Source organism: Lactuca serriola, chromosome 5 (assembly GCF_051521515.1).
Source record: "Lactuca serriola cultivar US96UC23 chromosome 5, Lser_US96UC23_V15, whole genome shotgun sequence".
Taxonomy (NCBI): Eukaryota; Viridiplantae; Streptophyta; class Magnoliopsida; order Asterales; family Asteraceae; genus Lactuca; species Lactuca serriola.
In genome coordinates this window covers 276,656,528-276,728,616 of record NC_136412.1, presented here as the reverse complement: position 1 = coordinate 276,728,616, position 72,089 = coordinate 276,656,528, and the positions used below count along the sequence as shown (strand labels likewise).

General features: G+C 37.1%; 1 protein-coding gene, 1 long non-coding RNA gene and 1 pseudogene across 5 annotated transcripts; 1 reads left to right on the top strand and 2 right to left on the bottom strand.

The window, feature by feature from the left end:
- Window positions 1–30,782: 30,782 nt before the first annotated feature.
- On the bottom strand, window positions 30,783–32,511 carry LOC145054384 (uncharacterized). The gene is made up of 2 exons (XR_013684788.1): window positions 31,865–32,511; window positions 30,783–31,016 (listed from the first exon to the last, which is right to left on the bottom strand). It is a non-coding gene; the product is annotated as an uncharacterized LOC145054384 (long non-coding RNA).
- Window positions 32,512–34,525: 2,014 nt separating this feature from the next.
- LOC145050524 (uncharacterized) lies at window positions 34,526–37,053 on the top strand (annotated as a pseudogene).
- A 6,662-nt stretch (window positions 37,054–43,715) lies between these two features.
- Window positions 43,716–47,352, bottom strand: LOC145051643 (calcium-transporting ATPase 9, plasma membrane-type-like). 4 transcript variants are annotated; one of them, XR_013683750.1, is made up of 7 exons: window positions 47,286–47,352; window positions 45,452–45,541; window positions 45,013–45,121; window positions 44,553–44,633; window positions 44,209–44,348; window positions 44,011–44,076; window positions 43,716–43,912 (listed from the first exon to the last, which is right to left on the bottom strand). XR_013683750.1 is itself a non-coding variant. In XM_078999512.1 (6 exons), the coding sequence occupies exons 2-4, from the start codon at window positions 45,172–45,174 to the stop codon at window positions 44,316–44,318; spliced, it is 276 nt and encodes a 91-aa protein (XP_078855638.1). In that variant the 5' UTR covers window positions 45,175–45,541; window positions 47,286–47,352; the 3' UTR covers window positions 43,716–43,912; window positions 44,011–44,076; window positions 44,209–44,315. The 4 variants fall into 4 exon arrangements, 2 of the variants coding, with proteins under 2 accessions (XP_078855638.1, XP_078855637.1); XR_013683749.1 differs by lacking the exon at window positions 47,286–47,352 and having other exon boundaries at window positions 45,452–46,569; XM_078999512.1 differs by having other exon boundaries at window positions 45,013–45,541.
- Between the last annotated feature and the right edge of the window lie 24,737 nt (window positions 47,353–72,089).

Sequence of the window (72,089 nt, the reverse complement as noted above, 5' to 3'; positions counted from 1 at the left end):
ATCTCAACCACCGAAGCCTCAACAACCGGAACCACAACAACTGAAGGTGGTTATTGAACTGAAGGGGAAAGAAGCTTCGGGTTCTGGTATACAAGATAAAGGAAAAGGCATTGTTGATGTTGATGATGAGGACGATGTTGCTGTTATAGAAGAAACGGCTCCTAAATCAAGTTCTCACAAAGTCAAGCCCACCATTTAAGAGATTAAAGAAAGAGTTAACGAAGCGATTAATCAGGAGAATGAAAAGAGAGAAGTGAATCTGCTTAAACAAAGGAAATTGAAGTTTCCTCGGTGGCCGTTGGAAAGGCTTCGGAAGGAGGTTATTAAAGCTCCAAGCTCACATTGGCTAGAGCATGTTCTTTCATTTGATGTTGAGAATTCTAAAGATTCTCAGTTCAATATGCCAATCACTCGTAAGGCTTTCATATTTCATTACTTTGAGTCTACAGTGGCGATTCCTTCTCTTGACCCGAAGGTTGATCAAGACTTGTTCGAGTACTATCATGAGTTCTCTCAACCACAGTACCTGACTTGGAGTAGCAGTTAAAGTACTAAAACCTACTCCAGCAGGGAAGTTCATTAATATCAAGCTTAAAGTGACCCGAGGATCAGACAGTTCGGTTCATACAATCTCTCTTACTGATTTACCGAATCTGAATCCACATGATTGAATTCTCCTGAACAACATCTTACTTTCCAAACCAAATGAGTATGAGCCAATTATAGATCACATCAAGCATATGTTGGTGTGTTACATTCATGAATTAACAAAGATGGATCAGGAGATTGCCACTGCAAGAAGCCCTCAATCAACCCAATCGGGAAGGCATGTGACATTAAGCTGATTCTGATGGGTAAAATAGACCCACAGTTTCAGACTGTTATGTTTCTTAGACGCGAAGGTCAAAGGTGTCTATTTGCTCTTGCTGATAAACACCTATTCTCAAATTCCTGCTTGGAGCACATTCTTGAGATTATCCATGGGTGTGATCAAAACAGTGAGACAGACAAGAAGTTGTTTTCAGATATGCTTCGGTGGTATATTGCCTTCATACAGACTCTACTTTCCACCATACCAAGGTTGTTCAAGGTTGTGAAGCGAACTCCTCAACCTCCACCGAAGTGAAGTCTAGCCACAATTGACGCAAAGGGGGAAATTGTTGAGTCTATTGTGTTGCGTCTTGGGCTCGGTTATTAGTCTAGTTTTGTCACCGATTTGGGCCTGTCCAACCATGTGTTTTATTTTAGGGTTTTTAATATAAGTTGCATGCATGCAATCTTATCATTAACGCTTTCATTATTATTCTATTGATTGTATTGTAAAACCCTAACTCACCTCTACAGTGGAAGTTCTTAATCGACCTCTGCTGAGGTGTGACTGCATTGGAATCATTCAGCTCTATTTTCATTCAACTCGTGTTTACATTGTTTGATTAGTTGCTTCCTATTAACCTGTTAAAGATCTAAAACGATCTAAAGAGTTTTTCAACTCATCAATGTGCATGTGCATAAGGACATGTTTTTTAAAAATATGCATATACAAAAAGAAATATGAATATGCATTAAAATATATTTTTTTTTGAAAAAATCTTTTTTTAAATATAAGGTTCGAAATGTCAAAAATGTTTTTGATTTTATTCTGAAAGTACATTGATGTTTTTGGTTCTATTTTGAAAGTCCATTGTTGTTTTGGTTCTATTTTCAAAGTGCATTGCTATTTTTTGTTATATTTTGAAAGTGCATTGTTGTTTTTGGTTCTATTTTAAAAGTGTGTTGTTGTTTTTGGTTCTATTTTCAAAGTGCATTGCTGTTTTTCGTTATATTTTGAAAGTGCATTGCTGTTTTTTGTTCTATTTTAAAAGTTCATTGCTATTTTTGGTTCTATTTTCAAAGAGCATTGCTGTTTTTTGTTATATTTTTAAAGTGCATTGTTGTTTTTAGTTCTATTTTGAAAGTTCATCATTGTTTTTGGTTATATTTTCAAAGTGCATTGTTGTTTTTGGTTATATTTTGAAAGTGCATTGTTGTTTTTGATTCTATTTTAAAAGTTCATTGTTAGTCTTGGTTCTATTTTCAAAGTGTATTGTTGTTTTTTGTTATATTTTTAAAGTTCATTGTTGTTTTTGGTTCTATTTTAAAAGTTCGTTGATGTTTTTGAAAATGCATTTTTTTAATGCATATATACAAAAAAAATATGAATATACATTGAAAATGCAATTTTGTGAAAAATGACAAAAGTGTTGAAATTTAAAGCGATCAATGACAAAAGGAAGTGTTGTAGACTTTTAAAATGGACGCACATGCACCAGATTATAAGACCATCTCCAACTCATCCTCATTTTTTCTCCCATAAATAGAGTAAAAATGGGATAAATAGTGTTTCATCTCAAACCATACTCCATTTTCTCCTCCAATTTTACCCTAAACAGTATATTTGTAGAATATTCTACTTTTCTAACTTGTATATATTGTAATATACACGCTTCTACTAATTAGATTTTAACAAATATATGTGATATTTTTTCATTACAAAAATATTAAAAATTATATTATCATAAATAAAATGTTTATATATAATAAATTTAAATTAATTATAACTTTATTATAAATAATTATTAAATAAATAAGATTATATTTATAATAAATATATCATGATCACGATCATAATTACTATATTTTATAAATTATGTTATCGTATTTCAAATTTTTAGTGTATATTTAATTGATCACGATCATAATTACTATATTTTATAATTCCTATATGAATTTGATAAATAAATATTAAACTTTATATTTACGATTAATTAATATAAATTAGTATATAACATGATATTACAAATATTATATATTTTATTTAAATTATCATTAGTATACAAAAACAAACTAAAAATGTATAAAATAAAAATGAGAGGGACTAAAATTGACAACCGAAACTTCAACTCCATTTTTGGAGATATGAATAGTATAACCCTCAATATGGGGGAATATTATTCATATCTCCAAAAATGCAGATTGAAATGGGGTAGGGTTGGAGAAGAATGAGGGAATAAATGAGAGAAAATATGGAGTTTGTGGGTGGGTTGGAGATAGGGCTGTAAACGAACCAAACGAACACGAACGAGGCTTGTTCATATTCGTTCGTTTAAATTAGTCGAACAAATGAACGAACACGAACGGATAAACAAACGAGTTTTCTTGTTCATGTTCGTTCGTTTAACAAATTGCATTGTTCATGTTCGTTCGTTTATGTTCGTGAACATGCTAAACGAACATAAACGAATGAACATAAATGAACAAAGATAAACAAACATAATTCGAGCATATATAAACATTAATGAACATATAATATAGTAATATAATCGGATACAATAAACATATATGAACATAAAAGGAACTTATATGAACAAACAAAAACAAACGTAAACGAACAACATAAACGAACGTTCACGAACATAATTGAACAAACGAGACCATTGTTCATGTTCGTTCGTTTAACTAAACGAACGAGAATTTGTGTTCATGTTCGTTCATTAAATAAATAAACGAACTTCCCGCCGAACGGTTCACGAATAGTTCGTTTAACGTTCGGTTCATTTACAGCCCTAGTTGGAGATGTCCTAACAAAACTTACTTTCGTTTTTTTTTCGTTTAATTTTAAGTTATGTTTTTTTATCGAAAAAAAAAAGCGAATATACAATTGTTCTTGATTTTTCATCATCTTTAAATAGAGATCTATACTGATATACAAAAAATGATTTTTTTTTTCAAAAAAACCCACTTCATTTCTTTGTTTTTGAAAAGTTAAGACCTATTTTTAATCGAAGAAAATATAATAAATATATCAAAATTCATATTTTTTGGTAGTCTTTAAACATAGATTCATATTGATGTAAAAAACAAAATTTCAATATAGATTCACATTGTGAATCTGAATCTTAGCAGATTCACATTGTGAATAATTGTAAGTCAGATTCACATTGTGAATATTAAATGGAATATTGACAGTTTAGATTCACACTGTGAATCTAGATTGATCGAGATTTTTTTTAATCGATGTTGATGTTAATTAATAGAGGGCAAAAAATTGAAAATTTTCATATAATTAGTTTTATTTGGATAAAAATACACTTAAATATTGAAAAAAAACACAACAAAACGAAGCATGTTTTTCCGAAAAAATAAGTTTGTTTTTTATAAATCATCATCAATCTCTATGGAAAGATGACGAAAATTCGTGAACGATATATTCAGTTTTTTTTGTCTAATAAAAGACAGCTTAAAAATATTACACGAAAAACAGAGGTGATTTGGTAAAGATGTGAGTTTTATGGTATAATCTGGTGTATGTGCGTCCAATGGACAAGTATACATTCATTTCCTTGGCCGTTGATCATTTTAAATTTCGACGCTCACGATTGGTTTATTGGTTCCTTGTTTATAATGGTTTTTTTATTGAACTCACTATATATATATATATATATATATATATATATATATATATATATATATATATATATATATATATATATATATATATATATATCAGGGTTACAAGGACAAGTTTATTCTGTTAATTATAAACGGCCTTCAATTTTAAAGTTTACTCAGTTAATTATATATGTATATATACGTATTTCTTGGGTTACAAAGACAAGTTGGAGTTTGGCGTGGTGGTAAAAGGGATGGTTTATAAAACTAAATGTCTCAAGTTCGAAACTATTTGCTAACTTGAAGGGCCACAACTTTTTTGTTTGCTTAGAGCCCCAAAATTGGTTAAGTCGCAGCGAACGTCCATGTAATGTCATTTAAGTGAGTTTTATTATTTATTTTCATTTATTTTTTATTTTTTTACTTTTGCTAAAAAATTAAAAAAATAATAAATATATATATGCTTCGTTTTGACGTTTTTAATTCTATTTGTTTTTTTTTTAATATTTTTTGTTTTTTGTTAATTTTTTATTTTTTTTAAAACGTCTTTTTCTTTTTTAATTTTGATTTGTTTTTTAAATATTTTTACTACATGCTTCAAGGCACTAGTATTTTATTTATTTATTTTATATTTTTTTGCTAATTTTTTGATTTTTTTAACTAAATATCGGTTTTTGTTTTTAATAATGAACAAATATAGAATTTTAATTAAGAAAAATATTAAGGATTGTAATATTTTTCCGTTCATACTTTTTTTGAATCGTAATTTTTCTTTCATAAAATTTTGAATCATATTATTTTGAATCGTAATATTTTGAATTAAAACATTTTTGAATCATATGATATTAGATCAATATAATTTGAATCATTTAATTTTAACTCATAAAATATATATTTAAGGATTATAAAATATTTGAGTCTAAATATTTTTTGTAACGCCCGATTCGCCAGGTATAAATTTAACCAATATTTTAATTAATCAAGGACTAGACCAGAGTACGTTGGGCATACACAAGGTACGTACGACGTACTCCTTTGCATGCGCGCATCGTGGATGACCCCTACAAACGTTAGACGTATTCATGTAGGGTTTGCAGGCACATAGGACATACTCAAGCCAGAGGCAAACCCTAATTTTAGGGTTTGCATCCTATTTAAGCTCATTAAATCCTTCAAGTTCATCACCTTATCAACCTCCTTTGCTCTTAAGTCATATCTCGAAACCCTAATACAATTTCCCTAAAGTTTGAGCTTGTGTATGTGTTTTGGGTGTGTGTAGTGCTTAGAGAAGAAGGAGAAGAAGATGAAGAAGAAGAAGAAGAAGAAGAAGAGTTGTGAGGAATCATTGGATCAGAAAGAGCTTGTATCCAAAGGTTTCTTATAATTTCTAGATTATTGAAGGTAAAAAGCTTCTATATTGATGACTCTATGTGTTAATGGTTAGTTTAGGGCTTATTTCATCATAGAATGGTCCTTAAGGTATTTCTTGAGAGTATGAGCTACTCCAAAAGGTTATAATGCTAGATCCTGGTGTTTCTAACGTCCCTTGCGAATAAAAATGGAATCTTGATGGATGAAATTCAATCATGCAAGGATTGAAGGTGGTTTCATGAAGATAATGTGGTTAAATCAAAGATTTGCCTCATTAGGACATGCAAAAGCATAAACTTGGCAACTTTATGGCTTAATGCACTTTAATAAGCCTAGATCTAAAGTTGGACGTTGGGTCTTAACTAATTAAGACCGTAGAATGAGGTTTTGGCCAGCTGCAACATATGTCGGGCATACCTTGGGGCATGTTGCGCGTACGTGTCTAAAGTCCCGGTGATGTGAGGATTGTGAGTATGATGGTCGTACTAGTTGGTATGCCGAGTGTACTCATTAGAGTGGGCTTTAGGCTTATTTCGGGCCATGTGTAGGACTTAGGGATTTGGGCCCTTGTTGGGTCATAAGCTTTTCTGTGATGGGACTTTGGGGCTTGGGCCTATTTTAGACATAGAATATCTTTTGGGCTTGGTGGCTAGTAGCATTTGGGCCTTGATGGGTTACGCCCAATAAGGTAAGGAATAAGTAAATTTTTCCTTAAGGCCATAATTTAGGGTTTGAACTCATGGGTTAGATTATTGACCTAATTTCTAATTAGGGTCCTTATACTTGTGATTTAATGGGGATTTTCCAGTTCAACAGCTGGATCACTTTTTGACTATTAGCAGACTGAGGTGAGTTTTCTCACTATACTGTAGGACACTAGAATATGTTTTATGCTTGTAGTCTTTGTGACTCCTGGTGTATGTGTTATATGCATGTGTTCATGTTTGCTATATGTATGTGGGGTGAAATAGACCCAGTATGGCCTTGTGCTGAAACATGAGTTGAAATAGACTTAAGGGTGAAAAAGACCTGGTATGGCTTCGGCCAACGCATGAGTTGAAATCGACTCGGGGGTGAAATATGACTGGGAGTGGAATAGAGCCGACACAGCCTTGAGCTGGAAGATATGTATGGTATGTAGTATTTTGGGGAACTCACTAAGTTTTGTGCTTACGGTTTTTAGTTTATGTTTCAGGTACTTTGTAACATCCGTAAATTTCATAAAAATTTAAAACTTTTCAAACATTCCAAAAACCATTCATTGTTTACAAATTGTTTTCAAAATAGTTTATCATTAGAGAAATCCCAGAAATCATAACATAAAAATGTGAGGAGGTGCACGATCAAGCAGTTGCCTTCTCGCGATCATCTGAAGTACCTGAAACAAAATCCAAAACTGTAAGCCCGAAGCTTAGTGAGTTCCCCCAAAATGCCAACACCACATAACAGAACAATATCATAAACAAACAATATGAATATAGAGTCTTTAGTATGACTGGACCGCCCCATCGAGCCTTCAGTCTATCTGGCCCACTCTCAGAACCTTCAGCATGTCTGGACCACCTCACCGGGCCTTCAGCCTGCCTGGACCATTCTCCAGGTCTTCGGCCTGACTGGTACGTCCTGATGTGCCTTCAGTCTATTCGGGCCACTCTAGTTTTGTTGGCCTAGAGCACAAAGCAGGACCGCCTCAACCCACCCGCAAACAGACAATTAACATATAAATATCAAACACTATCTAGCATGTACAGACAATCATACAGATCTAACACTAATAATAGCATCATCCTATATACCAGGATACAGATCTAACAGATCACTAAGCATAGCACCATCCTATATAACAGGATACATTTCTAACAGATTAATAAGCATATAATCATGCGATAACTAGGATAACAATCCAAAAGGGCCAACATTGGTGTCTTCGACCCTGTTAGTACAATGAAGAAAACTCACCTCACAAGTAGCACTGACTTTCAAGATCCAACTCTCGAGTCACAGCTCCAAACTCAACTGCCTACAACCACCATGAGACCAATTTTATTAAAATCCCGAAATTTACAAAAAACCCTTAAATTCAAACATGGCTAACCATGGTCAAAGTTAAAGTCAATAGTCCATGTTGACCTAACTCGTCGAGTGCATCTTCTTAACTCGACCAGTTCCTTCATGTCATAGAAAATTGTGAAAAGCTCAAGTCAACTCGCCGAGTTACCGGAGCAACTCATCTAGTTTTTCAGCATCCAGAAATCGGGAACACGCTCACCAACTCATCGAGTTGATAGAGCAACTTTTCGAGTTCTTCAACATCCAGAAAGTGGGAAAACCCTGACCAACTCGTCGAGTTGACAGAGAAACTCTTCGAGTTCTTCAGCATCCAGAAAGCGGGAAAACCCTCACCAACTTGTCGAGTTGACAAAGCAACTCATCGAATTTTCCTAGCCTTAATGCATTCAGACGCTTCTAAGCAAGTTTAATGCTCCAAACTATAGATCTCGTCCCCTAGGACTGAGATACCGCGTAAAGTGGCTAACTTTACGCCCATGCATGGCATCAAAGGGGCTAAAACACTCAAATAAGGCGTATCAAGGGACCTAGGTCATGAAGGGTGGCAAATGCTTGATAAATATGACAACTTTATGTCAAATGGGTTCATGAAACTTTCAGATCTGAAACCATGGCTTCATAACATTCTCAAATCCAAGAATGGTCCCAAAATAAGCTAATAATGTCTATAACTTCTAAAAGAAGACATCTAGAAGAAGGGATGATCAAGATAACGACTTTATACCTCCAAGTGGCTGCAACAACACTGAAAAACCAGGTTCTAAAGCTTCTCCTTTCCACCTTGAACCACCAACTTCAAGCTCCTTCAAGAAAAGCACCAAAGAACACTCTTTAAGCTCACAAACACTCAAAATGGGGAAAGAGGCGTGATTAGGGTTTTCTCTAGACTGAAGGGACAATTAGGGAGGCCACAAATGAGCCATAAGTTATTTAAATAGGGTGCGAAACCTTAAAAATTAGGGTTTAATAAACAGCCGTCAACTCGTTGAGTTGGGGCCTTCCAACTGGTCGATTAGACCTTGAAAGATATGCAACTTAATATACTTCTACACGACGAGTTGGAGCCTTCCAACTCATCGAGTTGCCCTGAAAATATAACTAATAACCTTTTAAATTCATACTTGAAGATTAGGATGTTATAACTCTCCCCCACTCGAACTAGGATTCGTCCTCAAAGCCTGCTGCGACTAACAATTTCGGGTAATACTCCCGCATCTCGGCCTTCGGCTCCCAAGTCCACTCGGATCCCCTCTGATGTTGCCACTGTACCTTTACTAATGGTATTTCCTTGTTTCGCAATAATATTATCTTACTCTTTAAGACATCCATCGGCTTCTCGGCGTAATTCAGTCGTTCGTCAATTTGAATGTCATCCAATGAATCTACCGCATCCTCGTCTAATATGCATTTCCGCAATTGTGAAACGTGGAAAGTGATATGAATCTGACGGACCTCCTCTGGAAGATCTAGTCTATATGCTACCTTGCCAAACCTGGTAATAATTTGAAATGGTCCAATATATCAGGGGCCTTTTACTGAAGCGAATCACACCCTTTTACTGAAATTTGAAATGGTCCAATATATCAGGGCCGACATGAAATTCCAACTCGGATCGGCATTGATCGAAATAAATCTTCTGCCGACCCATGACTCGCTGACCAACCTCGCCCAAACAAAATGGGGTACGACATCTCCGCCCATACAACAGCTCGAAAGGTGGAGCACCAATGTTGGAATGAAAGTTGTTGTTGTAGGAGAACTCTATAAGGGGTAGGTAGGAGCCCCAACTCCCATCAAAATCAATGATGCAGACCCTCAACATATCCTCGAGGGTCTGAACAGTCCGCTCGCTCTGACCGTCTGTCTGCGGATGGAAAGCGGTGCTAAAATGCAGTCTCGTGCCCAATTCCTCTTGGAACTTTTGCCAGAAATGGGAGGTGAATTGAACATCACGGTCTGAGACAATAGCGACCGGTACCCTGTGGTGAGCAACGATCTCGCGGATATACATATCGGTCAACTTCTCGAGGAGAGTTTCAGAGAATCCAGGAAGCCTGTGGGATGAGGATTCTTGGGAATGTTCTGATCATTTGCATGTTGTTTTTCAGTATGGTGATGAGCACTCATGAAGGAGGTTCGTGTTTGGGTTCAAGATCAGGTGTAGGTACTAAGCCAATTGATGAGCAGATGCGGTAGTTCATCTCGTCGGAGATTACCCGTGGTATTTTGGAGTAGACTCTTGTGATCTTTGGTACGGTCAAGGAGGGGATTTTGGAGATTTTGGATGAGCGTCTGGGCGCATTCCGTACTGAGGTTATGACTATTGTTGGATCTCGCACTCTTTATTTCCATGAGTTTCGTGCTTCTGGAGCTCCAGAGTTCTTTGGGGAGAAGGACCCCATTTCCAGTAAGAGATGGTTAGCGGATATGGATAAAGCTTTCTGGACGAGTTTCTTTCCCAAGGGGTCGAATGTCAGATTTTCCTCCTGTCTTCTGAAGGATAAAGCCCGAGATTAGTGGGAGGAGGTAGACTTTTCTTTGGAAGGCGAAGACCTAGAGACGATGACTTGGGATGAGTTTGTGAACTAGTGTAGGGATGAGTTTGCACCAACAATTGAGGTGCAACATTGTCGAGGGAGTTTCAGGACCTTCGCCATACGACTGAGATTGTGGCAGAGATCACTACCAAGTTCTGGGAGAGAGCTTTGTTGGTTTCACTCTATGCTTCAGACGAGGAGATGAAGACAATTAGATATCATGACATGTTAAGAGATGACATCATAAAGTTTTTGAGTTTATCAAGGTGTGAGACCCTGAATGATATGAGTGCTAGATCCCGAGAGCGTGAGATTGATTTCGAGCATCTCAGGAAGAGGAAGCCAGAGCAGACGCAAATTTTAGTGGTCCAGGTGAAGAGACTCAGGACTGAGGATTCACATTTGGGAGGCCATCAGGGTCGGGGTCGTTGTGCCAAATGTGGGAGGACCCATGAGGGAGGATGTCGTGAGATAAGTCGAGGATGTTTCAGTTTTGGTCAGATGGGTGATTTTAGTAGGGATTGCCCCCGTGGGCCATCTCTGATGTGTTTTCTGTGCAACCAGGAGGGCTACAAGAAGCCCGATTGTTCGATGTTGAGGGTGGAGCAGTGAGTGCACCTGCTCTGGTTACTTTGATGATCACCGACGGTCGTGAGGGTAGGGCAGGAGCCTCAACAACGAGGAGTCGAGCATTGCAGTGCCAATCACGGGAGGTCAGGGTTTCATCAGATGCTATTGTGGGTATGTTATCTTTTTCTTTCTTTTTGTTTACTATCGGTATTTTTTTAGCCTTGGAATCTTTTATTGGTTTGGATAGGCATTATCTTTATTTTAGTTCTCTGTTATTGCCTGGGTCATATCATCAAGAATTGTTATATGCCATTTTGCTTGCCAAGGGTCATTAGTGGGACGTATCTTGCTGAGTGGAATTCAGTTTGTTCGATTGTTGTTCTAGTTCTTTGATGGGGTCAATTCAGGGGTATCATTGCAAGGTCTATGGTCGGATCAACTGGTTAGTTCTTCAACGAAGTTGAAGTTTGGATGTGATAGCATTTGTTCAGGTAGGATCATCAATTGTCTATGGAAGGATCTTTGGGTCCAATCTTTACCATTGCTAGGGAAGAATAGGTAGCAAGTAGATGAAGGTGGCAACCGCATGGGTTTTTTTGGTCATTAGAAGTGCTAGGGGAATTTTATTATCGCAAGGGTTGAGGATGGTTAGAATTCAGAGATCCTTCTGAGGATGGGAAGTTGGAGTGAAGATTCGCCAGTTCAAAGCAAGGGTTATGGTCTTTGTAAATAGCATAAAGGAATTAAGGATTTTATGTTGTATCATGGGAAGCGATTGGGGTCATCGGACTTGGTGAGATTTCAGTGAGTATTTATTTGGATTCAAGAGTAGTGCAATCATCGAGATTGGCTAGTAATGGAAGGCTAGTTTTGGTAAGCGCAGATCATCGGCGGTTCGAGTTATAAGGAGGTAATATGGGTTGGGAATCCATCAAATTTTGTGGGTTGGAAGAGCTTCGACGAATCCAAGTGGGGGAGAATCATTCAGAATTTCGGGAGTTGAATCAGGTGTGGAACTAGGGTGAGTTTCACATCCCAGTCGAGAGGGAAGGTGACTCAAGTGGCCGTCTGGATTAAAGTTGTGTAAGTTGTGAGTTCAGGAAATTTCCAACAGTTGGTTGGTGTCTTCTTTGCGTTGTATAGCAGGCATGTGGATGGATCCAAGCTTAGGGTTGTGTTAGAGCCTCGCTGCCTGTTCTTGTTTGATGAAGGCTTTGGGGTTCGAAGCATGACCCGAACACATGATTGGGATTCAATTCGATGTGGGTTAAAATTAGGATGATTAGGGTTGATATGGTAGAGGTATGGTAAGACCATGGGCAGTAACCATGTAAGGCTAGACATGTTGTAAGATTGCGATGAGATCATGACATTCACCAGATTGAGGTAAACCATTGTTGGGGTGGCTGTGAGTATAAAGGGGGATCAGCTCGTGCCTTGGTCAAGGCGGACAGTAGGGCCAGAGAGCATCTCTCTGTGATAAGAGGAGGACCATTGGGGTCCAAGGCGAGGTTGGGCCTGTGTAGCTCTCGATGGGGTGAGACCCGTTCGCATGGCCCGTTCATTGGTATAGATTGGGTGAGACTTGTAAGCAAGGCCCGTGTGATTATGGCAATGTAGGTGAGACTTGGTAGAGACTGGTTGGGTCAAAGAATTGAATTATGGTTTTAGTAGGATGATTATGTAGCCAGGGAGTGACATAGTGTGGTGCATAGGCTATGGTAGCCTTACCGGTTGGACTCTTAGGAACCTGGTGTTTGATAAGGTGTCTCAGTCCATAACTATATATGGTATGTGCTTGATCCAATTTGGCATGGTCCATTTGGGTTGCATGGCATCTCAATAATTGGATAGACAAAATAAGAATAAGGACACTTATGATTTGTTAATATATTCTAATATATTAATATGAAATCATATTATTTAAATAGTATTGATCAAGAATTAATTTGGAATTAATTTTGTGATCAAAAGGAGACTAATCAAATATAAGGGGATTGATTATGTAAATCTTTTATTCTTATATACTGGGCTTATGGTCCATGATTCATGAGATTGGGCTAGGACCCATTGGGTGCTCCATGGAGGTTATAACCCATGGATCATGGGGAAAATGAAAAGCCATGAACATTAGGGTTTACATAGTGTAACCCTACATGTGACACACTATATAAAGAACCTCATGCTAAGCAAAAGCAGCCACTAAGACAAGAACAATGAGGACGAGCCGATTTTGAGTGAAAGTGTTCTTCTCTCAAGTTATTCCAAGAGTTGTGGTGTTGTGTGAAACATTTGAGGCATCACATTTAGGGTGCTAGGCTCACAAGGTCTTAAGGAATCCAAGCTACAAGAAAGGTATGTCATTCTACTAGTTTTTATATTACAAGTACCCCATGCCATGCTAGTTAGGATGAGAACCTTGGAAAATCAAATTTGCATGAATATTAGAGAAAACATAGATCCAAGGTTTCCAGGGTTCATGTACACCATAGGAGTGTTAGAATGCTCAAAACCATCAGTGGTATCAGAGACTAGACTTGTTATCTTGATACATGATGCAAACTGCTTGAAAAAGTAGAAAATTTTGTTCACTGCTCAGTGGACTCGCCGAGTCCATGGGGGGACTCGACGAGTCCAAGTGAAAATTCATCCTACTCGTCGAGTAGGTTCTTGCACTCGACGAGTAGGAGGCCCTAGGTGCAAATTTTTGAGTTTTGCTTCTGGAAATGGACTAGAATCATTACCCTAAACTGTTTTGGACTTCTAAAACCTGTTTTTGATATGGTAATGATTATGTTAATCCAATTTCAAAGGTTATTATCAAATTTTCAAGTTTTATATATGTTTATACGATTCTTGAAATTTTTGATTTGAATGTTCATGCTTATGAGTTTTAGTAGATCATAGGAATTAGTTGCAAATTGTTTGATGATGCAATTCTTGATCTAAATGTTATTGATGGAGTCCATAATTTGACCTCAAGTTTTGGAACTTGTAAAATCACTTTAGAAAACTTTAGTTCCAACCCCTAGAATTTTAAAGTTAAAATTCACCCCTTATATTTTATAGTATTATATGTTAATAATATATATGTATAAGATCAAGTCATTCTTACCGTTAGTAGGCCTCATTCACGAAGCCGGTCTATAAGGAGGGTATAAGGTTGTTGCCTATAAAATGGCAGCTTAATGAGTGTCCACTCTCACCCACCGCTTCCTTGACTGGTGGAGGGTCGTTAGCCGAATGGGTAGGACAATGACTATAATTCTCATTAAAAGTATAATGATAAATATAAAGTAACTAAACCTTTTCTAAATTCTCAATCCTAGTTACTTTAGGAAAATGTGGATTTGGTGCTATCTATTGAAATTACACTTTGTACCTTACCAAGTCGTTGGTGGAGCGTGTGTGGGTAACCGACACACTAACATCGACTAGTAAGAGTGGCAAAGGGTGACTTAATGTTTATCATAGATCAGTGGAGTGCGTGTGGGTATCCGGCACATTGATTAGGTGATAAGATTAAGGGTACTAAGTTAATTTGCATGGTTATTCACACCTTGTTTGTGATCCTCGGCATCCCAGACAGAAAGTTAAGAGGGCACAATCGAGATTTAAAACATGCTATTGAAAAGTTCAATGAATATCAAAAGATCTAGGAGTTTCAATCCAACTAAAACCTAATATCTATTTCGTTTTTCATGGTGAAAATTGGTGAATCGTCATTCGCCTACCTTCAAATATTTTATAGCTTGGATTACGGCATCCCTCTTCCGAGTTATAAAGTATTGTGTTGGGTCCTAGCCTTAATATTACATTTGGGTGTCTTATTAAGGATTCTATATCTAATCTAAACTTGTCTTTCTTCTTTTCAGATGTCTTCCAACAATGTTGCTTCTGGCTCAAACCCTATCGGCTCCTTCTCTCTCATGAACCTTTGTGGGAGAGTCATCTTTGATGGTTCAAACTTTAATGATTGGATCATGAACATCAGGATAGTCACGCGTTACGAGGACAAGGAATATGTCCTCGACAAGGAGCTGAAAGAAATTGATGAGTCTACTGCTACTCCATAGGAGATCGCTGACTTTAGGGCACATGAGAAAGATACTACCAAAGTGGCATGTATCATGTTGGCCACAATGATAGCCGAACTCCAGAAGTCCTATGAGGACTTCTACCTTTTTGAGATGCATATGGACTTGATGGACCGCTACCATCAGAGTGATCATCAAGAGAGGTATGAAATCATCTCTAACATGATAACAACCCGAATGAAGGATGATGAATCTATGACATCACCATTTTCACGGTCAAAAAAGACCGATTTTGTTTATGCTTTACAAAAATTAGAGTAACTCTTTTAAAAAAAATGTTGTGGAATTTGTTCCCAGTAAAACATGATAAATACGTTATCAAAGCATTTCCGAAGAAAAATATTTTTTATTCATTTTAGAACATTTGGGATGTCATCGTTAATACAGAAACATAAGCATAAACAGAACTTACATTCATTATCACTAGTGATGTATATCTCCTTAATCTCTCAGTGTAATGTGACTTCATATCAACACCTGTGATATAAACAAACTGAGTGGGTCAGGTTGGGAAACCTGGTGAGTACATAGGGTTTTCAACCCGCAATAAATAAGTTTATTAACTTTATCAAACTAAACAAACCCGATTACCCGTTCCTGTTATCCTCACTTTACGTCCCTAAAACATCTAACACAAGGGACCTAGTCTAAGGACTTTCATCGGGGTGACAACACATGATTCGGGGGTTCCTCAGCAATTCATGTCAAATAAGGCAACCATGTTGGGCATGGAGTATTGCTGGTGAGCACACAATTCAAATAAACACCTACAAGTTGCGAGCCTGCTAGCGTTCCACTGGACTGTCTAGAATAGTCCGTGGTCGTCATCTATACTCCGCTAGATGACTGGATCATCAATAACATCTATATCGAGGCCTCTCATTATTTTATTTGGTCACACAGCAACTATTACATCTACCTATATTTTACCCAACACGTTTTGTAGATATAAAATACATATACAGTTTAAATCATATAAAATGTGTATAAAAATATTTCGCCCAGCATAGACAGCACGTATTTAGACAATATGCACACATAGCACATAATTTATATTAAATACTTCATATCTATGTGTAAGATGAAAGGGACCATGCACTCACTTAAAAAGGTGGTGATTCCGAACTCAGACAGCGCTTCGCTTCTTAAAAAAATAATTTCCTTCGATGAAACCTAGTATTATTACCACTAGAGTTTAGTCTATTATCCGTTGAGACTAATTAATAGTCTAGCTATTATTACTATTATATAAGCGTTAAACAATACTTATATAACCCATAATAATAGCCCAAGTACTTATTTTAAGTTCCTAATAACGTTACTATAATTAAATAAAAGCTATATTAAAAATAGCGTAGGCGTAGCTCACTTACAACGGGTTTTATAGAAAATCGGGCTTTGCTTGGAGCAGCCTTCCCGAGCTGAAAATCTCTTCTTATCAGAGCCGTTGAGCACTCCGGGGCTTCCGCCCTGTGCTAGGGAGGTTCCCTACGCTTTTCGGCAAGGTGTGAAGAAAATGAGGGTGAGAGAAGTTCTATTTATAGAGTGAAAATTTGCTGAACTTGGTGCCACATATCACCATCTAGTGGCAAGACTTGGGGAGAAAGCAATGGCCAAGATTGTGCCACATCACCCATTTTCGCACAGCACACTTCCGACTTCTAAAATCCATAACTTTCGCATACCACCTCCGTTTTTGACTTTTTTATATCCACGCGTAGGTGAAAATAAAATCTACAACTTTCATTTTGACTTCGTCGGCTAATTCTCGACCGATCTTAAATTTAACAGTATGAGGAGATTATATTGTTAAATGTCCGCGTAAAATTCATAACTTCTACATACGAACTCTGCTTTCGTCTGTCTTTTTACTGTTGAGTTCCTATTAATGAGATCTTCAATTCTCATTAAGGTCGCGTAGGCCAAAAACTGCCCGATCTAAAATTTGAGTTTCGGGTTGTGCACTGCTAAGCCAAATCTTAGAAAATTCATAACTTCCTCATACGAAGTCAGATTTGGGCGTTCTTTGTTTGTATGTTCTCGGTTTAACGTGTACTACAACTTTTGTTTAGACTTCTAAGGCTAAACTTTCCTCCATCGTAAATTCGCTATTTACGTCTCCTGGTGTCGTGCCGGTTTTTCCATAAAACTTCGACGGACCATAACTTCTTCGTTATAACTAGGATTTCAACGTTCTTTATATGTATGGAACCTTTGAGACGTATTCTACAACTTGGTTAAGATTATTTATTATAAATAATATTTGATCAAAAAGTCGTTTTCGACCCCTATTATCTGTAAATTGACTAGCCCGGATCTACGGGCGTTACAATTACCCCCCCCCCCCCTTAGGATGATTACGTCCCATAATCATCAACGAAACAAGGATCACATGATGACTCCATACGTTATCTCTTCATCCCAAGTAATAATTGTAACTTTGATGTTTCTTCGAACGAATATCTAACTCTAAGACTTCCTGATTGCAGGCGGTGCCCGATCTTGCACTTGCTCCCTATCTCACGTTAGACTCTAAATTATGACCTTCAAGTCACAATCTCGATCCTTACTGGAGACTGCTTCTTCTTCTTAACAAACCTAAGATAAGTTATTTTATTACTAAATTGGACCGATTTGTCATATTCTAATGACTTATCATCGTTTGTTCCCACGCTTAGACTCAGGTCTCTTAGAGTCTACCAGAACAGAATATACATTTCTTCATGTTCTAATCACATATTAAAAGGTAGAATTTCTAGCTACAAGCAACAATCTCGATACCTATACCGATCGCTTTGATTATCTTTTATTTCAATCTTCCGGCTTAAGTTAAATGCTACATCAAACTTGGTTCTCTGAACCACGTAACATACTTATCGTAGTCGGACTCAATTCGTTATGACCGCTAGGGTCGAAATAACAATCATCCTCTTAGTCATTACCAAAATGATGGTAACGACATATTTGAATAAAACGGTATCAATTACTAGCTTCTTGGTAACCTTGTGACTTTCCCTGATCCAAGTGTGCGTCTTGCGAGCCTGCTAGCGTTCCACTGGACTGTCTAGAATACGATGGGTTTTAGCCATATGAACATTCCTATGTGCACATGCAAACCCTAATGCTTGGATCTAGATTTCTCTAATTAAACATGCATTCAATCCAAGACTTCTAATGGCTAATAGACTATAATAACAATATGAGATCAGAATTAGAAGTATACCTTGAATCACTTGCTTGATCTTCTTGTCCTTGGAGCTTTAGAGTCACAATTGTCACTCCTCTAATGGCTTACAAACACCAACTAGCAAGAGGATGATTTGAGAGAGAGGAGAGGGAAGTGAAAATCGGCCAGGGTTTCTTTCTAAAGCACAAGTCCCGATTTCCTTAACCCTTAAGGTCTATTTATACTTGTAAGGCTCCTAGGGTTTCACCCTTAAACCCTAATTGGATAACTTAGGCCCTAAGCAATCCAATCCCCTTCATGATAAGCCTTTGGACGATTTTCAAGGCCTATCCAAAGTCCTTAAAACCGTCCACCATTATCCATAAGGGATTTATAGCCCAAAGTACAACTATCATACAATTGACAGTTTATGCCCCTTTATTCAGTTAATCTCTTTAAGTCACCAAATTAATTCCTAATTAATTTATGACTTATATTAATCAAATAATAATATTATTATTCCTTATATTATTCTCATAATATATTAATAATATTTCTTCTCTCATAATAAATCATCCTGTCAAGTTGCTATGGTGAAGGCAACCCAAAAGGACCATGCACAACCGGGTCAAATACTTGCCTAATATAGTTGCAGCCTTAGACACTATTCCAACAGTCTCCCACTTGGATAAGTCTAGTAACTATATACAAGTATAATCCGATTAGCAATTGTAGCTCTCAAATACGTTGTCAAACTCTGATCTAATCAATCTTGTCCTTTAGATAAGGGATCGTACAGTCCTCTGTTCGGATATCATGCTGACAATTCTATGGAATAATCTGTCTAGCATTTGGTTTCTCGATCTCCGATTCATTTGACATAGAACTTAATCGAACACATCAATTCAGTTCTGACCGGGCTCGGCACATAAGTCAAATCAAATCATCGAGCGGCCGAGATATTGCTTTTACCCTCTTAGGATATAAGTAACAAATAAACTTCGACTTATATGCATTTACTTATTCATTAATCAACTATACACAATTATGCGTTTTATAACATCAAGTTACTGATGCGGTTTCGCATTATCAATGTACAATCAATTAACAAATAACAAACCATATATCTTGGTTTTAAGACCATATGATATTATCGTCTTGCGATCATTCTTTTTATCACATTCCGTAAGATGATTCCAGCAAGCGCGGGTTTGTTCCAATGCTCAAAACTAGTTCATAAGCACTCATGAACGTTGCATCAAACTTTTGCTATGTCTAATACCATTCAGACAATCTACACACCAATTCATGACAATCTTCATTCATATCTACTTCCAACATATGAACGATTGTGGACAATTTGAATAATTCTATTATTCTTAATAAACTCAATTATTCTGGAAGTCAAAACATGCAAAATGAAACAATAGTTAACCAATTAACATAAGACAGTAACATTACTCATAAATAATACTCATTTATTTAATCATCAAATGTCAATTACATTTATCTATTACACGTTTCCAATACTATCTAATCTATACTAATATCATCCTTCAGCCCAATACTCCTAGCATGCTGCAAGTGCTTAACCCTACTCAGTCCCTTTGTAAGCGGATCTGCTAGATTATCTTCTGATGATATCCTCTTCACTACGAGTTGTCCTTCTTCTACACGATGTCTAATAAAGTGATATTTTCTGTCGATATGTCGAGATCTACCATGATCCCTCGGTTCCTTGGTCAAGGAAACCGCTCCTTCATTATCATAGAAAATCTTCATGGGCTCCTTTATGGCAGGTACAACTCCAAGATCACCGATGAAGTTCTTCAACCATATAGCCTCCTTTGACGCTTCGCTCGCTACAATGTACTCTGATTCGCACGTTGAATCAGCTACAGTTTCCTGCTTGGAACTTTTCCAAGTTACTGCTCCTCCATTCAGGGTAAAGACCCAGCCCGACTGCGAAATGAAATGAAAATTCGAGTTTCGGGTTGTGCACTACTAAGCCAAATCTTAGAAAATTCATAACTTCCTCATACGAAGTCAGATTTGGGCGTTCTTTGTTTGTATGTTCTCGGTTTAACGTGTACAACAACTGTTGTTTAGACTTCTAAGGCTAAAAATTCCTCCATCGTAAATTCACTATTTACGTCTCCCGGTGTCGTGCCGGTTTTGCCATAAAACTTCGACGGACCATAACTTCTTCGTTATAACTCGGATTTCAACGTTCTTTATATGTACGGAATCCTTGAGACGTATTCTACAACTTGGTTAAGATTATTTATTCTAAATAATCTTTTATCAAAAAGTCATTTTCGACCCCTGTTATCTCTAAATTGACTAGCTCGGATCTATGGGCGTTACAGGATCCATCACGGACCAGATGCTGAAAATGAAAAGGTTTGTGGACCGTTTGCTGAAGTTGAATGTGAACTTCTCCAAGGAGTTGACTATTGACACCATACTGCACTCCTTACCTACCTGTTATGATTAGTTCCAAATGACCAATCACATGAACAAGGAGGAGGTCACACTCAGCAAGCTTCAAGGACTTTTGAAGACCGTCGAAACTGGTCTCAAAGCTAAATCGGTTGTCACTACTCCTACTCCTAAAACCGCCCCTGTTCTGCAAATCGGGCAAAGTAGATGGAAGAAGAGGAAGACCCCTAGGGAAAGTCTCTTGATTGTTCCTCTTCAAGTGGAACCAAAGGTGGTTCTATCACTCCTTCTTCCAACCCAAAGGAAGCTCAATGCTTTTATTGTCAGGAAAAGGGGCATTGGAAACGAAACTATCCCAAGTACCTGCAAGATGTTAAGGATGGGAAGGTCAAACCTACCCATGCAGGTATTTACACTCTATTGTCTAATAACTCACCGCATACTAATTCTTGGGTCCTTGATATAGGTTGTGGTATTCATATATGCTCTCATTTTCAGGGCCTAAGAAGAAGTGAGGATGTGGAGCACGAAAAGATAAACTTCTTCATGGGGAATAGGAAAGCTTCACCTGTCACCAAGATTGAAGTTGATTCTTTGTTTCTAAGTAGTGGGTTAGTGTTAGATTTGAATAAGTGTTGTTACTCGTCCGAAATGGCGAGAAATATTATTTCTTTCACGGTTTGTACAAACAAGGATTTACTTTTTCATTTGATAATGAATGTGGTGGTATTAATGCTTTTTATAATAATGTTCTTTATTTTAAAGCATTACCTTGTGATGGTGTATACGAAACTGTGTTAGTTGTAGATAACTTAGGAAATAATGTATCCCATATCGATTCTTCCACTAGTTTGGATAAAGAATCCTTGTGGAATTGTCGTCTTGGACATGTTAACAAGAAGCGCATAGGCCAAATCTAGAAGGCTGGAGTCTTGGAGTCATTTGACTTAAGGTCAGATGATAGTTGCGAGTCTTGTTTACTTGGAAAAATGACTAAGTCACCCGTCACTGGTACTTGTGCTAGGGGTGAAGGTTTGTTGGACCTCATACACACAGATATGTGTGGACCCTTTAGAACCGCCACAAGGGATGCTAACCGCGTCTATGTGACTTTTACCGATGATTACGGTAGATATGGTTATGTCTACTTAATCAAGCATAAGTTAGAAACCTTCGAAAAGTTCAAGGAGTTTAAACAGGAAGTGGAGAATCAGTTGGGCAGGAACATTAAGATGCTTTGATCCGATCGAGGAGGAGATTATCTTAGTACAAATCTCCTTGACTATCTTAAGGAATGTGGAATTGTTTCACAATTGACACCTCCTGGAACACCACAGCTTAATGGTGTGGCTGATAGGCTCAATCAAACCTTGTTAGACATGGTTCGTTCCATGATGAGTCGAGCTTCATTACCAATCTCATTCTGGGGGTATGCCTTAGAGACTGCCGCCCATATCCTAAATCTAGTCCCTACCTAGAAGGTTGCCAAAACACCTCATGAGATGTGGACTGGGAAAGTTCCTAATTTAGACCACATCAAGATTTGGGGTTGCGAGGCATTTGTGAGACGTGAGACTCAGGACAAGCTAGAACCTCGTAGTGAGCGGTGTATTTTCATCGGCTACCCACATAAATCCTTTGGTTACCTCTTCTACAGACCCAGTGAGAATGTGGTCTTTATGGCAAGAAGAGTGGTATTTCAATAGATAGATAGATAGATAGAGAGAGAGAGAGAGAGAGAGAGAGGGAGGGAGAGAGTTTATAAACCAAGGAAACAGTGGGAGGCAAATTGACCTTGAAGAACTTCAAGAGTCAAGCGGTGAAAGAACCTCAAACCCTAGCAATCAACCTAAGGAGGAAACTCCTGTTGATGAGTCCATACCTTTGAGGCGTTCCACAAGAGTTATGAATCCGCCTGAGCATTACTATGGTTTTCATATTACTGGGGAAGGTGATGCATTTATCAATGATAGTACATTGGTAAATTTGGATGAGCCTAACAACTTTAAGGAAGCCATGGCAGGCCCTGAGTTTGCCAAATAGAAAGAGGCCATGGACAGTGAGATTCAGTCCATGTATGAAAATCAAGTTTGGAACTTGGTTGAAAATGTACCGGGTCATAAGACGGTCGGGTGCAAATGGATCTTCAAGAAGAAGACCGACATGGAATGTACACACTTATAAAAAGCGACTAGTTTTAAAGGGCTTTACTCAAACTCCAAGAGTTGACTATGATGAGACCATCTCACCAGTAGCGAAGATTAAGTCTATTAGGGTTATGCTAGCCATAGCTGCATTTCGTGATTATGAAATATGGAAAATGGATGTCAAAACCGCTTTCCTTAATGGAAAGTTGGTTGAGGATGTTTACATGAGTCAGCCAGAGGGTTTTGTCGATGCAAATCACCCTAATAGATTGTGTAAGCTTGAGAAATCCATCTATGGATTGAAAGAAGCATCTCGCAGATGGAATCTTTGTTTCAATGAGAAAGCAAAAGAGTTTGGCTTTTCGAGGAGCGAAGATGAGTCCTATGTATATGTTAAGGTTAGTGGGAGTATAGTTAGCTTTTTGGTATTGTATGTGGATGACATACTATTCATAGGAAATGACATCCCAACCTTGTAGGAGGTTAAATCATGGCTTAGGAAGTGTTTCGCTATGAAGGACCTTGGAGAAGCTGCCTATATCCTAGGGATAAGGATATTGATAGACAGGAGTAAGAGACTAATTAGACTTAGTCAAAGTACCTACTTGAATAAGGTGATGAAAAGGTTCAACATGCAGGATTCCAAGAAAGGTGACTTACCAATCCAGAGTAACGCCAAACTGAGTAAAACTCAGAGCCCGAGTACAGAGGCTGAGATAGCTGAGATGAGTCGAGTACCATTTGCTTTCACTGTAGGCTCGATCATGTATGCTATGACTTGTACTCGCTCTAATGTGGCCTTTTCTTTGAGCATGGTCAGCAGATATTAAGGGAATCCGGGCAAGGCCCACTAGACTACGGTGAAGAACATTCTCAAGTACCTATAGAGGACTAGGGACTAGGTTCTTACCCTTGGTGGTAGTGATGACTTGCGAGTATTGGGGTATAGTGATGCTAGCTTCCAGACTGATAGTGATAATTTCCGCTCTCAGTCGGCTTGGGTCTTTACCCTAAATGGAGGAGCAATTACTTGGAAAAGTTCCAAGCAAGAAACAATATCCGATTTAACTTGTGAATCAGAGTACATAGCAACAAGCGAGGCGGAAAAGGAGGCAATATGGCTAAAGAACTTCGTTAGAGACCTTGGAGTTGTACCAGCTATTAAGGAGCCTATGGAGATTTTCTGTGATAATGAGAGTGCAGTTGCCTTAGCTAAGGAACCAAGGGATCACGGCAGATCCATGAACATCGACAGAAAATACCACTTTATTAGACATCGGATAGAAGAAGGACTCCTCGTGGCAAAGATAGTATCATCGGATGAGAACCCAGCAAATCCCCTCACGAAGGGACTGTGCAGGGTTAATCATTTGCAGCATGTGAGGTGCATCGGGCTGAAGGATGATATTATTTTTACAAATTAGATAACTATTTCTAAAACTTGTAAAATGTAATTGACATTTGATGATTAAATAAAAGTTGTTGTTTATTTATAAGTAAAGTGTTGTTGTCTTGTGTCAATTGTTTACTATTGTTTCAATTTTGCATGTTTTGACTTCCAGAATAATTATTTTATTCAAACTCTCCACAATCAGTCTTATGTTGGAAGTAGGTATGAATCAAAACTATCATGAATTGGGCTTGTAGATGTCTAAGGTGTTAGACATAGCAAAAGTTGCTACAACATTCATGAGTGCTCATAAGTTCTGAGTATTGGATTAAACCCACGCTCACTAGTATCACTTCATGGAATTTATCTCAAGTGATCGTGAGATGGTAATATCATATAAGTCTTCAAACCTAGAGATATAAGTTGTTGATTATGAGTTGGTTGTGCATTGATTGCACGGAAACGCATCAGTAACTTGACGTTATAAAACGTGCTTTTGTGTATGATTCAACAAGTAGTTAGTACAAGCATATGAGTCGAAGTTTATCTGTTCCTTTTAATCCTTGGAGGATTAAAAGCGATATTTGTGCCCCTTGATGATTTTGTTTTGACCTATGTGTCGGGCATGGTCAAAACCAAATTTATGTGTTCAGTTTATTTCTATGTCAAATAAATCGGAAATCGGGAAACAAACTGCTGGACAATAAGTACGCCTTTGTTCCATGTATTTGTCCGGCTAATATCTAGAACAGAGTATTATATGATCACTTATCTTAAATGGCAGGTCATCTTAGTTCCGTGCGACTTTGATAGAGCTACGATTGCTGGTCGGATCCTGAAGTCATACCTATAACTATAGTTATTAGACTTATCCAAGTGGGAGACTGTTGGATAAGGTGTCTAAGTCCATAACTATATATGATATGTGCTTGACCCAATTTGGCATGGTCCATTTGGGTTGCATGACATCTCAACAATTGGATAGACAAAATGAAAATAAGGACACTTATGATTTGTTAATATATTCTAATATATTAATATGAAATCATATTATTTAATTAGTATTGATCAAGAATTAATTTGGAATTAATTTTGTGATCAAAAGGAGACTAATTAAATATATGGGGATTGATTATGTAAATCTTTCATTCTTCGATAGTGGGTTTATGGTCCATGATTCATGAGATTGGGCTAGGACCCACTGGGTGCTCCATGGATGCTCCATAGAGGTTATAACCCATGGATCATGGGGAAAATGAAAAGCCATGCACATTAGGGTTTACATGGTGTAACCCTACATGTGACACACTATATAAAGAACCTCATGGTAAGCAAAATCAGCCACTAAGACAAGAACAAGGAGGGCTAGCCGATTTTGAGTGAAAGTGTTCTTCTCTCAAGTTATTCCAATAGTTGTGGTGTTGTATGAAACATTTGAGGCATCACATTTGGGGTGCTAGGCTCACAAGGTCTTAAGGAATCCAAGCTACAAGAAAGGTATTCCATTCTACTAGTTTTTATATTACAAGTACCCCATGCCACGCTAGTTAGGATGAGAACCTTGGAAAAATCAAATTTTAATGAATATTAGAGAAAACATAGATCTAAGGTTTTTAGGGTTGCATATATACCATAGGAGTGTTAGAATGCTCAAAACCCATCACCTGGTAGCTGGACCAGGTGTGAGACTGGTAGTCTCAACGGTGGTTGGGGATTCTTATATCCCAGTTTAGTGAATAGATGTCGTGAATCAGAAGATTTCGAGTGAAATGCTAGTGTAAATCCTTGGATCTCAAGTTATGAGTTATGTATCGACTTGGCTTTTAGTCGAGACATGCATTGGGAGTCGTTAGTATGGTTATGCAAGATCTTTACTTATGCAGGATATGGATTAAGGAATCTGTATGTCGAGTTATTACTTGGAAGATTCAGGGTTAGAAGGATGTTTTTAGTTTTGATAATAGAAAAAGACTCTTGTAATTGTGTTTTGGATTAGATCCACCTGTGTGGAGGTTAGGCAATTATGGAATTAGTAATTTGTTCAGCACTAGAGGGTTTTGTTCGGATCGTTGGTTCTAAGGAGGCTAGTAAGGAGTGATTTCGAGGACGAAATCTAATTTAAGTAGGGGAGAGTTGTAACACCCTGTTCTGAATGGTTTCGTATTGTGGGGTGGTGACCCAAAGATCAGGTATCATCAGGCTTATTTCCTTTAAGGAAAAGAGATTTAGACCCATTTGGGTGTGGGTAATGTAATTTGGGTGATTCGAGAGTTCAGTTTGTATTTTGGAGCCAATGGGTATTTCGATAAAGTGTCAGTTCCAGCTTTTATGGAAATTGGATTTTGTTGAGGAAGTTTTAAGGCAAGTATGAGTTGATAGAAGTGTAGAGCTCCTTGTTACCTTTCTATGGATCTAAGGATCGTCCGAAATAGACTTATAATGAATAAGTTATAGCCTTCGGAAGATAGTAGGGTTTAGGGCTAACCCTAGTACGCGGGGTGTAGATAGGGAGTACATGGGGCTTACTAGGGAGAATGATCACAACACTTGGAGGAGTATGCTAAGCGTAGTGGTAGTATGTTGGGCATACTCCAGATTCATGTAAACCCTAATTTAAGGTCTTGAACCCTATTTAAGCTCTTTATCTCATCATCAAACCCTAATACCTTCAACCGCTCATCCCTTTTTTAACCCTAGATTCGAATCCTAAGTGCATTTTAGTAATTTTGAGCTTGGAAAGTGTTTTGTGGTGAAGAAAAAGAAGAGAAACATTTAGAGGAGTGGCTTGAGCTTGTACATCTAGGAGTATCTTCTCATTTGCAAGCTTTCTTAGGCAAAAAGCTTATACCTTGATGATCATTTTGGTTGGATCTACTTTATGGTGTTTCTTTGGCATTTTTGAGTCCCTTGAAGTAAAGGTGAGCTTTTGGTCTACTCCAAAAGTAGTGGATATTAGATCTAAGCTCCAATAATGTCCCTTGTTCATAAAAACAAAAACTTTATGGAATATATTGGTTCATGCAAGTATTAAGACCCTTATTAAGTTCCTTTTTAAGTGTTGAGTCCCATTAAGGCATGTATGTGAGTAAAGTTGGCAACTTTATTAGTTAAGACCTTGTCAAGGGATAACATCTATGCTTTAGACATCTTGACTTTACCCATTAAGGACTTAAAAGTTGGTATTAGGCTTCTGACAAGTACGATGGGTGTACATGAAGGTACCCTCAGTGTAATGTTAGGTTATGCATCACATGTTTGTACTTTGTGCATCAAGATCGAGTACGCGAGGCGTACGTCTCGAGTACGCAGGACATACTCCTCAGTTCAGCTAGATTGGGCCTTTTTGATTTTTGGGCCTCGTTGGGCCATTGGGCTTCTGATTTTTGGGTCATGGTTAGGCTATGGGTTTTCTTGGTTTTGGTCCCATTAGAGTTGTAGGCCCAATTAGGAAGTTTGGGCCATAATGGGCTTTAGGTTGCTATTTTGGGATTTTTGTGCAATTGGGTTGGGCCTTGGTTTTGGGCCAAGTAAGAAAAAGGTTAAATGGTCTTTTACACTTTAGGAAGCTAGTTTATGGACCGGGCCTCAAATTTTGGGTTTCGGAATAATTATTGATTTAGTTTTTTATTTATTGTTAGTTGGCGTGAGGTTATCCGATTCCGCGACGCGAGCAGTCATTTGATTATCAGCGAATTGAGGTGAATCTCCTCACTGTACTTGTGGGTCGAAGGCACTAATGTCGGCCCACTAGGTTCTATTATGTTAGATGTCTTTGTGACTCTTGCATGGTATGTTAGGTTAGGCCCATTTATATGTTGGGCTAGGCCCATTGTATGATGGGCTAGGCTCAATTGAATGTTGGGATAGGCCCATGGATCAGAAAGGGCTAGGCACATTATATGTTATGTAGGTGTTAACTGTGTTTGTGACTTTTTCATTAATATGATCGGGCTAGGCCCAATGGATTGGCAGGGTCAGGCCCATTATGGTGGGTTGGGCCCAATGTGAGGGCTATTCTCAATGGTATGTATGGTATGTGGTCTTTTGGGAAAATCACTAAGCATTGTGCTCAAGGTTTTTATGGTTATGGTTTCAAGTACTTCTGGTTCGAAAAGGGAAGGGCTCGGCTTGATCGCAGCGCATCTACCCATGTTTCTACATTATGATGATTTTGGGATTGTACTTTGATAACTGTATTCTTATAACGTACTTTTGAATAATTAGAAAAAATGATATTGAATCTTAACTTAAAGATAATTAATATTTTGGTTGAATTAAAAATGAATTTTTTACCTCATAATTTTGGATCATTACATTAATAATTTCTTGTTTATATTTGTTTTAAAAAAAATGTTAAATCTTAATTTAATGAATGCGGGTCAACATGTAGTAAAGGTGAAAGAAGAGCAAAATATTAATATACGATGATTATAGCTATGTCAAACCAAAATAAAATTCTAAAGTAACAAATGCTAAATTCAAAAGGCAAGCACTTGTAATGCAGAATATATATTATACTTTCCAAATAAATAACAAAAAAATAACCTCATCCTTAAATAATTTGCATTTTAACTAACATCAATAAATTATTATTACACTGTCTTGATTTTTAATTATATTATAGGGAGTTGGTTAATATATAGTCAATATTTTTATATTCGTATCAGTTTTGAACTACAAAAAACTATATTCAAATAATAAAAATGAAATGGAAAATATACGATGGTAATAATGCGAAAATAACATTCAAAGTCTAAAAATTATTTCTAAAAGTAATAAGAAATAACAACGAACTTTCAAAAAGAAAGGAGAAATTACAACGAAATTTTCAAACCTATCAAGAAATAGCAATGAAATTTGAAAAACAAGAAATAACAATGAAATTTCAAAAAGAAATGAGAAATTGCAATAATACTAAAACAACCTATATGTTTTTTGTCTGATGCAAAATTGGTCAAAACATACTTCTAAACCGACCAGTTGTAGCATTGAACTTCAAAAAACAACCAATATATAACAATGTACTTTCAAAACTCTCAAGAACGTTAAGTACAGAATGGTAATAATGATGAAAACATTAGTCTGTCAGATGCAAAAAAGAAAATTCTTATATGAAAGTTAGGATGCTAATGCTAAAATCAGTCAAATAATGCAAAATTTGCTACAATTGGTCTTTGCCTGATAGTCGGAGGTACATGCTATACTCATTTGACAAATTTCATTTCTTCCAAAAACATTCAATTGCATTCCTTACAATTGACACTTCTTTCCATTAACCTTTTATGATCGTTTGATGTTGTATTTAAGTATCTTCTCAATAGGTGATTTACATCTTAAATCGTTTAATAGATCCCTTATTCATCCAATTGTAGGTTATCGACACCTCCATCTTTTTAACATTCTCATCAATTCGGCCCCATTTCATTAATCTCTATTTGAAAATTTTAATTTTTTTGATCTCTTTAGGGTTGTCTGTTGAACCCATTGAGGCGGTGATGAAGGAATTCAAGCTTTTAAGTGCATGTCCTAGTATGTCTCTACCTTATGACATGTTTAAGAAATAGAACCTCAATTTACCAATTTCCTTAATGGTTTTGTCCCTGTTTTAACTACGGTTGGCTACTTTTGTACTAAATGTATATATAATGAAAATCAAGTTTTTTTTTGTTCTTTTATCTGTTTAGCATTGAAGCAACAAGAAAACATTATTTTTATAATTCATCTTGAATAATCATTTAATAGCTATATATAAAAGATATGAATACTTAACAGTTAAGACCACATACATTACTCACACGTCTACAATGTCTTGAAGTAACCATTTCTTTTTCCATTATTTTATCATTATCATAAAATAAAAAAAGACATCCTTATGTGTTTAAATTGTTTAATCCATCTCATAATAATAAATAAGTTGGGGGCACATATTTAAATACAATATTTTTTTGATTGGGTCAAAATAGTTTTAAATACCGATCGGGTAAAAATGGTCTACTTTTCATTAGGTTTATAGAAAAAAAAAAACTAATAAAAATGGTGGTGTAGTTTATCACTCCAATTTAATAAATCATAAAATAGCCAAAATTCATAGATTTCATATATATTATCACATAGCTTAACTTCAAAGACTTTTAAATATCAACGGTTCACAAAGTTTTCCATTCAAATCTAAATAATCATAACATGTTGTAGCCAAAATTCGCACACTTTATAAATTTACATAAACTAGTATTGTACTACTATGATTAAATATTATCACAGATTCTAACTTCAACAACTCTAAAAATTCCGACGCTTCACAAATTTAACTCAATTAAACTATTGATTTAAAAAAATAATAATAGCATTAAATTGACTATGTAACAGGGAGAGGTTGTCCTCAAACTTAATGCTGAAAATTTTGACTTCATTTACGTTATAAATATAAAAGTTAGATAAATTTACTAATAAAATATTTATAATAATAGCTCAATATAACAAATAAAATAACCGATTAAATTTATAATACAAAGTAAGGTAATTAATTACATGTAATGGTCCACATATTGGTTAGCAAGCCTGTCAAAAAGTTAACATACCACGCGGCTGGCTAATAAAAATTGAAATAGAAATACAATAATCCATTGAAAGAGGAATACAAAACGTATTGATATTTTGATTACTTGGGCCAACTATGTAGTAATAATTTATTTTAGCCCAACTTCTAATACAAAATATAAGTTTATTGAAATATCATTGGAGGCATGTGCCCCCATATCTCCAAACTTGCATCCGCCTCTAGTCAGCAAAAAGATAAAACTGCACAAATAGTCTCTCTGGTTAGTTGAAAATTGTCACTTTGGTCCAAAAATGTTTGGACTAGCACCACAGGTTCAAACTTTTCATTTTGTTGCGAGTTTGGTCCAATTTGCTTTGAGCTTTTTTATAATGATGATTTTGCCCTTGGTTTTTGCTTTTTTAATTTTTTTTATTTATTTAAATATTTTTCTGGTTAAAAGAAAAATAAAAAAATAAAAAAGCAAAAACTCTCTTTCTCTTTATTAAAAGAAATTAAAAAAAAAAAAAGACAAAACTCTCTCTCGCTCACTCACACACACTACTGTGTGAGTGTGTGTTCTTCAGATTTCTTCAAATTTTGACTAAGTTCTTGACGAATTTTGAGAATATGTAATCTAATCTAGTTTAATCAACACATATACGTTGCAGCTGAGCAGATAAAATGTTGCTAAACTTTTAGATGCTTGTTCATCTGTTTCACATCAATTTCAACTGAGCAGTATTTTTCTCCTAAATTAATTCAATTCGGGTATAAATAAAAGCTAACTGATGACTCAAAGGAAGAACATAGAAAACGCAAGGGCTTCCTTCAATCAATCCAACTTGGAGCTATTATGGTGCAGTTGGGTAAGGGTTATAGTGGAGAAGAAAAAGGGGGTCGATTTTGATTTCATCTTTAAACCATATGAATATTGTAAATCTTGATGGAAACACGTTTGACTTCAATCCCTGATTCAAATCGACCCAGGTCAATTTGACTTCAAACCACATGCATCTTCAAACCATATGTCTTTTAAGGTTTGAATACAAAATAAAAATCGAATCAGATTATTCACTGAACATCAAAATGAGTTGGGTATAACAAATACCTAATTATGCAGATCCAGATCGAAACATCACTATAATTCTAGAAATGAAAAGCTACATCAGATTGAACTGGGTATATTCACGGTTGAAGGAAGATTGAATTGGGTATCGATGGTGATATAGCTATGTTCTTATTTTGTTTGATGATACTGATGAATTGAGGGATGAACACCCACGATTGTTTTCCAGAAATGAGAACAGGCACACACACACTCACCCAAATTGATTTCCAGAAACACAAACACACATGATTTCAGTTTTTGATTCGAATTTAGGATTTTGATTCTTAAGTTACCATTGAAGGAAGAACCGATAAAGAGAGACGAACTGAGAAAGGGAGCGACTGGTGAAGGAAGAACTGATAAAGAGAGACAAATTGAGTCGGGTTTGTTGTCGTGTTCATAGATGTAGGGTTTGCAAAGGCGAAGTCGTCGTCAGAGCAAAGGATATAGGGGACGACGACGACAGTGGTGGATTCTGGACGAGCGATTTCTGGCGGGAACGGTTACACAATCAATGCACAGATCTTGAAGGTGGATTTCACAGATGAAGTTGGATTTGGGACAGGAGCATTATGGTGAATTTCCGATTGAGAAGATGCATCTTTTTCTTGAGCTTCTTTGATTAAGGTTCCTCCCGTTAATCTCTTTTCAACCAGAGAGAGAGAGAGAGAGAGAGTTTTATTTTTTATTTTTTTTATTTTTTTTTAAATCGGAAAAACAATTAAGAAAAAAGAGAAATAATATTAATAGGGACAAATTTGTCATTTTGACAAAAATCAAAATAAATTTGACCAAACAGGCAACAAAATGAAAACTTTGGACCTGTGGTGCTAGTCCAAACTTTTTTTTGACCAAAGTGACAATTTTGAGCAAACCACAGGACCATTTGTGCATTTTAGTCAAAAAAATATTTTAAGGTATTCATATTGACATATTTAACGAGGAAGACCGTTCAATTAATAAAACAAAAAATGTTGATTACAAAGAGGTCTTTCAACTAATATATATATATATATATATATATATATATATATATATATATATATATATACACACACACACCGATTTAAATGTATTTTTTTATACATTTCAATAATACCAATAACCATGACCTTTTATAATTATTCAGCAATATCTATATACATTTGTATTTTATTTATGTGTTCCCCACGTTTAACACGGGTAATAATATAGTATTAAATAGTTAGTAAATATGAGTGATTTCTTTCTATAGATATGTATGTCTCTGATTAATAAGTGGTATATTGATGTCGTCTTCTTTCTTATAAGCTCCATAAAAAGCATTTTTGATAAAATCATTTTAATTGGTTTATATATATATATATATATATATATATATATATATATATATATATATATATATATATATATATATATATATATATATCCCTAAATTAACTATGCATGTCAAAAAGTCTCATGGGGCCCCATCATGTTTGGGGTATTTATTAAAAAAATCGGAGGCGATGATAAGGGCGGGAGCAAGGTTAACATCCGTTTTAATTTCCGGGACGGGAGCGAGGGCGGGGGTCGGTTGAGCAGCCTGTCCCGAAACCCCCATGGGGATCATATTAATAAATTATACATATATTTACATATATTAATTATATAAATATAATAAATAATATGATTTTGAGTTTCCAAAACTCAACAAAAAAACATGTTTTTAAGTTATTAGCATGGTTGCAGAAATCGGGATTAATCGTGGATTAATCGTTTGACGTTCTACAATGGATTAGGATTAGGGGTGTTTGAAGGTAATTGGTCAATATCGGTCAATGACGGGCTTGGCGGTCAACAACGGTCAATGAAAGTCAAAATTAGTCAAATGTCAAAGGTGGTCAAAATTAAAAAAAAAAAAAAGACTCCAAAGGCAGTCAAATGTCAATTCGTCTAAACCTAGTATCACATTTCATCGCCGCTTTTGTCTTCGTCTCTTTAATCCCTTGAAGCGAAGGTAAGAGCTTACCGGCGAATCAGCGATACAGCTGAAGCCGACGCCCACAAGCCTTCGACGAACCACCAACGAACGCATACTCATCCTTCAGGTATGCGATTTCTGTTTCTCGCACCGAATTCGTTTTCCTCCAAAACAAATTTCATATTTATCGCATCTGAATTCTCCCATATGCGATTTCTGTTTCTTCGTTTGTCCCTGTGTATGTATTTCTTTCTATTTCTCCCATCTAAATTCGGTTTTCTTCCAGCAACCTTGAGGCGATATGTGTTTTTCATTTTTTCTAAAAATTGTTGAATACTCGATTATGTTTGCTAGGTACCGATTTTGTTTGCTGGGTACTGATTCTGTTTGTTGGGTACCACTTGTTTGCTGGGTAGCAGCCTGCCATTTAGCCTCTCGGGAAATATAGTTTGTAATTGCATCTGTTCTTGATTTATGCAGCCAAAATGTTTATTAACTTGCTATTATCTAGTTATTATGCTGCCTTTTAATGAGAATAAGAATTAGTTATGCTGATTTTTTATGATTTGTTGTAGTTTAGGTGCATGTTTGTTGTATAATTGTGTTATTAATTTATTATGAATTTATGACTGATTGATTTCTGAAGATATATGCTGTGATGGTATGATTTCTGATGCATTTTTGATGACTTTTTCTGGTGTATATAACAGTTTCCAATAATGACATCCAAAAATTTGACTTCACCATCAGTGGGATCAACCACCAGCGGTGTTCATCAACAGAACTCAGATGACATTGGTTGGGAATATGGGTTTTGCCCGTATAAAAACAAAATGGATACAGTGAAATGTAACTTGTGTGGAAAAGTGTTTACCGGGGGGGTTACTAGATTGAAACAACATATTGTTCATGTGCCGGGAAATATAAGTCGATGTCCAAACTCTACAAAAGATGATCAATTGAGAATGCGGAATTTTATTAACGAAGGGAAGATAAAAAAGAAAGATAAAATCGAACATGATAAGGCCTTAAGATCGGAGGCAATACAAGTGTTAAATGATAGTGTTGAAATGGATGAAATAGAAGATTCCTTAAAGTCGAAAACACCAAATTATATAGGCCCCATGGATGGCTATGCAAACAAAATAAACCCTGAAATTATGAAGGGAAAGGGAAAAAAAAGTTGATCTTAACGATGTTGTTCGTAAAGAAAGAATTTTAGCGTGTCATAAATTCATTAGTAGGTGGGCATATAAAACTGCAATTCCTTTTCATGCACTGGAAGATGATAGCTTTAAGATGTTGGAGGTTGTTGGCCAATTTCGAATAGGGCTCCCACCTCCTACCAGATATTCTTTGAGTGACCCGCTTCTAAAGCTTGAGGTTGAAAGAACAAAAAGTTTGTTGAAAAGAAACGAAGAAGAATGGAAAGAGATTGGATGCTCGATCATGACAGATGCTTGGTCTGATAGAAAGAGAAGAAGCATTATGAATTTATGTGTAAATTCAAGAATGGGTACCGTTTTTATATCATCAAAAGAATGTTCCAATGAATCACATACAAGTCAGTATGTATATGATTATGTGGAATCTTGCATTCAACAAGTTGGTCCTGATCATGTTGTTCAAGTTGTGACCGATAATGCCACAAATAACATAGGAGCTGCAAAGTCACTATAAGAGAACATACCAACTATTTTTTGGACATCATGTGCGACACACACAATTAACCTTATGATCGAAGGTATTTATATTTTTTATTACATTATTTACTTTTTTACATGTCTTATTTTATACTATAATTCGTTAATTTGTTATATAATATTTTTTTCAAGGTATTGATGGACTTCCAAGGTTTAAGAAAGTCTTAGACCAAGCAAAGAAATTAACCATATTCATTTATGCTCACCACAAAACCTTGGCTATGATGAGAAACCACACCAAGAAAAGGGAAATTATACGACCGGGAGTCACGAGATCTGCTTCCGCCTTTCTAACATTACAAAGTTTATCCGAAAAGAAGGAGCAACTAAAAAATATGTTCTCTAGTAACGAGTGGGAGGAATGCAAATTTTCTGGAACACCTAAAGGAGGAGCCTCATATGGAACAGTGACAAGTCTTCAGTTTTGGTCCGGTGTGACACAATGTTTAAAAGTGTTTTCCCCTTTGGTGAAAGTCCTTCGAATGGTTGACGCGGATTGGAAGCCCTCAATGGGTTTTGTTTACGGGGAGCTTAAAGTAGCAAAAGAAGAAATTATGAAAGCTTTGGGTGGTAACGAGAAAGCTTACAAGCCTATTATAGATATCATAAACCACAAGATGAAAGGTAGGCTAGATTCAAAATTACATTTGACGGCTTATCTTTTGAATCCTTATTATCATTATAAGGATTCCCAACTCCAACATGATCCCGACGTAATGGATGCGGTTCTTGAATTTTTTGATACATTACTTTGTGGAGATTTTGAGATGCAAAGACAAGTTGTGATGATAGATTTGCCAAAATACAAGGAAAAAGTTGATAGATTTGGATCGGATCTTGCAATTAAAGGTTGTATGGTGAACAATGCCGACTTTGGTCTGGGTAATGTGTTTTTTGTTTATTTTAGTAATTTATAAAATAATAGAATTTTATATCTATCAAATTAATAATGTGTTTTTGTTTTAAAATTATAGCAAGATGGTGGGGACTTTTTGGTGGCTCAACTCCTCATTTGAAAAGGATTGCAATGATGATTCTTTCTTTAACTAGTAGTTCATCGGGTTGTGAAAGAAATTGGAGCACGTTTGAAGCAGTTAGTTATAAAGTTGTAATTTTTAAATATCAATAACGCTTTTAACCTTTTTTTATGTCTACTTTTATAGGTACATACAAAGAAACGTAATAGATTGGAGACAAATAGATTGAACAATCTTGTTTATGTTCAATTTAATGCTAATCTAATGGAAAAAAACAAAAAGAGAAAAGATAGGACTTTGGAAGTGCTTTTAGCAAATGATTCTCATGCAGCTCAAGAATGGATGCTAGATGGAGATGACGGTGATGGAGATGAAGTTGACCCCGAATCAGTGACGGAAGCAATTGATGAAGCTCTTGGGACTAATAATAATCAAGTACCCCGTAAAAGTTCAACACCGAGAGAACTTTTTGATGAAGATTTCGAATCTGACAATGAGGAGCAAATGTTTGAAGAAGATGAATATGAGTCGGATGGAGTTAAAATAGTGGAAGAACTTGAAGATTAAAAGAATATGGACATTTAAATATATGAAAATGTGTGTTTCTATTAGTATTAAACTTATTTTGGACTTGTAATATGATGGATTATGACTTAAATGTTTAAATACTAGTTATGACTTTTTTTATGGTTATTTGCTTAGCATATATTTAATTTTTTATTAATAAATAATGGTCCCCGATTAATCCCCGTCGAGACCGATTAATCCCTTAACCCTAGTCGACCGTCGAGCTACCGTCGAACGATTTCTGCAACCTTGGTTGTTAGTATAATGTTTTTAAAATGTTATAACTTTTTTTTTTAACATGTAAAATTTTGTTATAAATAATTATTTGTTACCTAAAAAATAGCTTCTTTTAGGCCAAACAACAACTTCTTTTAGCTGAAAAAAAAATACCGCCCAAAATCAATCGGAGTCGGGGGAATGGTAGGGATGTCAAAAAGTCCCGTGAGACCCCGTTCCCGTGGGGGGCCCGTCCCGTTTGGGGGAAATTTTTAAAAAATATTGGGGGTGGGGACGGGGGTGGGGGCAAGGTTAACCCCCGTTTTAATTTCGGGGGCGGGGGCGAGGGTAGGCAATCTCGTCCCGAAACCCCTATGGGGACCCCGTTAATAAATTACACATATATTTACATATATTAATTATATAAATATAATAACCAATAGTATGATTTCGAGCTTCCAAAATTCGTCAAAAACATGTTTTTAAGTTGTTAGTATAATGTTTTTAAGATGTCATAACTTTTTTATTTTTAACATATAAAATTTTGCTATAAATAATTATTTGTTGCTTAAAAAAATAGTTTCTTTTAGCCTAAATAACAACTTCTTTTAGCAAAAAAAAAGGCAACCCAAAATCAATCGGGGACGGGGGAACGGGGGCGGGGGTGGGGGTAATAAAGGGGATTCGGGGGCGGGGGCGGGGGTAGGAAGGCTGAACGTTTCGGGGGCGGGGGCAGGGACGGGGGAACGGGGAAATTTCGGGGGCAGGGGCGGGGGATGCACTCCCCGTCCCGTTTGCCCTCGTTGACATCCCTAGGGAATGGAGGCAGGGGTGGAGGTAATAAGGAGGATTCGGGGGCAGAGGTGGGGCAACTGGAAAACTTTAGGGGCAGGAGTGGGGATGCCCTCAACCGTTTGTGTAAAAAGCCAACTACTTTTAGTTTTAATTGGGCTTAGAAGGTCACTACCTCACGCTCGTTGGCCCAAATAATAAATCGAAAACATACTCGGAATACTCTTCTTTGGTTTTTGTCAGACGTGAATAGAGAAACATGTTAACAAATCTCTATTTTAATAAATGAATATGTTTATTCTCCTATTGACAAGTATCATTATATTAGAAATCCTCATTAATATGATATGTTCCATATAATGTCATTTGTCAATATATTAATTATCAATTTCAAATTTTAAATTTTCCATTCTAATTACATTAAATTTTAATTTCAAAATTTAAAGTTTTTCACTTTAATTATATTAAATTAATAACATTAGATTAACAAATAAAATAAAATTAATACAAATTATAAGGTGGTATAACTTCACGTATTTATTTAAATTTACGATTATAATTTTATATAAATAAAAAAATATCTTATTAATAATAATTTATTTAAAGTAATTGATTAATAATTTTGATTTTTTTAATATGAAAATTTAATTAATTTTATAACCGTAAGTTTTTAAATATTTAAAAGCTTGATCCATTTTTTATACGCATTGAATAACTCAGAATTTAGTTGGGAGTATGCTAAATTGCTAATGATTTGTTTCGTACCTAGAACTAAAAATGTCATGATGGATTTTAACTGATAACATATATGATAATGTGCAATACCAAATAAGTATAAACTAGAATCTACTTCTTGTTTGTGCTTCTTTATAGCTTTTTTTCTTAACAATAAAAATAACCTATTACACATTGAAATGAAGAAATGAACTTCTCAACCTGCATTAATCATAACAATTATATATATATATATATATATATATATATATATATATATATATATATATATATATATATAAAACAAGAGGAGCGTCTAAGAAATTTAACTCACATGACATATATTTACAAATAGACCCTTCTAGTTTCATTAATTACAATATGATCCCTAATATTCCCCATCAAGTTGGAGATGGAGAATAAATGTTCTTGAGACCCATCTTGCCAGTAATAGGTTGAAGCTTGGAACTTGGCAATGGTTTAGTAAACATGTCTGCTAATTGTAAATCATAACGTATGGGTAACTACTTGATAGTTTTGTCTTCCACCTTTTCTCGAACGAAATAATAATCAACCTCTATGTGTTTTGTACACTCATGTAAAGTAGAATTGGTAGCAATTTGGATAGCAACATCATTGTCGCATAATAATAATAAAGTTGGATTTGCCCGAATGTATATTAAAATCGCCCAATAATTGTTGTAACCAAATTAGCTTAGTAGTGATAATTGCCATAACTATATATTCAATTTTTGCTGATGATCTTGTGACTGTTGGTTGCTTTTTAAATTTATAGGTGTAACATCCTGATTCCCATGTATGAGATGTATGGCTTAAAAGGTAATTTTCCATTTTGAACTCGTCGAGTTGAAGGTCTCAACTTGACGTGTTGGAAGCTTCCCAACTCGACAAGTTGTTGAGAAAAACTCGACGAGTTGGTGGCTGATTATGAAACCCTAATTTTTAGGGTGTTGCACCCTATTTAAAGGCCTTATGGCCTTTTGGATGGCCTCCTTATCCGCCCTCTCTGTCCAGAAAACCCTAGTTCGTGCATTTTCTCTCATTTGTGTGTGTGTGTGTGTGAGCTTGAGGAGTGTTTCTTGGTGCTCTTTTGGAAGGAGTTTGGAGTTTGAAGAAGCTTGATTGAGAGGAAGGTTGTAGATATGGGATCTTCTCTGTTGTTTCAACCATTTTGAGGTATAAAGTCGAAACCTTGGCCATTTACTTCCTAGATCTCCTCTTTGGAAGTTTATTGTCATTTTGGGTTTATTTTGGAGTCATTCATTGGTTTGGCCATATCCGGAAGTTGCGACTTCATATCTGGGCATTTTGTGGCCTCTTTGGGCTTAAAGTTTCAAGCTTTATATAGATCTAGGCTTCCATTATGTTCTAAGTCCTTTGTTAAGTGGTTTTTGAGTGCTTAGCCTCTTGGTGTCATGCATGGACGTAAAGTTAACAACTTTACGTGGTTTTCCAACTCTTGGGTACCAGATCTACATTCTTGAGTTGGATTGGGGTTTTCCCACTTTTCTGGAAAACTGTAGGAACTCGACGAGTCGTCCGGAGGACTCGACGAGTTGACTCGGACTATCCTCGTGTCTCTGGGTACTGAAGGAACTCGACGAGTTGGCATATGCACTTGACGATTTGGGTCAACGTGGACTATTGGCCTTCACTGTTGACTTGAATTTGGCTAAGGTTAACCAAGTTTGACTTTGAGGGCATTTTGGGTATTTGGAGGTTTTGATAGAATGGTCATACGGTGGTTATAGACTGTTGAGTCTGGAGCTGAGTTTTAGAGTTGGATTTTACCGGTTCAGCACTACTTGAGAGGTGAGTCTTCTTCACTGTACTTATGGGTCGAAGGCACAAATGTCGGCCTTGCTGGATTGTTATCCTGGTTTCTCGTATGCTTGTTGCGATAGTAAATCGATATCCTAGTAGATAGGATTATGTTATGCTTATTGATCTGTATGATTTGTGCTAGCTTGTTAATTGATTATGTGTTTATGAGTTATGTATATGTTGACATGTGTTGTGTGGTCGGGTTGAGGCGGTCCTGCTTTGTGCTGAAGGCCAACAGACTGAAGTCCCGACGAGCGGTCCGGATAGACTGAAGGCCCTGCGAGGCAATCCAGTCAGACCGAAGTCCCGGCGAACGGTCCGGATAGGCTATAGTCCCTGTGAGGTGGTCCAGTCATGTCGAAGGCTGAGGAGCGGTCCAGATAGGTTGTAGGCCCTGCAAGGCGGACCAGTCAGGCTGAAGGCTCATTTATGCATGTTGCTTTTGTTTTATTTTATATGGTATTTTGGAGGAACTCACTAAGTTTTGGGCTTACAGTTGTTGGATTATGTTTTAGGTACCTCTGAGGATCACAGGAAGGTGAAGGCGTGATCGTGCACTTCTTCATGTTTTTGTTTCACAATTTTGGGATTTCTCTGTTATGAATCTTATTTTGGAAACAGTTTTGTAAACAATGATGATTTTGTAATGTTTTAAAAGTTTAAAATTTTCACATATTTTATGAGTGTTACACCAGGATACTAATGAAGTCAAAGAACCATTCTTTAAAAATGTGCTAAATCGCTGCCACGACATGGGAAAGCAACTTCATGTCATGGTGTCGAGCAAATGGTCATCAAGATCGAGCAAAATAATGTCGCCACGACGTGGTTTAAGGATGCCACGTCATGGTGTAGTCAGATTCAGTTGCGATTAAAATTTTTGCCACGACGTGTTGATCATGTCCACGCCGTCGTGTCTTCTCAGAGAATTGTAACGACCCAATTTTCAAAAGAAAATTGTCATTTTTAATTAACCAAACATTCCCATAAAGTATGAAGTAACAATGACTATTGTTTTCAAAATCCATAACATTAACATTTTATTTCAAACATTAGGGTGTCCCGTCAAATCAAACGATAGAGAGAGTGCATGCCGCGCCATCAAGCCTTGCCCTTTCCCTTAGGCTCAGAAGTACCGGAAACAAATCAACAAACTATAAGCTAATGCTTAGTGACTTCCTCAGATCATACCACACACAATCCACATCATCACATAATCCATACTAGCTATAAAAGCTACATAAACCATATAAGCCATGCATACAACCTACAGGGATGTCGTGGGTTCGTCCCCATGGTCTTACTCAAGGATGCCATGGGCTCCCCACATGGTCTTACACCTAAGTGCCATGGTATCTCCCATGGTCTTTAATAGGAAAGCCATGGGCTCTCCACATGGTCTTACATACGTGTGTCATGGGCTTTCCCATGGTCTTTAATAGGAAAGCCATGAGCTCTCCACATGGTCTTACATCTAGATGCCATGGGATCTCCCATGGTCTTCCATACAAGCATACCGCATATACAACTAGCATACTTCCTAGCATATAACCAACTATCATGCCACATAATACAACTTCAGGTAGTGTACCACATATCATAAAATGGGCCGACCTTGGTGCCTTAGACCCATTGGTATGGTGAGGAGATTGACCTCTATCTGCTGAATCTGAAAGTTGCTCTACTAACAGTCTGTGAACACCTGTGCTAAACAGTAATACCATTACCCCATGTTAGGGCTGAACATCATCCAATTAAAGAACTTGTTGAGTCTAGGAGTTGCGTCATTGGGCTTGTTAACTCGGTCCAATACTGTCACAATCTGGGCGTATCCAGCCGTGTTTATGTCATTAGGGTTTAGTATAAAAGATGCATGCATGCATCGTTCTTTGTATGCTTCTTAATTTTTATTTCTTTGATTATACAGTAACCCTAGCACACCTCTACAGTCGAAGTTCTTTATCGAGCTCTTCTGAGGTGGAGCATATTAATCATTCAGTCCTTGTTTGATTCGTCCTGTGTTCTTTGCTTTTATTGTGTTTTCTCTAAATCTGTTACGAATCTACACGATCTTACAGAAATTAATTCTCATCAATTGGTATCAGAGAGCAGGAGACTGTGTAAATCATACGCATCTCTTTTGTTGGTAGAATCTCTTTAGGGTTTTCGCTTTTGTTGAAATTGTAGGATCCGTCATCTCATTATTGACATTGTTCCATGTTTTTGATAAAACCCTAATTCAACCTTTACAAGTCTGGTTCTTGACAGATATTCAAACCAGGTCATATGTCTCACGAAGATTCACAAACAAACCCCATCAACGTATCCAACAACATCGGATCTACTATGAGAATCCTGATTTTATATACTCAAGATTATGAAGTCTGGACACATCACTTTGAAGACTATGCTCATGGTTCAGAGGATAATGGGTATCTAATCTGGGAGGCTATCACCTTGGGTCTGTTTGCTCACTCTGAAACAAATAAAACCATCAAAGCTCAGAAGGAGTACAATTAGCTGATGATCGACATGGAGAAAGTTCATCAATACGAGAAGGACAAACTGATGACACTACTAGAAAAACAGCCTTTTATGACGCTCATTGTGCGTCGTAAAAGGCTCAGACGACGCGCAAATGCGTGTCAAGGAAGGCCCTGTCATAAAGAGAGACGACGCGCTTTTGCACGTCATCTATAGACGACGCTCATTTACGACGCGCAAATACGACGCGTGTTCACGACACGCAATGCGTATCAAGGAAGGCCCTGTCATAAAGGAAGAGGACACGCATTCGCGTGTCGTAACCTTACGACACGCGTGTTAATGACACGCAATGCGTATCAAGAAAACCCCTGTCAAGAAAGGCCATGTCATAAATGAAGATGACACACATTTTTGCGTATCATAATTTCAAATGTTTTAAAAAAAATATTATTTATAGATTTACTAATTTTCAAATTAAATAACACATTTAAAAGTCTCATAATGCAAAATAAAATACTTATATAACAAAACAATCCATTTAATGAAATAATTATACTAATATTCAAAATAAATCACATTTAATTGTTATTTTATTAACATGAGTCAAACTAGAAAAACAAATCTTCCTAATCCAAATAACAACATACATAAAACACAAACTATTTTCAGAAAGGAGAAGGTAGAGATACTGCTTCCATACAATTATCCGTTTGACTACAACACCACCTCGTTTTTTCTCGGAGTTGAATGGGGATGCATAAATAACTGAACACTCTGACCTCACGACATTAAAATTCATTCCAAGCTGCAATAATTACAGAAATGATGAGCATCACCTAAAAATAAAATCAAGGATACAAAACAAGATTCTATCCCCAACATATGAACCAAGAACTAACTAACCTTAACCCCCCATTGAAGTATGGCCTTCTCTGTTGGAGATCCAGAAACCTTAACATCTCTGCCTCCCTATTAATTAAGCACCAAACCAACATTGACAGTGAATTTTCTTTTTTCATAATTGATTAAAGATCACTAACACCAAGAAAAAAAAGGTATAGAAGAGGATTGGTGCTCTTGTAAGGTACATATTCAAAATACCTACCTCAGGGGAAAATACACTGTCAGTTGTATTGTGAGCTACACTTTCAACAAGAAGAGATACAATCTTTGGAGGTAATGCTGACGTGTCATTTGGTGGATCATTTTTATTCCCACAAATATAAGCCTCGACCAGTCATCTGAATAAAGCAAAAACATGAGATAAATAAGGTAAAAGAATAAAGGATTTTTACTTCTCAGATGTCAAAATAAAGAGAAAAGAAACGAAAGGAGATTCCCTCTAACTATCTAATATATGAACAGAAGATTGGCACTTAATACTATAATAAAATAATAAAATATGCAAGAATCATGAAGTTACCGAGAAAAGAAAAATATCCCACCAAATTCATAGTCAAGGTTCCAGTTTTATCACAGCAAATTGTAGTTGCAGAACCCAGCATTTCACAGGCAGATTGCCTAATCTGCACATACAAAATTACCAAAAACATAAAACAAAATACATACAACTATACAAGTCAATGAGAACAAAATATCAATATACCAATGCTTTGTCAGACATCATTTTTCTCATTGAGTATGGAAGCCTGTAATTATATATAATTAACATTTTAGTCATCCAAAACTCAGATTAAAGAAATGGTTTATAGAAAATGGACAGCTTATGTTGAAGTGACAACTAATGGAAGCCTTTCTAGAACTGCAACATAAACAATAGCTACCTATAGACACCTCAAGAATTACAAAGTTGAAGTTGAAACCAAATATATATATATATATATATATATATATATATATATATATATATATATATATATATATATATATGCAGAAGATACATACTACAACAGTGAAAATTTTGATTACTCCATCCATAGCATCCTTGACACTAGTTTTACTAGTAATGAACTCTACTTTTCCCTCATCATCCTCTGTGTATCCAGTGAAAAACCTAGCAAGCAGAAAAGGCAATGGAATGTTAAGTGAACTTTTATACTCATGCATGGCTAGAGAACACGAAATAACAATGGAATGTTAAAAGAGAGCAAACTATGTGAGATAATCTTTTTTTTTATCTTATTCATGATTGGTTTACAATTCAGAAAACAGAAATAAAATATCTTTAACAACCATGACAATTATAACACCCAAAGTTATGCTTCCCCCATCATACCATCCTTTGATCCCATGGAGTAGATAACATAAAGATGTCATCTTTCCATAAAAGAAACGAATTAAATAACAAAACATATAAATATTAGACTTAAAGATGTTCACTAACCTTTGTTATTATACGTAGTGCCAAAAGAGCAGCAACAGCTACCATAAAGATGATTAATATGGTGTCTCCACAACCATCATACAGAAACCTCTATCAAATGCATATTACACAATGATTTTAATTTAGATTAAATTATATTCAAATAATGAGTATTATCGATTCATTTGCCTTTAGAGAGAAAAAAAGATACATATAAATTATCAACAGTATGTGGGCAGAGCCGGTCCAAGACGATTTGAGGCCAGGGGCAAAACAAAAAATTGAGGCCCCTTACTATTTTTTTTTCGGTAAATAAGTGCGACATCTTGGGAAACTTTATTAAATTAAAGTTTTAATACAACAACATCCGTTATGAGGTTACTACAACTACAGTTAGTACAATAAACAAAGTTTGCAATTGCCAGAACCTCTAAAAGATATACATACAACACGTATATAGACTTGCAAATTTTCAGTACAAAAAATTCCTAAATCATATTTGGTTAGATCCCAAATTAAAATTTAGTTGCATAGTGCATAAATCTTGTTTATAAAGCACATAAAATTTGTATATAAAGCAGTGGTAATAATCAAAACAAACATTAGAATATATTAATTAATAGCAATAATACTAATAGTAAAGGGAGAAAAAATTGCACAGGTTTTACGACATATTTGAACTTTGAATTACTCTTGACTCCTCTTGAACCCATGTTGTGACGATGACGTTGGACCAAACGATGGAATTTATTCATAACAAAAGCAATAACAACTCTAAAACGGAGAAACTATAAATAAAGTCAGTTAACTCCAAAATTTAATAATAAAAACAAAAACTTCCAAAACTCAGTTTCAAATCGCACAGTGAGATAGAGAGATGATATAAAGGAAACACCATAAAGAGAAGATTCTGATAAAATCCAATACTCTACCAAATAACTCAATTAACTCTAGTAATTCAACTAATATTACTTCAAAACACCGTAAAGAGAACATCTAAAGGAAAACTATAATTAACTTAATGTGTTGACATTTTAAATATCATAAAAAGAAATCAATTTCTAATTTTAACAATTGAAATTCATAGGCATGATTACATGAAGAACAACGGCTTGAAAATCGTTGGAAAGAGATGAAATGTAGATTTCAAAAATCACATAAGAATCGGCTTAAAGATTTGTCTCATTGTCTTCTCTTTTAGGCTCTAGAGGGAATTAGATTTAATAAGAAATCGAGCAGTCGTTTGCTTCTTGAAAACAGAGTCGTCGTTTTGGAGAAAGTACGAAACTACGAGATTAAAAAAAAGAAAAAAAGAAAAACCCTGGTTGGTAGTTGTTGGGCCCTTATCCTTATAAGTAAAATTTAAAAAAAATAAGCTACAGTTAGTAAGTGTCGAACACGGGACAAAAGGTATATAAACAACAAAGCTTTAACCATGTCAACTACAAGTGGTTTTTGGTATTTTTCACGGTATAATATGCCTTATATTATCTAAGTATTATATATATTAACCGTTAGCTGGCGGGGCCCCGAGATTTGGCGAGGCCCGGGGCGGTCGCCCAACTTGCCCTCCCTCTAGGGCCGGCCCTGTATGTGGGAACAAAACTGAAGAGGAAAAACCATGTAAATGGGAAAGAGAAGAGGAAGGCGATGTTGATGCACTTTTTCCACTTGCTAATGTTTAGTATTCTTTTTAAAAAGTAAAAGGCACATGATGGATCATAGAGAATCATACATCTGTTTTACTAAAACTAGCAAGAACAGGGGCAATAGAAAGTGCTGTTTTGCCTTTAAAAATTGCATAGTCTGCAAATATACTAAACATTAACTTATATACCATTTTACCCTTACTTACCTATCCAATTTTTGTTCTTCTAAGTGAACTTGGATTTGAATCATCTTCATCTTCAGCAGCACTATACCTACAAACCAGGAACAGCTAAAACTATACTTAAAGAAACACAAGAAAATTGCTATAAAGTGTATAGGCGTGTAATATTAACAATCAAATGCAAAATACAAGTGAAGTTTACTTACTGACTTTCCTGATCTAATGAGTAAGAATTTCTTCCACTATCCATTCCAGATTTATATTCAAAAGACTGATATTTATTCCCGTTAGCAGCTAGGGACTCCTGATGCTTCAAGTCATTTAAAAGTCAAACACGTATGTGACCAGTAAGTCAAAATGACAACATAATTGTTATTATCAAGAAGTTCAATACTCTTCATAATTAATATATAGTGTCAACTTTCAACACTGCAAATCTGGATTAAGCATTTACATTCATGATTAATATTTGTAGACTGCTCGAACTAAATCACCACAGGGATGAGTTTGAGAACAAAACTCACTCTGGGAAGCTCAATATTCCATGAGTTTCATCTCTGAATAGATTTTTACATTGTTATGAATTTGGAAGATTTTTATGATTTACTCAACCATTTCTATTGCTTTTTATGATTTACTAACCCTTCTTGGTATTTACATTGTAAAATTACTGTGAAAAATATTTGATTGTACAAAATACATAACATACCACTTTTGCAAAAGCTTCCCATGTTTTGATTTTTTTTATTTATTTTGAAACAAACAAAATACCATCAGGGTTAGTAGATACAAAATTACACAAGAGATCAATCACAATTTTAAACGAATTTGAATCAAATTAAGCCAAGTAGCAACACATAAATCAGCGTATTCTATCTATTAATTCATATCATGAGATAAATCACAAAAATTAAAGTAAAATCTAGGGTTTAGTTAGGTTACCCCTACTGAACAGTAAGTGCTTCTTAATCCTAGTATTCCATAGGGCGAACAACATTGACATCGTGTAGATGCGAGATTTAGACATGTTGTTCACAGGTCTGGAGCAGTTGATGGTATCGTAGAGGCAGTGATCGACGATCTGTTGAACGGATGAAGCAGAGAAGTCGTCGACAGATGCTCCTAGGTTGGGGAAAAGGGAAGGGTAGGGCTGGTCGAAGTAGGCAGTAATGGCGACCACCGGAGAGGAAGGGAGGAGAAAGAATACCGATAAGAAAAGGAAGAGGAAGAAAAGAAAAATTGTACGTACCATAGGTTTCTTGAGAGCAAAAGTGGTCTGAGGGTTGCGTTTTGCCATGATTGGCTCCCAATTACCGTAAAGGGTTTGGGTTATGCTATTTATTTGAATCCCCTGGTTTAAGAATGTTGTATTTTACACACCATAAACTCTCTCTCTAGCTCCACCATCATTGGTGTAAAGGTGAAAGAACCCACGAAACCCTCCTCTATTGTAGCTATTTATTAGAAGAAACTGAAAACCGATTCACGATCGACTGTGAGAACGTGGGTGAAGGCGGAGGCCCTAGGGCTTCTTCTTGCTAATTCAAAGATCAACATCGATGGTAGAAGGTGGAGGCATCAGTAGAGGGAACAATCAAAAAAGAGAGGAGATCGAACCATTTAGTGTGAGGTTCGATTTGGAAGAAATCTCAAACCCTTAACCTTAAACATGATGTGAAGCGATTGATCCATAATTTTCTTCGTCTACGTCAATTCCTTGGGCTCACATAATCGGACGATGGTCGTAAATGAGGCATTCTTCGAGAAGGAAGGTGCATCGCCATAGTTTAAGGCTGGAAGAGGCAATGAGGATTGGAGGTAGTGGATGTGGATTAGGGGTGGAGACGAGGGAGAAGAAGGTGGGGGTTTAAAAAATTTGGGGATTTCATTTTCCCTCCGAGACGCGCGTTTCTTAAAAGAAAATATAAAATGACATTCACATACGACGCACAAGTGCCTTCCGTTTTTTTAATATTTTTACATGAGACACTAATTTAAGGGCACTCAGTAATGCGCGAACTAAATCCTTAAAATTTTTGAAGAGATGACACTTTTTTAAGGTCGCTCTCTAATGCGTAACATAAATCAAAGAGCGTCGTGTTTTGCGCGTCGTAAAAGGGTCTTTTTCTTGTAGTGTGAGCAACATTAAAGCAATGAGGATGATTAGATTTGCCTTGCAATTTGATACCTTTCATCTGGTTAGTTCATGCACAACGACAAAATAATTCTTGGATGTGCTTAAGGATCTGTATTCCACAGATGAGGATCTCGATCATTCAATACAAACTCTTTTGCTCTCTGAATTCGGTGACTTCAAGCAAAAGCCAGAAGAAAAACTCATTTAGGCGTTCGATCGTTTCAATCATCTTCTCAGCAAAATGATCAAGCATGGAATTGGCAAAGAAGTAATCGAGCAGAAGGTCACTTTCATGAATGGCCTAAGACCTGAATGGATGGTTGTGGTTTCGACTGTGAAAGCTCATGAATAGTTCAAAACATATTTGTTGGCGAAACTTGTAGGGATCCTAAAATCACATGAAAATGTTGTGACAAAAGAAACGAGGTAGTTTCAGGTATGGGATCTTTGACACTTCTCTCAAAGGGCAAGAACGTGGCTAAAGAAGAAGAAGAGTTGGATCTTTCTGAATGTGATCTGACAAATGAAGAATATGCATTAATGGTCTCTAATCCCAAAACGTTTGCTCGCAAAAAGTTCCCTACCTCCAAGAACCGAAACTGGCAAGGGAGCTACAATTCTGAAAAAGCGAAAGAGGAGGTTAAAAATTCTCCTCAGCAAGAAGAAGCAAAGAAGGAGAGCAAGCTTGTAGGTGACTCTTGATATGATTGCAATTTCTGTCATGGCAAAAATCACTTTGCCAAAGATTGTATATTGAGAAAGCTGTTCGAGAAGAAGGATGGAGAAGATGATGAAGCGTATCACCTACGTAAACTGGAAGAAATAAAGAAGAAGAAAACCTCTAACAATTCTATGAATGCTTTGGTTATGCTGGAGAACTTAGTTGATGATGAGTTTGGAGGAGTAGAGGTCTGGTCTACCGACTCTGAAGATAAAGATGTTCGCAAACCTACGCATGGTATGGTAGGGCTTTTGTGGCGAAGGAACATAATGTTAAGTTTGCTAGAAGGTGCTTATTTGTGACTGCCGGAGTGTCACAAATGAGAGACTACACAATAGATGGTGGGAGTGATGAGGCGAAGGAAAGGGAAGACAGATGCTTCGCTACCAAACCGATGGGTGAGCAGATCAATGAATGTGATCAATTGATCAAGAAGGTACATTCTATCCTTGAATCACTAAAAATACCAATTAATAACTATGAAAAGGAATTAAACAAATTAAAATTCAAGTTTTCTAGTTTAAGTGGTAGTCTAAAACAAAATCGGCTAGCAAATTCTAACCTACCTGATCAAATCAGCAGGGTGTCTTCAAAGAGTAAGGAAAGAAGGATGTGGATAGAGCAGAAGGAAGTGGAGTTAGTTAGGGCAAAAAAACGAAATAATTTATTTACAACGTGATAATTTGAAGCTTTTGAAACAAAGAAATATTTTTTGCTTGATTGCTAAACGATTATATTCTAATATTACTCAACTGCATCTAGATTGTGAGATAGGTAAAAAGATTCACAAAATGATTTTGCCCTTCCTTGAATTAAAGGAGGACGAAATCGATGTCGATGGTTATAACTATGAAAACGACAAATTAAAAAATCAAGTCCTTTATTAAATCCAAAGACCATAAGGACATGCTTAAAAACCTATTAGATGAAAACGACAAATTAAAAATCAAGACTGAAACCATGCAGAAATTTGATTCATTGAGGACCAAGTTGAGTTCAGAAAACAAGATAAATGTGGAAAACACTTCTGAATTTGACGAGGACAGTGATATGAGTGAAATATCTGTAGAGGATGAAGTTGATTGTTTAGAATTTGTCAAAAGCGAAACCGAACCTACCAAATCAGGTATACGCCACAACTGGTACAAACAGTACCAAATCAGGTATATGCTTGGATATCCCAAGATAAATCCAAAGTTCTGAAAAAGAAGGTTGTGGTATATCAAAAGGTAAAAACAGTACCAAATTAGGTATACGCCACAACAGGAGTTACTCAGAAAAACACAACCGAACTTACAGCCTTGGTAAACGAAGGCAACACTGGTGGCTGTGATGAATATTTTTGGTAAACAAAAGGTACAAATAGTACCAAATTAGGTATACGCCACAACAGGAGAAATTCATGGAGAGGTAAAGGCAGATACGTGACAAAACCACTCAATAAGCCTGCAAGCTTTGATATACCAAGCACAAGTGGTACTAAAGAGATTCCAGGCGAGCCTGCGAAGGCGGCAAGCGAAACCTCTTCATTGAAGAGTGAAACTCATGCTGGAAGACCGAAGCCGAGAGTAAACATTCACAAGTCTCAAAAGCAACTGTCAGAACAAAAACGTCAGTGAAACAGGAGATATCAAAAGAATCTCAATGAAAGGAAGCAGTTTTGGCAATCCCAAAACTCCAATTATGTTCACACAAAAAAGGCATCCAATCTCAAGGCGAAAGAAAGATTAAAGACTAACTCTGATCCATGCACTCACTGCCAATCTTGCAGTCAGACGAACCAAAGAAGCAGTTTCGGTCCCAAATCTACCAGTGACAAGAACCGAAAGACCAGTTTAAGTCCTAAATCCCACCCCCCTCATTCTTAACCAAAGCAAAATCCTAACAAGGATGTCAAGGGAAAAGGAAAGCTCATCTCAGAATACGGAACACAAACGAAGAAGATGACAACTAACCCCAAGAAACAAGAGAACAAGTTTGTTAAGAATCAAAATAAAATTCCACAATTTGATTCAAATAAAATGAAAGCTAACAAAATGAAGTTTTTCACCATCAAAATGAATGACGAAAGCACTTTAATAAAACGAACATATTTGGTTGATCTTTCTATTGCTATTCCCTGTTCTATAAAAGGCCCACATGCACCCAAGCAACTTTGGGTTTCTAAATCTGCTTGATTTTTGCAGCTTATCAGTGACGAGCAGTTCGACGACGAATGGTATATCGATAGTGGTTGATCACGTCACATGGCAGGGTGAAGGGAAGAGTTGAGGGAGTTTCGGGATCTAAAAGATGGTCGATGTATCAAGTATGGAAACAATTCATATGTCACAATAAAAGGATATGGAATGATAACGAACGAAGATTTTTCCATTCGAAAGGTGGCCTACGTGGAAGGATTGCAACACAATCTCATAAGTGTCTCGCAATTGGTTGTAGGGATTGGCCTGAAGGTCTCATTTGATGGTGAAGGATCCGAGATCATTGAAAAGAAAACTAAGAGAGTTCTGTTGAAGTCTTAGTGCAAAGGCGAAATGTTGTTGGGTTTTGAGCATTCTAACACTCCTAAGTGTATATGCAACCCTAAATACCTTGGATCTATGTTTTCTCTATTATACATGAAAATATGTATATTCCAAGGTATTACCCATTCTAGCATACAATCTCTTAGATACTTGAGTAATAAAAAGAATAGAATACATACCTTGTTGATGTAGCTTGACTCCATGATGCTCGAGAGCCTAGTGCCCCAAGTGTGACACCTCAAATGGTTCACACAACACCAAATGCACATGGAATGACTTGAGAGAAATGGAACACTTCAAAAAATCAGCTAGCCCTTTCTATCACACATAGTGGCCGATTTTTCCCAAGAATATGATCTTTATATAGTGTCACAATTAGGGTAAACCCTAATTGTCATGGCTTTCCATTTCATTGGATCCATGGGTTCAAATACACCATGGAGCATCCATGGAGCATCCTATGGGTTTTAGCCCAACTTGATAATCCATGGAGTCTTAGCCCACTATAAAAGAATGGATGATTTACACAATCAACCCATATATTTAATTAGTCTTCTTTTGATCACTTAATTAATTCTAGATTAATTCTTGATCAATACTAATTAAATAATCTTATTAATATATTATAAATTATAATATATTACCAAACTTTAAGTGTTATTTCTCTCATTTTAGTCAATCCAAATGCATGATGCCATGCAACCCAAATGGACCATGCTGGGTCGGGTCAAGTCTTACCAATTATAGTTATGGACTTAGACATTAATCCAAAAAATGTATCCATTAAATCTAAACCTGATACGAGGGAAGCCTGTTGTATGTCTTCTAACGAAAGCTCATTCTGATGAAAGCTGGCTATGGCATCGAAGACTCTCACACCTGAACTTCATAGACATCAACAAGCTAGTTCTTGGTGATCATGTGCGAGGATTGCCACTTCTAAAGTTTGACAAGGAACATCTATGTGCTGCATGCGAAATGGGAAAGCAAAGCCGGAAAAGTCATCAGGCACGTGTTAATACAAAGATTATTGAGCCTCTTGAGCTTCTACACATCGATCTATGCGGTCCATCGACAATAGAAAGTATCGGTGGTAGTAAGTACATTCTTGTAATAATTGATGATTTTTCACGTTTCACTTGGGTTTTCTTTCTTAAACGGAAATCAAAGGCGACTCTTAAGCTCCAAAACTTTATAAAGCAAGTAGAGCTTCAACTGCAAACGTGGTTAGAAATGTCCGAAGTGACAACGGGTTGGAATTCAAAAACCAAGAGTTTGAAGAATTTCTTGCTGAAAAGGGAGTGTCTCACAACTTCTATGCTCCCTATACTCCACAAAAAATGGTGTAATTGAAAGGATAAACCGTTCGTTGTGTGAAGCCGCCTGAATAATGCTCAGCTTCGCTTCTCTTCCACTGTATTTCTTGGCTGATGTGATTTCTGCCGCTTGATATACCAAAAATTGAACCTTCCTCAATAAGAAATTTTCTATCACACCGTATGAAATTCTGAATAATTGCATGCCTAATGTTAAATTCTTCCATATTTTCGGTTCCAGGTGCTTCATTTTTAACTCTAAAGAGAATCGAAACAAGTCTGATGTAAAGGCAGACGAAGGGATTTTTCTTGGTTACTCGCTCACTTCAAAGGCATATAGGGTTCTGAATAAACGTTCAAAGAAAATTGAGGAAACCTATTATGTCGCATTTTATGACAATTACGTGAAGAAACTTCAATCCAGCGAAAGTCCAATGCAGGAGATCCTTCTACAACAGGTCAAGTCATGACTCCGATATCAAATTTGTTTAAAGAGTACATGTTGCTCTTTGATGAATCTGAGAATGCAATTCTTTCTGAAGCGAAAACGGTTGATAACAAAGATGACAACCTAAAGGTGATAATCAACAAAGCTGCAAAAGCCATGGAAAGAGAACCTCAAGATTCTAGCGAACTTCAAGGTCCAAGCGAACCCACAAATGACCGTACCACTTTCTAGGGGGAGGGTTTGTCTACATCCAAGGAGACTAATTTGCCTCTCCAAGGGGAGAACCCATCTACAACAATGAAACATGGAAGTCCAATCGAGGGGGAGACTTCTGAACCCGAAATTGAGATTGTTTCATCATTCGAGGGGGAGAATAGTAATACGAACGATGACGACATTACATCAAAATTTGAAGAAGAAGTCAATGTCGAATTGGATCCTGCTTATGATCCTAACTACCCTCCTCTCACAAAATGAACAAGAGATCATCCGAAAACTCAAGTTATTGGTGAATCATTTGAGGGAGTTCTTACATGATCTCAACTGAAAGCGAAGAAAACAACTCTATTCTCTCAAGTGGAATTCTACATGTTTAATTCGTTTGTCTCCATGATTGAGCCAAAAACAGTTAAAACTGCACTTGATCATTCTGATTGGGTACACGCTATGCAAGACAACTCAATGAAATTAAGCGAAACCGAGTCTGGAGACAGATTCCTACACCAAAGGATGCATCTGTGGTTGGATTAAAATGGGTGTTCCAGAACAAGATGGACAAATAAGGGAACATGATATGCAACAAGGCATGGCTAGTGGTTAAGGTATATTGTCAGGAAGAAGGTATAGATTATGAAGAAACCTTTGCTCCTGTAGCAAGGTTGGAATCAGTTCGAATCTTTTTGGCATACGCTGCTCACAAGAATTTTGAAGTTTTTCAAATGGACGTCAAGTGTGCATTCTTGAATAGAGAACTAGAAGAGACTGTATATGTGGAGAAACCACCGGGATTTATAAACAAAAAGTATCCTAATCATTTCTACATTCTGGACAAAGCAGTCTATGGTCTGAAGCAATCCCCTTGAGCCTGGTATGAAATGTTAACTCGCTTTCTTAAAATGTCAAAGTTCAAACAAGGTTCGGTTGACCCAACCTTCTTTTGCAAGAAAGAGGGTAACCATTTAATGATTTTCCAAATCTATGTCGATGACATCATCTTCGGTTCTACGAATCCTAGCTTAACAGCTGAATTCTGTAAGTTGATGGAGACTAAATTTGAAATGAGCTCAATGGGTCCAATTAACTTTTTTCTTGGGTTGAACATTAGATAGGGACTAGAAGGTATATTCATTAATCAGGAGGCTTACACGAAGACCTTACTGGCGAAGTTCGACATAACGGGAGATTCTAAAGTAAAGGTTCCAATGGCATTCGAAACGAAGCTAACACCATATTTGGAGAAACCAACTATTGATATGACTCTCTATCGTCAAATGATAGGGTCTCTAATGTATCTAACAACTAGTAGACCAGATATCATGTTTTATGTTTGTTATTGTGCCAGGTTCCAAGCTAATCCATGAGAACCTCATATGGTGGCTGTGAAAAATATCTTCAGGTATTTGAAGCGAACCTCGTCTCTCGGTCTTTGGTACCCTGCGAAATCTAGCTTCTTTGTTCAAGCATTCTCTGATGCCGATCTTGGAGGATGTGGTGTAGACCGAAAGAGCACAACAGGCGGGTGTCATTTTCTTGATGTAAAACTCGTTAGCTAGCAATCCAAGAAACAAACGTGCGAATCTCTTTCTACGGACGAAGCTAAATACATCGCTGCAGTGTCTTGCACTTCACAGGTCATATAGACACAAAGTCAACTTACAGACTATGGCCTAAACATGAAGAAAATTCCCCTCTATTGTGACTCAGAAAGCGCTATTTGAATATGTCACAACCCAGTGCAACACTCAAAAATGAAACATATAGCACTGAGATACCACTTCATCAAGGATCACGTAGAAGATGGTAACGTTGAAATCCACTTTGTTCTATCCGCTGATCAGTTAGCTGACATTTTCACAAAAGCCTTACCTGAAGCAAGTTTTAATAAAATTCTCCAAGGCTTGGGAATGATGGAAGCTGAATCAGTACCAAAACCACTTTCGCTTCATTAAAATTGGATAAACGAAATAGTGCGAACGCTCAGTCTATTTTGGTTTCAGATTTTTCGGGAACCGAAATGAACCGAACGCTTGGTCCATTTTGCTTCATTACTTCTAAGGTGAAATTTCGGTTGTATATTTTGTACACTATGTATATCTTTTCTCAATTCATTTTATGTTTTTCATTTCTTTTCATAAAATCCAAAAATATTTTCTTTTTTGTTTTTATTTCTTTTTAGAAAAATCATAAAATCCAAAAATATTAATTTCTCTATTTTTATTGTTATTTTTCAGAAAAATCAAAATGATCAAAAATATTTTATTTTGTGTTTAGTTTTATTTCTTTTTTTCACAAATAAAATCAAAATACCAAAAATATCACGCTGAAAGGACTCATGGACGACTTCCAATGATGGAGTTGGGGCAGGTATAACTCTCTTTATCTTTGTACTAGCTAAGTGTCCCTGGAAGCATGTTTTTGCATGTTGTCCAAAGCCTCAAAGACTTCAAGTGAAGCCTTAATGATTCGATATATACAAATCGATTCTTCCCAACCAGGTTGATAAAATCACTTAAGTCACGAGCTACCTTACTCTTCTGATATTGAGTCAAGAGTTATCTGCTTGGTCACTTTCGCATAGCAGAGGTACTTTTGGTTCTTTAATTACCTCAACACCTTTCTCCATCATATTTCATTTAATGAATGTAACCCTTGAGACTCTTAGAATTTACCACTGAGGTTTACGGCTACACATCATCTGCGTTCATGATCATAGTTTCATTTCACCACGTACTATGTGAAACCCAAAATCCAACACCAACAATGAATTGATGGTGAACCATCAAACGTTCTAGTTTTCACCCATGTATTAACGAAACCACTTTAGTAGGAGGTACCAAGAAATCTCTTTTTATTTTTTGAGCGATCTTTATGAAATTGTCTAACACCAATACTTTTCTACCCAAAAGATCCAGTTTATTTTTTGTTTTTGAGATTTCTACAATATCATCAAGTCACTCAAAAATGATCAAACCTACTTGTTTTATAGGCTACACCGGCCTCACAAGTACTTCATCCAACTTTCGGTCTTATATTAAGTTTCGTAGTTCGATTGAAGCGAAAGCCACCTAACAGCCTTATACTGAAGAGATGCCTTTCAATGCTTTTTAATAAGCATTTGATCGTATTTTAACGGGAAACCACGCAGACACTTCTATGTCTCTCTTGACTTTGAAGGAAGAGATTTGTGCCTGGGATCCGCAATTTTGTGTCTTAATTGACATCACTTATATCCCACAAATACTTTGTTTTATTTCTTTTTCTTTGGCACATTCTTGCACGAAGATCTTTATGATTTTCCACAAATCTTGATCATGGTACTGATGGCTATTTCTCAGATCTATAGTTTCGACTCAATACGTTATGATGTTACACTATGTTTGGGAGCAAAGGCTATTCAATACCAATGAAAGCGAAAGGGTGAGTCCACATTTCAAAGGGAATTTGAACAATTTTAACATCAAAGAGGCAGTGAATGGATAAGATTTTAAAAGGTGCGTGAATTTGAACCGTTTCCTTTTCTCACGCCACCTAACACGATTGACACACTCTTCGAGGTAACAGTTGTCAAATCACGCTTTTTCAGGCGTCGTTTCAGAAGATAGTGCATTCATCACTCTGGATTTTTCTCTCTCATGGTAATCGTATAAAGGGTTTCTCACCTCACGTTTACCTCTTTACCACTTATAAAATCCTCTCGAGCATTAAACGGAGATTTCTCTCTACTGTTCATCTTCTTCACTCCAAGCTTCAACAATGGCTGACTCATCATCCGTTTAAGAACAAAGCGCACAGTCCTCGCTCCATCAAGCCAAATCAAAACCTGATCATCGAACTCTCTCCTTTTCAGTATGATCCTTACATGCTTCAGGTGGTTGAATGCCTCAAATATTCCCCACTTGTGATTTCCCTAACCAAGGTGGAGTCTGTCCCGATGTCTCTCGTTTCTCAAGTTTATTCAACGGCGTCATACGATAAAGCCAAGGAAAGGATTTTCTTTGAGATTTTTTATTAGAAGACTTCGATTTCAAAGGTTAGGTTTTGCTCATTGCTAAGTCTAATCTTCAACGACTCCATGATCAAACCAGACTCGATCAGCACGACTCAACTTTTCACCATGTTTTACGATATGGGGTACACTGAAGTTCTTACAACAGTGACAAAATCAAGAAGTCATGCCTTCCTCCACAATGGAATGGTCTATTTACTCTTCTCTTTAAGGGCTTATCGGAGAGGGTTGCAGGCTTTGACAGGGTAAGCAAAGGATTTATGGCTCTCCTTTACGGTCTTTACTATGGGATCAACATGTACTATGGGTCTATTCTCTGGACTCAACTGGTACAAAGCCTAAACTCAGCTTCTCGTAATTCCAAAATCTCATGTGGCAGGTTTTGGACCTGTGTTACTCAATGGGAAATGGAGAAATTCCACATTCCAATAATGGCAGACTCTTTGATGTCACCTATTGCCACTTTTCCCACGACAAAGATTATTGTCGCTGATCCAACCAAATTTATGTTCATCGGTTCAATTCCTGAGACTATGTACAACTAGGTTACTAGGGAAAGCAAGCTCATTCGTGAATACAAGAAGCTTCCTCCTACGGGACCGAGGCAGCTAACTCTTGAAATGCAAAGTTCGTTGGATGCTGCTGATAAATCAGCGAAATGTGGGAAGAACGTCGATCAACGAAAAGGCAAGAAGGAAGGGCCATCATCTAAAGCTGCAACTCCTAAAAACCGAAAGTCGGAACACGCAGCTACTTCTGCTCCTAAGAAGCAAAAGATCAAGAAGAAATCACACAAGCGAACGGTTTCATCATCAAGCGATTGTGAATATGTTCCCTCTGATGACGATATCGCGGTTGAAAAAGAGCCGAAGCAAGACCAGTCAGATGATTCGGTCTGAGAGATTACTCCTGAGGTAATTATTACAAACATAATTCCCTCTCCACATCCATCTCCTAAGTCTTCTGTTCCCATTTCCATCGCTTCGTGTCCTCCTCCAGTATCAACTCAACCTACTGTCTCTTCACCATTACCTCCACCCCCTTCACCAAAACAAACACCACCACAACCAAACCACCTATCGATGTCAACGCATTTGATGCGGGAGCAACGAATTTTGGTTTTGAAATTCATGTTACTTCTAAACCACTTTCTCCACTCCAATCCGAAGAATATGATATTGTTCTTGGTGGGGCGAAAATGGATTTTGATTCTCTTCATTACAGCCGTTACACGGTTCAAAGTGATGATGATGATGATGATGTCGCTGTCACCAAGAGGCATCTCAAGGAATTAAATGAAAAGCTTGAAACTTTGCTCACTTCATCTCAATCTTCCACTTCGGATTATTCTGATGCTGCCACTCAAGCCTTGGTAGCCACCTTGGTTCAATAGCATGACAGTTCTATCCAGAACGCAACCCAAGCCGTCGAGGAATCGACTAAGACTGCGACCGAAAAAGTCGAAAAACTAATAGCTAATGCTAAACAATTTTTGTAGTCTCTTCAAACTGAGTCACAGCAACAGGTGAACACAATGAACTCTAACGTTGAGAAACTTGTTTCTTCTCTCCAAGCCGAACTGCTAAAGCTTGATATTGTTCGCTCTAGAATCCAATCTGATCATTCGGCGCTCCATCAGTCTATCAACAGTCGTTTAGAAAAACTCCAGGATGACCTATCCATGGAAAATAAAGTGATGGATGAGCTCGCCTGACAAGCCACTACGATCAAAACTAAGTCTCTCAAGCTCACCCAAGCCCAAAAGGAGATTGATGATCTCTTAACCGAAAGCACATTCGTAAAATCCTTTGTTGCTGATGTTCATGCTATTCTACTTGATATCATGGATGCCCATGATATTGTTCTCACAATCACTGTCAGGAGTCGCCTAGCTGAAAAATTGCGTCTAGCTCTTGGCCTTCTTTGTAGAATGAAGGGTGTTTCGGAGGCTAATGTCTCTCCAAAACAAGGGGGAGAAGCAACTCACCCTCCACCAAAACCAACTTCAACAACCGAACCTCCTCCAATTAAACCAAGTGTTATCATAGCACCGAAGGTTAATGAAGCTTCGGTTTCTACTGTTCAAGATAATGGAAAGAGGATTGTTGATGAAAATGGAGAAGAAGAAGATGTGAATCAAGAAGGGTCGTTAGAGCAAACCCGCGAAACTGAAGAGAGGGAAAGAAAAGCTAAACAAGACCATGACATTTTGGAATGAAGTAAAAATCTTTTTCCATTATGGACATTGGACAATCTGCTGAAAGAAGCGATTGAATCCCCAAGCACTCATTGGCTTGAACCGGTCATATCCTTTGACTTGGTCATCTCCAAAGACAAGTAATTTGATATGTCTATCACCCGAAGAGCTTTCGTTTTTCATTGTTTTGAGCCAATCACTTCTGTTCCCTCACCAGACCCGAAGGTTGATAGAGATCTAATCGATTATTATCTTACTTTCACGCAACCTCATCATTTGACATGGAGTGCAAAGAAAATTACCATGGTCAAGGTCTTGAAACCAGTCGCTGCGAGGAAGATCATCAATGTGAAATTTCGTGTTACTCGTGGATCAGATGATTCGGTTCATGAATTTTTGCTTGCCGATCTGCCGAATCTCAACCCTCATGACTGTATTTTACTGTCTAAAATTTTGTTTTCAAATGAGCAAAAGTACAAACCCATTCTTGATCACATAAAAAGAATGTTGGTTTCGTATATTCATGAAGTAGCGAAGCTTGATCAGGAAATTGCTGTTTCTCTAAGGATGAGGCCTTCTGTCAAACCCATTGGCAAGGTCAGTGATGTGAACAAAATGAGTATGGGCAAGATTGACACCGAACACTTAACGGTGATTTTTACGAAAGATTTTGGAAATTCGGCTCCTCCAATGAAGTGTCTGTTCGCTTTATCTGTCAAGCATTTGTTCTCAACTGTCGCTCTTGAACACATTCTGGACATAGTTAACAGATGTAAATCTAATGACGATGTTGCAAAGAAGATCTTCAATGACATGATTTTGTGGTATCTCAACTTTCGTCGTACTATTCTAGCGATGATACCAAAGTTGTTTAAGAGCGTTAAGATGAATATCCAAGTTGTGCCAAACTAATCTCTCGCCTCAATTAATGCAAAGGGGGAGATTGTTGAGTCTAGGAGTTGCATCATTGGGCTTGTTAACTCGATCCAATACTGTCATGATTTGGGCTTGTCCAACCGTGTTTATGTCATTAGGGTTTAGTATAAAAGATGCACACATGCATCCTTCTTAGTATGCTTCTTAATTATTATTTCTTTGATTGTACTGTAACCCTAGCATACCTCTACAGTCGAAGTTGTTTATCGAGATTTTCTGAGGTGGAGCATATTAATCATTCAACTCTTGTTTGATTCGTCCTGTGTTCTTTGCTTTTATTGTGTTTTATCTAAATCTGTTACAAATCTTAACGATCTTAGAGAAATTAATTCTCATCAGAACCCAAACCCCAAGTCCTTTCACAATGACCCAAAAAGTCTTCCTTTGCTAATGGGCCCACAGTTGATGTCCAAAATCATTAATGGGTCTCATGCCCCGATAAATCCCAACCATAGTAACCATGGCCCAAAACATATAAGCTAGCCTACTAACTCAAAACGTGACCAGGCCCAAAGGGCTTACAAGCCCAAAACAAGTCTGAGCCCATCTGAGGTGCGTACGCCTTGCGTACCACCCTGGTACGTGCAGCGTACTGAGTCCATGAGTTATACGCGCTCCGTACTCTAAGTTACTCCTAGCGTAGAAACATATTAAGCACTTTCTTCCATTAAGTGCTTAATACTCGATGTTCTATCGTCCAATATCAGATCTTTGCTCATTAAGACATCCTAGGGCATAACGTTGGCAAATTTATTCCCTTGAATACTATATGGGACTTAAAAACTTCATTTTTCACATTAGGACTTCATAAAAAGCTTCAAACTCTTGCATGGAGTCTAGATACTCTTCATGCTATCACCTTTATGCATTTATCATGCTCACAAAGCTTAGATCTAACCATTTCAATCTCTGGAGTTGCTCAACTCTCAAGAGAAGGTCCAAAACCAACTAAACGGACAATAAAAAAAACCCTAGCTAGATCTAATGAATAAGATGGCAAGATTAAAGCTTTATACCTCCAGAATCTCTTCAAGGTGAACTAGATGCATATTCTTGAAGCCGAATGCCATTCCAAGCTTGCTTATCAATTCCTTATTCTTGAATGAACTCTAAAATGGCCACAAATACACTCCTTAAGCTCAAAAACACTCTCACAAAGGATCTCTGGTGTAAAAGGCCGAAATGAGGCTATGGAGGCTGATTAGGGTTTGGTCCAAGAGGCTTAAAGGTGTTTAAATAGGTTTCAAGTCCAAGAATTAGGTTTTTGTCCCTCTGTCACGCACACCCTGCGTACCTATATGTACGTCATGCGTACACGGCCACCCTCTTCGTTCATGCATCCTTAGTATGCTAAGCATACTCCTGGAGTATGCCTCGTGTACTAAGGGACCTTTTATGCCATATTTTCCATTTCAAGGTTCTAAAGAGTAATACCATATTTTGAGTGTTACAACTCTCCCCCACTTGGGCGAGACTTCATCCTCGAAGTCTGTAAATGCAAATAGATCGGGGTAATGCTCTCGCATCTCATCCTCCGGCTCCCATGTCCATTCGTAGCCTCTTCAGTACTGGCATCGCACCTTCACCTCCTTGTTACGAAGAACCTTAGTCTATCTATCCCAAATCGCAATGGTTCTCTTAATGTAGTTCAGGTTCTCGTCAACCTGAATGTCGTCCAACGAGATAACTACGGCCTCATCAGTGAAACACTTCCGAAGCTGAGACACATGGAAGGTCTTGTGAATCTGGCTAAGCTCGTCTGGCAGATCCAAATAGTAAGCCACCTTGCCCACCCGGGCAGAAACCCTGAATAGACCAATGTATCGAGGCCCTAACTTGCCCCTCTTCTGAAACCTGATGACTCCCTTCCATGGTGACACCTTTAGCAAAACAAAGTTGTAACGACCCGTTATTTCAAATCAATGTAATAGTTTAGATTAACTTGTAACTAGTTTTAAAAGTAATAGAGAGAAATTATTTGAATATTATGTGCGTTTACTTATTTGATTCTCAAAAATAAAATGTTAAATAAACATGATATCTATGAGGAAGGTAGTAGTGGTCGTGACAAGGATCTCAGAAATATAAAGAACACTGAAAACTGAGTTATAATGAAAAACTTATAACCAATCGAAGTTTCGTGGCGAAACCAACACGATGTTGTGTGACGTAAAAAATGAAAATACGATAAAATACATTTTAGCCTTAACAATCTAAATAAAAGTTGTAGCATACATTAAACCGAGAGCGTGCCTAAAAGGAACATCCAAATATGACTTCGTATGTGGAAGTTATGATTTTTCTAAGATTCAGCATAGCAGTATACAACCTGAAATTCAAATTAAAGATTGAGAGATTTTTAGCCGACAAAACCTAAATGAGAATCGAAGATCTCGTCATTAGTAGTTCAACGGTAAAAAGACAGACGAAAACGGACATCAGATGAAGAAGTTATGAATTTTTAACGGACTTTTCCTATCCCGACCTGTTGAAAATATAAATTTTAAAAATAAATCAAAATTAGCTAACAGAGTCTAAACGAAAGTTACAGAGCATGGTATCACCTACGCGTGGATATAAAGAATGTCAAAAATGGAACTCGTATGTGAAAGTTACGAATTTTTGAAGTTTGAGAAATAAATTCTCGAAGGAGTACGCCCCGCGTAACCGGACTAGCTTCGATGCGTGTTAGTAGCCTTAACACCTTCGAAGCTCAGAACCCAATCAGAGGACACGTATCTCGTACGTAAAGCGTATGAAGGCATGTTGTGCATACCGAAGTATGCCCAACGTAATGCAAGGCCTCAGCCTCCTATAAATAGCATGCGAAGCCTATCGGATTAGTTTACAAATTTCATTCTCTCTTTCACTTTAAACACCATTTTAAGCCCTTCTAAAACCCCTGAAGCCTAGGGAAACCCCCTAACACCCGAAGAAAGCCCAGAGCCCCAAAGTCCTCGAGAAAATAATCTTTTCCAGTCAAAACTCTGTCCGCGTAAAGCCTGATTTACAACAGAAACTAGTGCTTTCGTCAAGAAAAATAATTTCTAGAAACAGTTATGAAAACTCACATGATAAACAGCAATACATTATTTTTACGTGAAATTAATATTATATTTATTTTTTGTAATTACTCAGTGCATCAAATGGTTTTATTTTCAAATAAAACTACATGTTACAAAACTAAGTATGGCATATATACTTATACTTTTCAGTCTTGGGATATATAAGACTATAGTTTAGTATTATGGAAAATATAGGATTTTCCAGGATAGATACGATTACTTACAAACAAACAGCATACAACTCCGTTTTATAAAAAATATCGGATTTTCTGGAAACAGAAGTGATTTCATCTTATTAAATTGCATATATTTTCATACAAATACTTATGAACTCACCAACTTAAATGTTGACACTTTTTCTTAAATTACTTGTATTCTCAGGAAACCGGTAAAACAGGTACAGCCACGAGTTTTTGAGAAGACGGAGCATTATAGACTCATGTCTTTTAACTTTTGTTTATACATTTTGGTGTCAATTTACAATGATTTGAACACATATGTAAAAACTTATACTTGATCAATGCATGGTTGTTGTACTTTGATTCCTGTTATGCAATTGTTGTGATACTATACATAGCGTCTTCCGCCCCCGAATGTTTCCGCCGTTCAGGTTTGGGGGTGTGACAGATTTGTATCAGAGCATTGTTTATAGTGAACTAAGTATATCAAACCATAAAGGATATACAACTATAAATACAATGGGGCTAAAGTAATCTGACTAAGAGTTATACTTTTAAAATATAACAATATTTTTATAAAAGTATACATACATGTTTACATACCAGGACAAGTATCACAAGAAGAACAAAACAAAATTTTTTAGATGTTGAACACTACAGTCAAACCTAGACAGTTATGTAATCATATCTAAGATAAATATAGCCTGATCAACTATATTTATTTGAGATATGATCAACATGTGTTTGAGAGTGATCATGGTGTTGTAACAAGTCTAAAACTTACCAATAAACCATACAGAGAACCTTTATCATTTAAAATACTATAGGAGTATTTTGTAATACTATAAAATACCATGTTTACATTCTTTCTATTCTCGTATAAACATTATGGCAAGATATCCCCCGCATGGAGATCCCTACTTCCCTGATCAAGGGAATAATGGTTGGGTTGAAAATGGTCTTGAAGAGGATCCCGAGGAAGATGAGGAGGAAGAAGAGATGGATGAGGATTCCGACGAGGAGCCCAAGGTCTACAACCCACCTCCTGTCCCCGTTCTCGGACAACACTTTTAGGGCCCAACGCCCCAATGGGACGAGCAATTGAGGCAATGGAGTCGAGAACAGGGTCAAAGCCCTCCTTTCGGTATGAACAGGGGTTTCTACAACCTCGAAGGAGGAACTTCGGCCGACAGGGCCCTCCTTGTCATAATATGCCGCATCTCTCGCTAGACTGATCAATCACGAATATCGATCAACCGAATTCTGTAAGTTAACGCTACCTCCCAAGTTAACGTCGTTAATCTTCGTCGTCTGGACGGAGATCACGATCAAACTAGACACCACACTGAGTTGCTTCAAGAAGAGATGGTTGCTAATCAAGCTGAAATTAGAGAACTTAGGGAACATCAAACTACACTAGAGAGACGTTTGATGGGAAAAGAGCACCATGTTATAGAATCCATTGCCCAAAACCACACTCGCCGCAAGTAGTGTTTACACTACTTCTATTTTGATATAGACTAGGATCTCGGATATGTATACTACTTATATTTATATGTAAAACTAAACCCTACAATTAAGTGAATACACTACTCGTAGGTCGTAATGCTGTCAAATTTTCCTTTATGTTGATGCAATATAGACCTATATCCAGGTCAAATTTTCCCAACTATATATCAATGAAAATGACAAGCATTTTACTTCATTGGGAGTTACCACAATTTTCATAAACATTTTGGTTGTAGACTTAAGGCAGACCCATTATGTTCAACAATCTATTTAGCCTTAACTACATACAACTTGTATAGACCAAGTGAAATTAAAAGGACATGGTATAGAACACTATAAAAATTTATTACGAGTGTTGCTATAAACGAAATTGGCGGTTGTTTACTTATACTAGTAGACTTTTTTTTGTAAATCGCTTAATAGAACACTATATCAGTCAGGATATGATGCATTTAAAGCAAAGATGTATCTCATTCAATATCACATAACTCATAACTACCTAAAAGAACTTATCATCATTTCCTCATTAAATCTTGTAGAAAAAGATGTCGCCAATAAAAAATCCCATACATTTCAACAATACTCCACCAGCTCCACCACCTCCACAATATGATTTCATCATGTTCCAAGTTGTGGTAACTACTGCCGTAGCAGCCGCTATAACTCAAATAAACGCAAGCGGTGCCAGTGGAGCGGGGAATGGCACTAATCACTCGAACCATAGAGAAAGCCATGGATACCCTAAGGAGTGTTCATACAAAGACTTTACCAACGGGAAACATAAAACCTTCAACGGAAGTGGAGGAGTAATCACACTAATGCAATGGTTTGAAAAGACTGAATCAGTCTTTGAAATATGTGCGTATCCAGAAACAAGTAAAGTTAAATATGCAGCATGCACCTTATCTGACAGAGCTCTTACTTAGTGGAAGAGCCATGTCAAAGCAATAACCCTCCCAGTGGCAAATTCCATGGGCTGGGAAGACTTGAAGATCTTGATGTTAGAAGAATATTGCCCAAGGGGTGAAGTGGAAAAATTGGAGCATGAGTTATGGACCCTCAAAATGAATGGATCTGAACTCGCTGCCTACACGGCCAGATTCTATGATCTCTCTATACATTGTCCCAGGATGATTACCCCAGAAGCGAAAAAGGTGGAAAGATACCGATGGGTATTGTCACCCTAGATCCAAGGGTATGAATTAGCTTCCAAGCCTACTACTTTCGACAGCGCAAAACGTTTGGTACAACAACTCATTGATCATGGAGTCCGTTAGGGGATGATAACAGTTGCTCCTGAACAACCGATGGAAAGTGACAATCGAAGAAGGCCTTGAAACAAAAGAAAGAACAAAAAAACAGAGGAAAACTCCAAAAGACAACAAGTGGTGGCAGCTCACGCCATCACTGTCCCAGCAACCCCAACACCCGCTAAGCAATATGTTAGGAATCTTCCGAAATGCAATAAGTGTAACTACTACCTTGTCGGTGTGTGTTGGGAAATGTATCGCACGAAGTGCAAAAATAAAGGACACATTGTCCGTTTCTACAAATAACCAACTCAACAAACTGCCCCAACCGCGAATACAAGAGCGAGCCGCACTTGCTACGGATATGGAGAAACAGAGCATATTAAGAGGGATTGCCCGAAAACAAGGAATACAAGGGGAGTAGGAAGGGTACTGACAACGGGACATGAAGAGGAAGTGGCAGACCCAACCGTGGTTACGGGTACGTTTCTCCACATTGACTCTTATGCATGCATATTGTTTAATAGTGGAGCAGAGAGGAGTTTTGTGAGCCACCAGTTTAAGCATTTACTCAATCAATCACCAAAATAATTAAACGAAACATTCACCGTCGAGATAGCAAATGGAAAGACTAAAAACACTAACTACATATACATAGACTATACCCTCTCACTAAACAATCATTCTTTTCAAATCAACCTCATGCCAGTCTCAATAAAAAAATTTTGATGTCATCATCGGCATGGATTGGCTATGTCCTCATCGTGCTGATATTCTATGCTACGAAAAGGTCATTCGCCTTAATCTGCCAAATGGCAAAACCCCCATCATCTATGGCGATAAACCCATTACAAATCTTCACATTATTTCTTGCATTAAAGCTCGAAAATACCTACGCAAAGAATACCAAGTATTCTTGCACATGTCGTGAATGAAAAGTAGGAAGTGAAAGACCTCAAGAGCATTCCTGAAGTATGTAATTTTTCTGACGTATTTCATGAGGATCTTCCAGGAGTACCTCCTACGCGACAGGTCGAATTTAGAATCGATCTTATTCCTGGAGCTACCCAGTAGCCAAATCCCCGTATCGCCTATCACCAACTGAGACACAAGAATTAACCAACCAACTAAATGAACTGCTCAGTAAGGGATTCATTTGACTGAGCTTCTCACCTTGGGGAGAACCGGTCCTATTCGTAAAGAATAAGGATGGATCGCTCCGAATATGCATCGACTATCGCGAACTAAACAAGCTCACCATTAAGAACCGATACCCGCTACCACGAATAGACGATTTGTTCGATCAACTCCAAGGAGCAAACTACTTTTCAAATATCGAATTGAGATACGGATATCACCAATTACGATTCCAGGAAAGCGATGTTCCTAAAACGGCATTTCGAACACGTTATGGTCACTATGAATTTGTAGTGATGCCCTTCGGACTAACCAATGCACCCACAATGTTCATGGACTTAATGAACAGGGTATGCCGTCCTTTCCTAGACAAATTTGTGATTGTGTTCATAGACAATATACTCATCTACTCGCAAGGCAAGGAGGAGCATAGTCAACACCTTCGATAGGTCTTGTAAACATTGCAAGCAGAAAAGCTTTATGCGAAGTTCTCAAAATGCGAATTTTGGATTCAGAAAGTAGATTTCCTAGGTCACGTGGTCAGCAAAGAAGGAAGACATGTGGACCCCTCCAAAATTAAAGCAATCACGAACTGGTCAACACCAAACATACCAATGAAAATCCGCCAATTCTTAGGCCTTGCTGGTTATTACCACAGATTCATACAAAACTTCTCAAGGATCGCTAAACCACTTACTACCCTGATTCAGAAGGGTGTAATATTTAACTGGGGAGAGAAACAAGAAGCTGCATTCCAATCTCTGAAACAAGCTTTGTGCATCGCGCCTATTTTATCTCTACCTGAAGGGACAGAAGACTTCGTTGTATACTGTGATGCAGCAATCAAGGGTTGGGATGTGTACTTATGTTGCGAGGAAAAGTTATCACCTATGCCTCACGAAAACTAAAAACTCACGATGTCAACTACACTACTGGTGATCTTGAGTTAGGAGCAGTAGTATTTGCTCTAAAGATCTGGAGACACTACCTCTATGGCACAAAGTGCACCATCTTTACAGACCATAAAAGTCTTCAGCACAAATTCGATCAGAAGGAGCTAAACATGAGACACCGACGATGGGTTGAGCTACTTAATGATTACGAATGCGAAATTCGTTATCATCCCGACAAATCCAATGTAGTAGTAGATACTCTTAGTCGTAAGGAGTACTCAGGTTGTAGAGTAAAAGCACTAATCATGACTATCCATTCCCACATATCAACACAAATCAAAGAAGCTCAATTGGAGGCCCTGAAACCAAAAAGCATGGCTGGTGAAACTCTAAGACGAATGGATAAAAACATAGAAATCAACGGTGACGAAGTTCATTATTTCATAAATCGAATCTGAACACCGAAGTTTGGTGAATTCAGAGAATTTGTCATGAACGAAGCACACAAGACTCAATACTCTGTTCATCCAGGTTCAGACAAGATGTATCTGGACCTTAAGAAATTGTATTGGTGGCTGAAGATGAAAGCAGAATTTGCTACCTACGTGGGTAAGTGTCTGACTTGCGCCAAAGTAAAGGTAGAATACCAAAAGCCCTCAGGTTTATTACAACAACCAGAAATACCTGAGTGGAAGTGCGAGTGGATTACAATGGATTCCATAACCAATTTACCCAGGACAACAGATGGTCATGATTCCATTTGGGAAATCATTGACAGATTAACCAAATCTGCACACTTCCTGCCAATAAAAGAAACTGACAAAATAGAGAAGTTAACAAGGACGTATATTAAAGAGATAGTTTGATTGCATGGTGTGCCAATATCCATTATCTCTGACCGAGATAATAGATTTACCTTGTGGTTTTGGCAATCACTGCAAAAGTCCTTGGGAACAAATCTTGACATGAGTATAGCGTACCATCCATAGACTGATGAGCAAAGTGAGAGAACCATACAAACACTGCAAGAGATGTTAAAGGCTTGTGTGATAGATTTTGGTAAAGTCTGGGATACCCATTTACCACTAGTTAAATTCTCATACAACAATAGATATCATACAAGCATCAAAGTTACACCATTTGAAGCCCTATATGGCCATAAGTGCAGATCTCCTCTGTGATGGGCTGAAGTAGGTGATACACAACTAGCCAAGAACCAAGTACCTGATAATCCTCTAACTAGTCACGAAATCATTCGAGAAACCACATAAAAGATTGTACAAATCTGGGAACGACTGAAAGCTTCCAGAGATAGACAAAAGAGTTATACATACAAACGACGAAAACCCTTGGAATTCTAGGTTGGTGACCGCGTCTTGTTAGAGGTCTCTCCCTGGAAAGGAATGATATGCTTTGGCAAAAGTGGAAAGCTAAGTCCAAGTTACATCACACCATTCGATATTCTTTCTAGAATTGGTCCAGTTGCTTATAAACTCAAACTATTGCATGAACTCAGTAACATTCATCCCACTTTTCACATCTCAAATCTCAAGAAGTGTCTGTCTGATGAAACTCTTGTAATTCCACTCGATGAAATCAAATTAAACGAGAGTCTACACTTCATACAAGAACCAGTGGAGGTCATGGATATGGAAATCAAAAGAACAAAACAAAGTCGTATACCAATAGTGAAGGTTGGCTGCAATGCCAAGCGGGGACCTAAAATCACTTGGGAATAGGAAGATCAGATGAAACAGAAATATCCACATCTTTTCCCTAATTCATGAGTACCACTTTAGAAATAATTTTGGGACAAAATTCCCTCTAACGGGGGCATAATGTAACGACCCATTATTTCAAATCAATGTAATAGTTTAGATTAACTTGTAAGTAGTTCTTAAAGTAATAAAGAGAAATTATTTGAATATTATGTGAATTTACTTATTTGATCCTCAAAAATAAAATGTTAAATAAACATGATATCTATGAGGAAAGTAGTAGTGGTCGTGTCAAGGATTCCGGAAATATAAAGAACACCAAAATCTGAGTTATAACGAAGAAGTTATGACCTATCGAAGTTTCACGACGGAACCGACACGATGCTGTGTGCCGTAAAAAGTGAAATCATGATAAAAATACATGTTAGCCTTAACAATCTAAATAAAAGTTGTAGCATATGTTAAACTGAGAGCACGCATAAAAAGAACATCCAAATCTGACTTCGTATGAGGAAGTTATCAAACGATTTTTAGCCGACACAACCTAAACGAGAATCGAAGATCTCGTCATT

Coding starts and splice junctions, on each gene's coding strand:
- LOC145051643 (XM_078999512.1), bottom strand. CDS start 45,174: ATGCATGAGTATAAAAGTTCACTTAACATTCCATTGCCTTTTCTGCTT. Junction 44,634..45,012: donor TCAAAATTTTCACTGTTGTA/GTATGTATCTTC, acceptor TTGTATGTGCAG/ATTAGGCAATCTGCCTGTGA. Junction 44,349..44,552: donor GAACCTTGACTATGAATTTG/GTGGGATATTTT, acceptor TGCTTTATTCAG/ATGACTGGTCGAGGCTTATA.